The following is a 70427-nucleotide window of genomic DNA, read 5'->3' as shown; positions in this document are numbered from 1 at the left end:
AACACTTTGCACTTGTCCGAGTAAAATTCTGTCTGCCGTTCCTTGGCCGATTTTCCCAGTTGATCCAGATCGGTCAGCTGAATACAATACAATACCGGGATGTATTTGGCTTCTCCTTTTCCTATCTTGTCCTGAAGAAGGGTCCCGGCCCGAAATGTTGACCGCCTGCTTTTCTCCACGGATGCTGTCTGGCCTGCTGAGTTCCTCTAGCATCATAGTGTTTTTCATGGGGATATCCAGCATATGCAGTCCTTGGTTTCTCTAGTATTACTGTAAATTACCCCCAGCATGTCCAGTCCAGACAGAACTGATGCGAGTGTAGAGAAATGAAATGCATTGAGGCAGGATGAGTGTGTAGAGATGATCGATGGTCGCCAGGGTCTTGATGAGCCAGAGGGTCTGTATCTATGTTTTATCTGTCTGTCACTTTCTATTCGGATTCAATGAGGCAGAATAAATTGGTCACACAAGGGACTGCAGATGCTGGAATTCGGAGCAACAAACAATCCGCTGGAAGCAGTCGATTGAACCAATTGGACACACAATCACCTTGGAGGTCGGAGTCACAGGGTGATAGTTGAGAAGATCCGGCTTGTCCACGAAGATACTCTCGCACTTCGACAAATATGCTGTAGAAGTATCCTGACGGGTTTGGTCTCAGAATGGTACAGGGACTCCTCTGCTCTGGACCGACAGAACCTGTAGAGAGCGGTAAGTACTGCCCAGTCCGTCACACACCAGTCCCTTTCTTACATCCAGTCCGACTTCACCGTGCGTTGCTTCAGGAAGGCTGACAGTATCGTCATGGATACCTGCCACTCTGGCCATCCGTTTTCTCTCTACCTCCCAGAAGAAGGTACAGGAGCTTGAAGCCGCCAACGTCGACTGAACGTTCCCCACTGCTGCCAGACTCCTGAACCAATCACCTCTTTCACATCCCCTTCTCGGTGGGGCTGCCACGTTCTCGGACTCTGAACTTTATCTCTTCTGCTGCTATCACTTCAACATTCCTTTCTGCACTACTTCAGATTGCACTACAATCTTTTCCCCACTCTTTAGCTTTGTGACCGTCGCTGAAATCATTGCTGTATTAATTATTGCCATGTATACAGTTTATTCTGTGACCACGCTAGCATGGAGTATCAATGAAACAGGAGCAATATGATCTGATCTGACTGGATCTGTATAGTGGAGAGAGAAGCGAGTTATCTCAAATTACGACAGGATCTGGATCAACCGGGGGTGGGAAATTAATGGCAAATGGAATTTCACTCGGACAAATGTGATGTGTAACATTTTAGTAAGTTCAACCAGGGGAGGTCTCACGCGGAATAGCAGAGCCCTGGCACATCCCAAGGTATAGGGATACATGCTGTGGGACGCACTGAATATCAGTACAGCCACCGCAGATGCTCATTGGGGAAGGAGCACAGTCTCCGGCCCTGCTGACACTGTAAGAGTCTGTGTAACAGCTTTTCAAACAGGTCACGGGTTCATTGTTTAAGGAGGGAATAGGATTGGCGTTAATGCAGTGTAAGGGATGCATCCAACTGATGTCACAATGGACGCAGAGAAAGAGGTTTCAAACGTAAACATTATGAAAAACGTGAAGACAGAAACTTAATATCACCATCTGAGGTTGACGTCCTCTGGGAGGATTGCAGAGCAATTCTTTGGTATTCTCGAAGCCCAAGGCATCATACAAAAAACGGAATCCTGAAATAAATATGATTTTAATTTCACACAATGGCCCCGAACTCCAGATGCGCCTTGGGGTTTATGAAGCAATTCTTTCCATTGTGCAATCCCTGGCTAAATATAACCGAGGCTGTCACAACACCGGGTTGTGCAAAGGAATTAATAGAAAACACCTCTTCAGTCACTGCAATTAATCAAAGTCTTCTGACACACTAATGATGGCAGCAGAGATTTTTCCAGACTTACATAAGTACCTTCACTTCAGCCACAGTTGCAGATGCCCACGGTCTCCAGGAGTAGGCACCAGACAGGAGCTGAGAGGATGGACAGAGGACGTTCAGTAGAGGACGTGATAGTTCGGGTCATTCTGAATACGCAGGGCATTTATTACCCGGCTCTCGCAGTTGTTGGCGTTCCCGGTGAGACTCTGTATCTGGATATTAAATCTGGTGTTTTCTTGGTATGTTCCTAACTAACTATCACATTGTATTTTCGTGTCGTTTTCATCGTAGATCATCGGGTCCTGCATTCATTTCCATTTTGGGTATTGATATATGGCCTTCCCTCTGCAAGTGGCCACATGTAATAACCATTATGTTAAGTATATTCCGCTGTCTGTGTTCGTGAAAATATGCTGCTGTGGCCGATTCCTGGGCCATTTCACACCGGGGTTGGTGAATGTGCAGACCGAGCTGTCAGAGAACATGGCAGAGGCAGACACAATTACAATGTTTAAAGGACATTTGGTACGGTGCATGGATCGGAGGTTTCGAGGGCTATGGGCCAAACGCCGGCAAATGGATCGAACTCAGTTAAGAAACTTGGTCGGTAGGAACGAGTTGGGCCGAATGGCCTGATTCCGTGCTGTATTAATTGATGACGATTTCTTCTCACCCAAACGCTCACAGTGTGTTGTACTTACACTGTCAGCTGACGGTGCCGCGCCTGCAATTTGCAGCTCAGTTTTTCTCTTATGATCTGGAGATTAAATATTGACTGAGGGTGTCGGTGCAATAAAATGTTGGCGAGAAGGGTCGCACGTCCTTTGTAGACCCGGCCAGGATCTACTTCCACTGAGTTTACCGGCGGGATCCCTCGAGGAATGGCCAGTCTCACCGCAGGTTCAACTGGAGAGGTGGAGATTCCGAAGAACGCGAATGCAAAACGAAATAAAGACACGGCTTGAACGATGCTTTATCTTCTGGATAAAATGGCTGGTTGGAATTACAGAGTGATAAATTATTCCAAGCGACTTAATTTACAGTTGAAGGGGGAGTGGATGAAGAGGTCGCGCGGATTCAATTCTTCCCGTTCCCGGGATCACCCACTCACAGACGGGGCCGGTCAGACAAACGCCGACCACACAAGGCACTGCAGATGCCTGGGATCTGGAGCAAAAATAATCTGCTGCCGGAACGCAGAGAGTCGAGATTAACACTGCCCCGATGACACTCAACACAAGTGGGATGGTGGGTGATCGCGTTGCCAGTTACGACATCCGCACCATTTCAGGGACCGTCCGCCGTTCTGCTTTGTGTGTGGTGGGGGATTTCTCCCGTTCACGACTTAGACACACTAGTATACCTGTGATCTGCGTTCACCTTAAATCATTCGGGTACTTCTGCACGTTGAAAGTAACTGGATATTGGCTCCGACTCTTAGTTGTAATCCTCTGCAGTCCATTTCATAGGGGGGGTCGGTGCTGATACCACGTGGGAGGACTTTATAGTCAGCGGATTGATTTTTGATCGACTCTTGTGCCAACCGCTGCTGTGAGCTGGGAGCCAGCCGCTGCTCTGCCTTCAGCAAAGGTGTTTCCACACTGGTAACGAGGATGGGATGTTGCTGTGTGAGGAGGTAACGCGGCAGCGAACAATTGCGCGGCTGTAACCAACAGAAGGCCGCCCTCGAGATGACGGCAGCCCACATGTGGTGAGCTTCGGAAGGCTGAGAGATCCCATGCATGGAGACTTCCTTGAGAGCAAAGGATAGTGTCGCGGTCACGGGAGAAGACATAGAGAAAGGCATTCACTGTGATAAAGAACGAGACAACACAGTAACCGGTAGAAGGGTCGAAGATATCTGAATGTTGGTGTCCCATAGAGTCATAGAGCACACAACACATCTGCTGGCGCCATCAAGCAGAACAAGATTTCTTACGAGCAAGCCCTTAAAATCTTGGTGTGACTGTTTGCTCTGTAGCTTAAGAGAACTCGGAGAGACACAAATGTATTGTGAGCAATGAGGAAGCAGAAGAGACGGTTGGCGAATATATTGTCAGGTTGAAGACATTATTTTAAGCTTTGCCACCTGCCCTCTCCTATGGCGGAAATGTGAGGAAGAAGAGCATCAACGGCTCATTGTGGCCCTGGGCGTGTATCAGACGTACCTCCAATATATTTGTGGCTTTTCCTCTCAGCTCCAGCTGCACGAATTCAAGTCTTGCAGTTTCATTCCAAAGGCGTGCGGTTTGGAAAATTAATTGATTACTGTAAATTACCCCCCAGTGTGTGTAATCTAGAGACAGAGCTGATGGGAACGTGGGGAAATGAAATGGATTAAAGAATTAATGCAAGTGTGTGTTGATATTCGTCCCGGACTTCGGAGACGAAGAGCCTCTTTCTTTGTTGTAAATATCTATGTTTGTCTATCGAAATTTCGTTGAGGCAGAGTAAATTGGTCACACAAGGGACTGCAGATGCTGGAATCCGGAACAACAAACAATCTTCTGGAAGGACTCAGCGGGTCGAGCGGCATCTATGGAGGGAAAGGAATTGTCAACGTTTCGTGTCGCAAACCTGCATCAGCACTGAGAATGGAGAGGGCTGACGGCCAGTGTAAAGAGGAGAAGGGGAGCGGCCTGAAAGGATTCGCAGCTGATTGGTGGAATATTGTAAATTGCTGTAATTTGGTGTTGGGCACGCCTGCGGGATGGTCTCTCCAAGCTGCACGAATGAACCACCACCGTGAGAGTTCTGCTCCATTGCTCAGGTATAATGTTTGCTTTCTTCTCCCTCGCAGTGAACCTGGTGAGCATTGTCATCCTGTCTCGGGGCAAGTGCGGCCTCTCCAAGGGCGTCACGCGTTACCTGGTGGCCATGGCAACGGCGGATCTGCTGGTCATTGTCCTTGATCTGATCCTGAAGCAGATTCCCATTGTCTTCCCTCAAGCCTTTCGATACGTGCAGGACATTCGTGTGTGCAACATCCACGCCGTCCTCCTCTACGCCGCCACGGACTGTTCCGTCTGGTTCACCGTCGCTTTCACCTTCGACCGATTTGTAGCCATCTGTTGCCAGAAACTGAAGACTAAACACTGCAGCGAGAGGACGGCAGCCATGGTTATCGGGACACTTACCGTCTTGTGCAGTGCGAAGAACCTGTTCTGGTACTTCATGTATACAAACGAGTACGCTCTTCTGAGAATGCCCTGGTTCTGCTTTATCACCCTCAGTGTCCTGCTCTCCCCAGTCTGGGCAGCAGTTGAATTCCTCCATTATGTCATCACCCCGTGTATCCCCGTTCATTCCTCATTCTAGCGCTCAATGCACTCACCATCAGACACATTCTGGTCACCATCAGAATCCGCAAGAAACTCCGGGGCCCGGTCGGCGGGGAGAGCCAGAACGACCCCGAAGCGAAGAGCAGGAGGAAATCCATCACTCTACTCTTTCTGATCTCAGGCAACTTTATCCTCCTGTGGTCTCCCTTCCTGGTCTCCACTCTGCACATTCGAATTATTCTGTTGAATTTGGACTACAAGGGAGAATGTCACTCATCGTGACGGAAACTTGGTTTCATGCTGCAACTTCTCAGCTGTTGTACCAACACTTTCATTTATGCCGCGACCCAGACGAAGTTCAGGGAGGAGCTGATTAACGGGGTGAAATATCCCTTCAGAACGCTTTCTATCTTCATGAAATAAGTGGAAAATTGCAGATTTTCACTTGCAGAACTGCATCTTGTCTCACACTTCATTGTGCGAAACCTGCTCTGAAAACGAGCTGAGATGTTCAGATCGTGTTTGTGTTTAAGGCAATTTAACAAAATTGTGACTGTACTGTTTGGGAAATTATTGATTATATTGGAAGCACTGAAATAAAATTAAGCGAAGCAGATAATGAAAGTCCATCACACTGAGCTCCTGGGCGGTGCCCTGGGAGACTCATATTAGGGTGACCTCACTTTACGTTCAGTGTTAAAGGAACAGCACTCACTGCTGAAGCAATCCAGTTCCTTTCACGGGACAGCGGCATCGGTACGACCATAGCGCCATAAACTATAGAAGCAGAATTAAGCCATTCATCCCATTCGATCGTGGCTGATTTACGTTTTCTCTTAACCCCATTCTCCTGTATTGTCCCCTGAAACTTTGAAGCCTTTATTGATCAAGAACCTATCAACTTCCGATTGTAAAATAATTTGGCCTCCACAGGCGTATGTGGCAATGATTTCTGCAGACCCTGCACCTTCTGGCACTTCCAACTCACTCGTACTCGTGCCGCAAGGGTCGGTGTTTGGGGCCTCTCCTTTTACCTTGTACATCAATGATTTGGATGATGGAATAAATGGTTGTGTGGCTAAGTTTGCGGATGACACCAAGATAAGTGGAGGAGTAGGGAGCATAGAGGAAATAGAAAGAATGCAGAGGGACCTAGACAGTTTAGGAGAATGGGCAAGGAAATGGCAGATGAGATTCAATGTTGAGAAATGTGCAGTTGTACACTTTGGAAGTAGAAATAAGCGGGTAGATTATTATCTAGAAGGAGAGAAGATTGATAGTGCGGTATGTACAAAGGGACTTGGGGGTACTCGTACAAGATACATTAAAAGTTAACCACCAGGTTGGATCGGTGGTTAAGAAAGCGAATGCTATGTTGGCATTCATCTCGAGAGGTATAGTGTATAAAAGTAAGGACGTGTTGATGAGGCTCTACGCGGCGCTAGTGAGGCCTCATTGGAATACTGTGCGCAGTTTTGGGCCCCGCATCTTAGGAAGGATGTGCTGACGTTGGAGAGGGTTCAGAGGAGATTTACGAGAATGATTCCAGGAATGAAAGGGCTTAAGTATGATGAGCGTTTGTCGGCTCTTGGACTGTACTCGCTGGAGTACAGAAGGATGAGAGGGGACCTCGTAGCGACATTTAAAAATGTTGACAGGTAAGGATAGAGTAGATGTGGCTAGGCTGTTTCCCTTGGTGGGCGTGTCCAGGACCAGAGGGCACAATCTTAGAATTAGAGGGTACAGTTTCAAGACAGAGATGAGGAGAAGTTTCTTTACCCAGAGGGTGGTGAAATTGTGGAACTCCTGCCACGCACAGCAGTGGAGGCCAGATCAGTGGGGGTATTCAAGGAGGAGATAGACAGATATTTAAATAGTCAGGGTATCAAGGGATATGGGGATAAGGCTGGCAAATGGGATTAGAATAGTTTTTTTTCTCTCTCTTTTTTCCCACCCCATTTCTTTTTCCCTTTTCCTTGGAGCAGACTCGATGGGCCGAATGGCCTGCTTCTGCTCCCTTATCTTGTGATCTTGTGAAGCGACGCCCTTTTATTTTGACGTATGTGCCTTCTAGTCCAAGACTCTCCCACTCGAATCATCCTCTCCACGTCCGCTCTATGCAGGACGCTCAATATTCAGTTGGTTTCAGTGAGATCCCCCTTGCCCCATTCTTCTAAAATCCAGCAAATGCAGGCCCAGAGCCTTCAAACGTTCCTCTACTCGAATCCTTCCATCCCCGGATTCATTCTCGAAAATTTCTGGATTCTCTCCAAGCACGGCACGTTCTTCCTTAAGTATGGGGCCCAATACTGCTCACAACCAATGGTTTGCGAAATAGCCAGGGCAGCCGACAGCATGGCCGCTTAAACTATCATACCAACAAATCGTTGCACATAACCAAGATTGTAAAATTCAGGACACGTGAACTGAATTTAAATAGTTAAACACCAAGTGAAATAATTTGATCCACCCCAACGCTAAGATAGGAACACCGGAGGATTGGCCTTGGATCCATGAGAGCCTTCTCCGCCATTTAATGTGATTGTGGCTGATCTCACAACTCCGCGATATATTCCGCCCATCCCACGTCGTCATGTTACACCCGTTACCAACACCACTAAACACCTCGCACACACGCAGCAGATTGAATGTCTTCACGTGTGCGCTTGGAATTTCGATGAGCTGAGGGCTTGGATCGGTACATGGTGCATTACCACCACTCCTGTCCCCTCCTTAAACAATGAGCAGGTGAAGAGTTTGAGAGGCTGTTCAACAGGACTCGGCCCTTCAGTGTCCAGTGTCAGCAGGACCCGAGACTGTGCTCCTTCCCCACAGAGCCTTCGCGGTGGCTGCACCGAGATTCAGTACGTCCTTCAGCAGGTAATCCCGCACCCTGGAATGTGCCAGTCAGTAGCATTCCCTTAGAGACATTTCCTGACACTGGAAGACCTCCAGTTCTTGATTCCCCTACTCTGAGAAATCGTCTGTGACCATTCACCTTATCTATGTCCCTCATGCTTTTATAAACCTCGGTAAGGTCAACCGTCAGCCTCCTGCACTCAATTGCAACATCCCCAGCCTATCCAGTCTCTCCTGATAGGTCAAGCCCTCCATTCCCGGTAACATCCTTGCCAATCTGTTCGGCATCTTTCCAGCATAATGACATACTTCTTGGAGCTAGGTGACCAGAAATTCACACAGTGCTCCAAGTGCGCTCTGACTAACGTCATGTACAGAAGCAAAATTAAACAGAACCATAGAACACTACAGCACAGAAAACAGGCCATTCCGCCCTTCTAGTCTGTGCCGAAACGTTAATCCATTAGTCACAGTTACTTTCACCCAGTCCATAACCCTCCAGACCTCTCCTGTCCATGTATCTATCCAATTTATTCTTAAAACTCGAGAGTCAGCCTGTATTTACTACATCAGATGGCAGCCTGTTCCATACTCCTTCCACTCTTTGAGTGAAGAAGTGCCCCCGAATGTTCCCCCTAAACCTCTCCCCTTTCACCCTAAAGCCATGTCCTCTCGTACTTATCTCTCCTAATCAAGGTGGAAAGAGCCTATTCGCATTAATTCTGTCTATACCCCTCATCATCTTGTAAATCTCTACCAAATCTCCCCTCATTCTTCTCCGCTCCAAGGAATAAAGTCCTAACCGGTTCAATCTTTCACTGTAACTCAACTCCTGAAAACACGGCAACATTCTAGTAAATCTCCTCTGCGCTCTTTCAATCTTACAAATATCCCTACCTATAGTTAGGTGACCAGAACTGCACACAATACTCCAAATCTGGCCTCTCCAATGTCTTATACAACCTCATCATAACATCCTAACTTCTGTACTCAGTACTTTGGTTCATGAATGCCAGGATGCCAAAAGCCTTCTTTACAACCCTATCTACCTGCGACTCTACTTTCAGCGGATTATATATCTGAACTCCCAGATCCCTTTGTTCCTCCGCACTCCTCAGTGCCCGATCATTTACTGCGTATGTCCTACCTTGATTTGTCCTTACAAAATGCAACACCTCACATTTGTCTGCATTAAATTCTACCTGCTATTTTCAGGAACATTCTTTCAGTTGGTTCAGATCCCTCTGCAAGCTTTGAAAGCCTTCCTCGCTGTCCACAACGCCTCCAATCTTAGTTTCATCAGCAAACTTGCTGATCCAATTTACTACATTATCATCTAGATCATTGATATAGACAACAAACAACAATGGCCCCAGCACAGAGCCCTGAGGCACACCACTAGTCACAGGCCTCCAGTCTGAGAAACAATCATCCACTACCACTCTCTGTCTTCTCCCGCACAGCCAATTGCGAATCCTGTTTACAGCCTCTCCATGGATACCTAGTGTCTGAAACTTGTGAACTAACCTCCCAAGTGGGACCTTGTCAAATGCCTTACTAAATTCATTGTAGACAACAACCACAGCCTTTCCTTCATCTACCTTCTTGGTAACCTCCTCGAAAAACTCTACAAGATTCTTTAAACACGATCTACCACGCACAAAGCCATGCTGACTATCCTTAATCAGCCCTTGGTTGTCCAAATATTTGTATATTCGATCTCTCAGAACACCTTCGAATAATTTACCCACTACTGATGTCAGGCTCACCGGCCTGTAATTACCTGGCTTACTTTTAGATCCTTTTTAAAACAACGGAACAACATGAGCTGCCCTCCAGTCCTCCGGCACTGCACCCGTGGCTAAGGACATCTTAAATATATCTGCTAGGGCCCCTGCAATTTCTACACAAGTCCCCCTCATTGTCCGAGGAAATATCTTATCTGTCCCCGGGCATTTATCTAACTTTCTTCACTGTAAGGCAGCAAGCACCTCCTCCTCTTTAATCTCTGTGTTCCATGACTCTATTGCTTGTTTCCCTTCCTTCCCTGACCACTATGCCCGTTTCCTGAGTAAATACTGATGCAAAAGAATTGTTTAAGATCTCCCTCATCTCCTGAGGCTCCACACATAGACGACCACTCTGATCTTCTAGGGGAAAAACTTTGTCCCTTATTTTCCTTTTATTCTTCATATACTTGTAGAAACTCTTCGGGTTTACCTTCACGTTTTCTGCCAAAGCAACTTCATGTCTTCTTTTGCCTTCCTGATTTCCTTTTTCAATATTTTCTTACTTTTCCTATTCTCTTCAAGTACCTCATTTGTTCCTAGTTGCCTATACCTGCTTTACATCTCTCTCTTTTTCTTAACCAGATCGCAAATATCCCTTGAAAGCCAAGGTTCCTTATGCTTGGTAACTTTGCCTTTAATCCTGGCAAACATGCAAACTCTGCACTCTCAAAATTTCGCCTTTGAAGGCCTTCCACTTACTGAGGACATCCTTGCCAGAAAACAACTCATCCCAATCCACTCTTCCTAGATCTTTTCTCATTTCCACAACATTGGCCTTGCTCAAATTTAGAACCTTAACTCGAGGACCAGACTTGTCCATAATTAACTTGAAACTAATGACATTATGATCACTGGACCCAAAATGCTCCCCTACGCATACTTCTGTCACCTGACCTGTCTGGTTCCCTAACAGGAGTTCAAGTATTGCATTCTGTCTCGTTGGTACTTCTATATGTTGATTTAGAAAACTTTCCTGAACACATTTGACTAATTCCAAGCCATCCAGTACTTTCATAGTGTGGGAGTCCCAGCTCTTGTACTCAATGTATGGCAGATGGAATTTCACTCGGGAAATTGTGATGTGCTGCATTTTGGTAAGTTCAACCAGGGGAGGGCTCACACATGGAATGGCAGAGGCCTGGGAAGTGTTGTACAACATAGAGGAGTACTCGCGATTAGTTCACATAAAGTGGCGTCATTAGTAGACGGCGCTGAAGAAGCCATTTGGCACCCTGGCCTTCAACTTCCACTGGTTAATCTAGATTCTGTCGTAATCTTAGATAATCCGCTTCACTCTCCACTATACAGATCAAATCAGATCATAGCAGATTGGCGCAGCGTCATTTCCACCAGATTACAACGAAATTCTTGCTTGTGTGAAGGTCCCAGAGTAAATAGCATACAAGGTAATAATTAATACAAAATGAATTCAACGAGGATCACAAAATAAAAGAAAGCTGCAAAGATTGTAGTGGAATCTGGGGCGCAAAAAGAAATGCTGAACCGACAGTAACAGAAGAGGTAAAATTAAGAATCTGAGAACGTCGCAGCACCACCGGGTAGGGGATGTGAGAGAGGTGATTTGTTCAGAAGTCTGACAGCAGTGGGGAGGAATCTGTTCTTGAATCTGGACTTTGGCGGTTTCAAACTCCTGTATCTTCTCCTGGAAGGTAGAAGAAAGAGAGGGGATGGACAGTTGGCAGTCATCTTTGACGATAATGTCATCCTTACTGAAGCAACTCACGGTGAAGGCCGACGAGAAGGAAGGACGTGACGAGCCTGTGACGGACTGGGCAATGTTTGCCGCTCTCTGCAGGTTCCGTCAGGGGAGAGCAGAGCAGTTGTCATAACACATCAGTATACATCATAAAGCACATCTGTACACATTCGAGAAAATCTTCCTGGACACGCCAAATCTTCTTATCTTCTCAGATTTCCTGATCACCGCATCGGTTTGCAGGGACTAGCTGAGGATTCTGGTGATGTGGATGCCAAACAACCTGAAGCTTTTGCCCAGCTCTACAGCAGCAGTGTTGACAAGAACAGGGTTGTGTTCACCACCACCCCTCCCCACACACGTCCATAGAAACCATAGAAACCATAGAACCATAAAGCACAAAACAGGCCCTTCGGCTCACCATGCTGTGCCGTCCATCAAACCACCCTCACACTACCTAACCCCTTCCTCCCGCATATCCCTCTATCTCACGTTCCTCCATATGCCTATCCAACAAGCTCTTGAACCTGTCCAATGTATCTGCCTCCACCACCACCCCAGGCAGTGCATTCCATGCACCAACCACTCTCTGGCTGTCAAAGCTCCCCCTGACATCTCCCCTGAACCTCCCACCCATAACCTTAAAGCCATGCCCTCTCGTCGTGAGCATTGGTGACCTGGGAAGGAGGCGCTGACTGTCTACTCTATCTATTCCTCTCAATATTTTATATACCTCTATCATGTCTCCTCTCATCCTCCTCCTTTCCAGTGAATAAAGCCCTAGCACCTTAAGCCTCTCCTCATATTCAATACTCTCTAATCCAGGCAGCATCCTGGTAAATCTCCTCTGCACCCTCTCCAACGCTTCCACATCCTTCCTATAATGAGGCGACCAGAACTGAACACAGTACTCTAAGTGTGCCCTAACTAGAGTTTTGTAAAGCTGCATGTGGCCTCACTAGAGTTTTGTAAAGTTCCTTAGGTCAACAACCAACAATTTTATCATTTCTGACGTTAAGTGCTGGGATGTTGTTCTGAGTCCATGACACTGGAGGTTTTATTTCTTTCCCCTTACACATCTTACTATTTTGTTCAGTTGGCCTACAACAGTGATATCATCGGCTATACCATCAATTTTGGTTTCATCCGCAAATACTTCAAATATGCTGCCCACATTCTCACCCAAATCATTGATATGAGAAACAACACAGGAACGAATACCTCTCCCTGCGGCACCCCACTTGTCACAGCCTCCGTTCTAAAACACAACCCTCTACGACCACCCTCTGACTCCTGCCGGGCTCGTCTGTCATGCGTGAGCTTTCAAAGGCCTTGCTAATGCCCTGACCTCGTCAAACGTCATGGTCACCTCTTCAAAATATTCAATCAAATTTGTGAGACATAATTTCCCACATACAAAACCATGTTGACCATCCATAATCAGTGTTTGTGTTTCTAAATGCAGATGGATCTTGTCTCTCAGAATCCTGTCAGGTAACCTTCCTGCACGTAATTTTAGGCTCACCGGCCTGTAGTTCTGCGGCCTGCCATAAAGCCCTTGTTAAATGAAAGCACAGCATTAACAACCCTCCTGTTTTCCGGTACCTAACCCAAGGCTAACCATCAAACAATTAGTTCTGAAAGGGCACCAGCAATATCTTACCTGGCTTCCCACATGGTTCTTGGATACACTTGGTGAGGCCCCGGATATTCATCCACCTCTATGTACTTCACTTCTGCCAGAACTTCATCATTCGTACTGCAGATATTGTATTCTCTTCCCCAGCTTCCATAACCTTCTCCACGGTAACTGCAGATGAGGAATACTCATTCCACACCACTCCCAACATCCTGTTGCTCCGCAAATAGACGACCACGTTGATAATTTAGGGGACCGATTCACTTGCTTGTGAATCTTTTGCTCGTAATTTCCTTCTCATATCCCTTCAGATACTTCATTATCTGCCAGAGCTAACTCACATTCTATTCTTGCCCTCCTGATTTGCTTTTAACTGTTATCCTACATTTCTCATACTCCTCCAGGGATTTCCATAATCCCAACCGTCAGTACCTTCAGTGCCTCCTTCATATCCCACATTAGAATCCCAATATCCCTGGACATCCAGGGTTTCCTAACACTGCCAGCCCCGCCGTTCACCCTAACAGGAACATGATAGCACTGAACCCTCCAGATCTCACTTTTAGTAACGTCCCACTTGCCAGACATTCCTTAACCTGCAAACAGCCTCTCCCAATCTTCCTTCGCACTTTCTTGTCCAATGCCATCAAAAGTAGCCTTGCCCTGGTGTTGGAGATTAACATGTAGACCAGTCCTATCTGTTTACATGCGATTTTAAAACCAAAAGAATTATAGTCACTGGTCCAAACTTCTCCCCCACTGATTCATCAGTCACCTAACCAGACTCATTTCCCAATGGAAGATCAACTGCCTCCGGGAGCCTCCAACCTCAATCCCTACCACCTCCAACCAACAGCACCCACCAGCCCCTCCCCCGATGTAGGGCTATCTACATATTGCATGAGAAAACAAACTTCCCTGGGCATATTTAACAGTTTGCAGTCCATCCAAACACGATGACAGTCCCAGTCAATATTAGGGAAGTTAAAGTCACCGACTATTGCAACCCAATTATCCTTACAGCCATCTGCGACTTCCCGACATACTTGTTGTTTTAAGTCCCGCTGACTTCTCGGGAGCCAAGAGCACAATCCCAACAAAGTGATCGCTCCCTTCTCATTTCTAATTTTCATCCACAGAGCCTCACTTGACAAATGCCGGAAATATCAACTCTAAGTAAAGCAGTGATGTTCTCCCTCATTAAAAACGCAACTTCCCTTCCACTCTCACCTCAACCCCTATCACGCCTGTGGCAGCTGAATCCTAGAACATTGAGATGCCAGTCCTGCCCATCCCTCAACTATGTTGCTGTAACAGATGTAATAACCCAGTCCCCGTAGCGATCCAAACCCTTAGTTCGTTGAATTTCCAAGCTCAGAGATGAAGACATTCTACTGTGGCGTGCGTGCGAGGTGTTGAGTGATTTTTGTAAATGGGTGGAACCTGACGACGTTGGATAGGCGGAAAGTATCCCGGATTTATGGGATCAGCCACAATAGCATTGAATAATGAAGCTGCCTCGGAAGAGTCCGACGCCTCTCTGCGGCTGTTCTTTTTCTTATGTTGAGGTGGATCAAGTTATGTCACTTGGTGTTTAATGAATTAAATGCAGTTCACGTTCCCTGAGTTTCACAAACTTGGCTATGCGCAATAATTCTTTGATCTGATTCGTCAATCCTCCTTGCTGAGGTCTGCCTTTATTATTTCCGGACCATGACTGTGAGAAGTGTTGGGCCCCATACCTAAGGGATGATGTGCTGACAGTGGAGAGGATCCAGAGGAGATTTACAAGGATCTCGGGGATGAAAGGTTCAACGTATGAGGAGCGTTTGATGGATCTGAGCCTGTACTCGCTGGATTTTAGAATAATGAGGGGGATATCTCATTGAAAGCTACCAAATATTTAAAGTCCTGCCTGGAGGACAAGTGGGAGAGTCCAACATCAGAGGGCACAGCCTCAGAATAAACGGACGTCCCTTGCGTACTGAGTGAGGTGGACCTTCGTCAGCCAGAGGGTGGGTAATCTGTGGAATTTATTGCCACAGACAGCTGAGGAGGCCAAGTCATTGCGTATATTTCAACCAGAGATCGATAGGTTCTTTATCAGTAAGTGCTTCAAAGATTACGGGGAACATGCAGGAGAATGGGGTTGGTAGGGAACTCGTGAATGGAACTCGTCAGAGCTGAGCGATGAGGGCTTTTCCTTTACCACTATATTTGAAGCAAGATCAATCTAATCAGAGTCTATCATGGCAACTCCCAGGAGCTCAGGCGCTGGTAATCAGAGTCTGTGATACCCACTGCAGCCGTGAAAGCGAACCCCAATCGGTCCCAGCGGCTCAGTGAACTCTTGCTCAGCCTTCATATCAACAACAATGCAAAACTACGATGCACCCAGGAACCAATTGGGAGGGTTGGTGGTGGTGGAAGAGCTCTGTTGCTCGGCAGGTTTTTAAAGTGTTAGCTCCCATTCAACACCGGCCACTGTGCAGCGGGCTAGAAATACCTCGTTAATTTCTGGTAAAGAATCGACAGATGTTTCCTGCCGTTGCATTGTGAGCTGACATTGATAACTTGGACTCCGGCCAGAGAATGTGAAGGACGGATATCGGCTGAGTGTGGATGGGTATCAAAATAACAGTAGCAATTCAATTAACGATCGCTCTTTCAACAATCCAGATCTCGTGGAATCACATCAAAAAGTCGGAACATGAGGGAATGGAACGTAAGAAATATTCCAGGTGAGCGTTGGTAAAATATGTTCATAATGTAATGTATGTGCATTTTATGAACAGATTTGATGATCTGGCAATTAGTTTTCTTACAATTCCATCTCAGCCCACTCCTTCCCCACTCTTCTTGCCTCTGTCAAACAGTTCACAGTGCAGCACGGGCCGGAGCTCACAATGTCACTGAACGGAAACACCTGTGGATTCTGTGCAGAGAAATTGCTGAGCTGCTTTCAACCTGCTGCTCAGCACGAGAAAGTCAGCGATGGGGTTGCGACCCAACTGCTCCAAAATCTGCCCAGCAACACAATCCCACAGGATGGACACAATGCTATTATGGATAGGACAGACTTTGAACTTCATGGAACCAAATGATTTGCGGGAGAGTTTTGGACGAACAAAAGCGAAAGATAATTTTCTCCGATTTAATGTTAGATCCTCACACAGTCTTTCAGAACGCATTGGAACCTTGACCTGTCTCACATCTACATAGATTGTTACTGATATGGAAAACGGAACCAAACGACAGGAACATCACAGAAGGAGGTCAGTGCATCCTTCGGGCCCGCTCGGCTCTTCGATAAGTTCAAGGCCGAAGCTGCCGTGGCCTCAGCACCGCTTTTCATCGCATTCCATGTGCTCCTTTCCTCACGTGATGTCAAAGTCCGCAGTCTCCACATTGAATGTATTCAATGTTTCACCTCCATAGATCTAAAGAGTAGAGAAATGCAGGGTGTTACAACACTTTGAAAGAAATCCCTCCTCATCTGCGTCCTCATTAGGGGATGTGTTATATTGGAACTACACCCTCCACTTCTGGATACTCACTGGAGAAGACTTTCTCTCAGCATCTACCTCGTCAATCCCTCTCAGAATCTTCATTATTTGAAGTCTCGCAAACTCCAGTATGTTTTGTCCCAAAATGTTCAACCCCATCAAGCAGGAATCATCATGGTGAAACTCTTCACTTTTCGAGCAGATGAAAACCACGCCTCATATATGGGGATCAAAGCTGTCCAGAGGCGGTCTTATCAGGAGTTTGTTAAACTTCCCAAACCGTTTTTATCCGCAGCGCTTGCAATGTAACTGATATCCCATGAATCGAGCTAATTACGTGTTGCACCTCTCGCTAACTTCGTGTGTGTCATATTCTGAGATCCCATTGTAGAGGAAGTGGAAGGTGGTCTGATTCCCGACACTGAGCCATGGTCATTGGGTAATGATCAGGAACAGAGATTCCCAAACTAACTTTCCCACCAATGCATATTTACTGCGAGTGATGAGGCAACAGCCAGTTTGAAATCCTCCTGTACCGAGGATCACTGATAAGGGCCGAGAGTCTGTGGGAATCCTTCACCAGCCACTTCACCACAAGGAGCGTGGTGTCTCTGAGAAATGAACGAAAGCTGGATCCCTGAATGATTAGCATGCAAATAACCAGACTCACTGGGTAATGCTGAGAAGTGAGCCTCCGTGAATCACCAACATCATCCTGGGATACCAAATCACAATTTAATTGTGAAAATAACGCTTGGCTTTGACGTTCTGTATTGTTTTATACATGGTTACATTTCATTAAATTAATTATGAATCAGACCGAGCGACAGAGCCATGAGCCAGGTTTGCACTGTTGGCCCTTTTCGATGTGAAATATCGTATCCATGGCGGTGACGACGTGTTCATGGCTGTCCTCGACATGATCCCGACGGTTTATTCCTCCTTCGCATCCCGGTATTTCAGCCCCACGCCTTCCTGTTGAATGCAGCCACGGACAGATTTGTTGGTTTTTCGGTAATCTTCAGATGTCATCAACTTGTTGACACTTGTCACCAGAAACGGAAACCAAATCATTGATGCAAATGAGATCATGGGGACAATGACGGTGCTGAACTGTTGCCATTGTAACATCACCTGTTCCGTTCTTCGCTGGTTTCATGGAGCACAGGATGTGACCGACGATGTTTTGACTGAACAAGTGCTCTTGGATACAGGTCTGGGGAATTATGGAACGCTGCTATCATTTTACAGTTTCTTCTCTCTGCTGATTTCATCCTCTTGTCCCTGATGCATATCGGATGTAATTAATGCTGACAGATCTCTTGGAATCGGTTTTGGGAAGCAATAGAATCCACGTCCTGTGTACAATATGTGGGATTTATGCTCCAGATCCTGAACTTTGCAGGAACATTCTGGTGATGACTTCACGCAGACCAAGTGGGAGAGCTCCTGAAACACGGGCTGAGATATCCCATCAACCTTCCATTAAATGCGTTCAAAGGTGCTGTGACCCAAAGACGCCGCGGCATTGAAAGTTCAGCTTCGATTGGTATTCTCAGTACCCTTGCCTCAGAACCATTAAGGCTCCTGTAAAGTCTCGACCACAAAAACAGAAACTCGCCAGAGCATGAGGAATTTTTCCCGTTTATTTAATCCCTGGGGCCGACCTGTGCACAACCGCCGAACATTCAAACACACCCCAGTGAAGCGAAAGTAGACAAGGGGAGACACCAGCCCCTCGGGAATGGGCCGGCAGTCGACGGGCGGACTTCTGACCTCGAAATATTGCGGGAGACCTGGAATCAAAGGTGCGCACTTGTGCCGATGGAAAATGGAAACAGAGATAAATCAGCCCCTCCCCCCCACTCCGTCAATTCTCTTCGCCTGTTTACGACCCCCCCCCCACCCCCCACCCCCACGTTGACGGAACATGAGAAAAAATAACATGGGAACAGCAGTCGGCCACACGGCGGCTTAAGCCTGCTCCGCATTGAATATTATCGTTACTCTCAAAGGGAACCCGCCTCATGAAATTTCCTTGCACGGAGATAAATTACTGAACTATAACAATCAAATCAAGAACAGTAAACGCCATGTCGGGTGCGGTGACAAGCGCTCAGTATCGAACCTTATCCTGCGCTGTCTTCCTAACTTGAAGTGGTGAAGATCCCCTGCAGGTCGAGCGGTAAATGCCGAGGCCGTCTCCCTCTCTCAGCTCCGTTTCTCCTGAGATTGAGAAATTCCATTCCCATTCCGAGGGCTTTGTTTCTCTTCTGTTTCACGACACGTAACAGATACTCAAATGGAGCTCGACAGAAAGGAGTTAAGGGCATTTGTTTGTTCAGTGTGTGTGACTAATCAGTGACACACATTCCATCCGGAGAGATTTGTCCTGCTATTAATAGCGGCGTCAGACCAACGTGTCCTCACAGCGCGTCAACGAGTGCTTCCCCACTTGAACAAGGAGAATCATCTAGCCCCAAACACGGGGATTTGATATCGATGAAAGGATGTGGCTTGCTATCTATTTTTACCTTTGTTATTTTGAGAGAATATACTTCTCCGTGCTCGCTTCCATCGCTGTTCCAGGTATGCACCTCTAATTGGAATATTAAATCTGCAGTACATGACTTGTTCTATCACTGTTCATTGAATTCGCTCTCAGTGGATCTGGATATCAGAACCACAGTCCACACTCGGCTTGGCGTATTTTTAACTTATAGTTTTATTATTGCAGACGTTTCAATTAGTTGCAAGTTCCTTTTCATTTCCGTTGTGGTGAAGATAATCGGTCGCTTCTTTAAGGTAACTGGGTAACGAAAATTCCGCTCAAAACGGGTAATTTGTCCCAGTCTGGCGGCTGCATCATCGAACATTAGTGAGGCCGTCCCGCTGGATTAGGGTTAGGGTTAGGGTTAGGGTTACAAAAGCTCTGGTTGTTGCAACGGTACCGTTGGGATGTGTCCGATATCACGAGCTCGACTGTACTTTACATTACAAAATGATAACACAATTGAAAGATCTTCTGCACCTTAATGTCCCGCCGCTAGACGACCATTCCCCATCCGAGAACCATAGAAAATTCCCGGTACCATAAAAAATTGTTGGAAACACACATTAGGTCAAGAAGCGTCACTAGAAGATGAATCCGAGATCACGTTTCAGGGTGAAAGTGTGAACGTTGTTTCGTTTTCTATTGACGCGACCTCGACTGCTCAACCTTTGCGGCATTTGTGTTTTCACATCAAATCCCCGGTCGTGTGTTCTTTAGGTCCATCTTTTGAGGGAAATTGGAGAGAAATGAACCTTTTATGAGGGGTCACTGACAAGAATCAGAAACGTTGTCTGATTCCCCGGACTAACCCAAGGTCACCGGGTGATGATCAGAAGTAGCAGCACATTCCACGTGCTTATTGGAAACAGTTTTTATTCCTGCTTTACATCCCCGGGTGTCAGACCCACGCCTTCCTGCTGAATGTATCCACGGACTGTTCTGTCTGGTTCACTATCGCGTTCACCTTTGATCGGTTTGTGGCCATTTGTTGCCAGAAACTGAAAGCAAAATATTGCACCGAGAGAACGGCGGTTGTGGTTCTGGGGATGGTGACTGTGCTGAGCTGTTTCAAGGACATCACCTGGTACTTTCTGCTCAGGGATCAATATAGTTTAGTTGACGACCCATTGATATGTTATTCCTCGGACAATGCCTTGGATTCAGAGATCTGGGGAATGATTGAGTTTCTCCACTATATTCTCAGCCGTGTGGTCCCATATATCCTGGTTCTGCTGCTCAATGTTTTAACCATCAGACGCATTTCAGTGGCCAGCAGAGCCCGCAGGAAACTCCGGGGTCCCTGCAGTGGGGAGGGTGTCAGTGACCCGGAGATGCAGAACCGCAGGAAATCCATGATTTTACTGCTGCTTATCTCCGCTAATTTCATCCTCTCATGGCTGATGCACATCGTGTACAATCTGTGGTGGCAATTGTATTGGTTTTGGTTCTCTGTGTATCCGCCTTACTGGTTACAACAAATGGGATTCTGGTTCCAGCTCCTGAGTTGTTGCACGAACACTCTGATTTATGCCGTGACACAGAGGAAGTTCCGGCAGCAGCTGAAGCTTGTGCTGAGATTTCCCTGCACTCTCGTTCTAAAATGCACTGGAAGGTAACGGGACCTGAATAAACCGCAGCAACAGAACTCGTCCACGTCTCGTATTCTCACAGTCGTTGCCCCGCAGTCTGCGCTGCCCGATCCAGCACGGGCTCATAATGTAAATTCACACTGACACGGTGCCAACCATCTCAGGAATCAACCTTATCCCCTGACACGGTCCAAGCCTGTGGGGTGTGTTCACTGAAGAAATGCGTTCTTACGATTTCGATGAATCGCTGCCCCGTGTCTGTGCTTTTCCGGTAACCCGTCTGTGTTTGTCCCTTTCGTTTCTGCTCTCTCTCTCTCTCTCTCTCTCTCTCTCTCTCTCTCTCTCTCTCTCTCTCTCTTTCACACTCTCTCTCATTCCCTCTCTCTTGTGTTCTCACCTTACTGCCGTTTCCATGCTTTTCCGCTGGCCTCATTATCCTCACCACCTCCCTGTCCTTCCCCTCTCAAACTCTCATCCTTCCCCTCTCGTGTAATTATCATCTTGTAACCGTTTTATAAAATTCGCTTAATTTATGTTTTCTTGTGAATGCTGCTTGTATGATGTTATGTGGCTGTGATGAAGTTTTTCACTGCACCTGTGCATTAGTCTACTCCGAACATGACAATAACATCAACTTTGATTTTCGTCTTTCACTCTCTCACTTCCTGGCCATTTCCCAAGCGATCCCCACAGTGACACTGCCCCACCACACACAACCTGCAGACATACACTGGTGCAAACACGTAAAATTGTGCAAGTAAAAGAACTCAAAAAAACACACAGACACCAGAACATCCTGACACTCTCACCCACACAGCCGCGCACACAAACACCCCAGCACCACACGCGGGCGCAGACGGACATCGACAGAAACGAAGAGAAACATAGAAAACCACAGTCAAACATCTGCTCCAGTGTCCACTTGGAAACCTTGATGTTAGCGAGTTTCAGCCTCTCATCCCTCAACGATCCCTCTCTGGGACAATATTCTGCCCCCTGTCCCGCCCACCGTGTTGTTCATCCTTCTGTGACTCCCACTCAGCAGCAACACTGTCCGCAGCAGAGCCGAGCAACCGATGTAGGAAAGATCGGGGGTGGGGGGGAGAGAGAGAATTCTGATAGACGGAGAGAAGAGTGAGAGAGCCGGAGATGGAGATGGAGAGAAAAAGAGAGGAGAAAAATAGGGGGAGAGAGACAGAAACGGGGTGAGGTGGCCTCTGAACGGCCCACCTTTGGATCCTTCAATGAATACGGAGATCAGTCGCGCGATCTGCGGAGGAAAGCCTCAGTTCTATTGATGTGGGCGCATCACCGTTTGATGTCTCTGCACATATTCACACAAGTCCGTCCAACGAACGCAAACGTTCAGTCCCGGCGGAAATGTGAAGGGAACTTCAGCGAATGGAACATTTTACACACAGAGGAGTCCATTAGTCTCAGGAAGACACTGAGGGGAGAGATGGAGACATTCAGACCCTTCCCAATCTCTGGGTCGGAGGACTTGTATGATAAGAAGCGGGGACGTTGGCCTGCACCCTCACACTAATCTCGGGTCATTGGGCAGTGATCGGAAGAAGAAATATACGTTAATATACCCCTCACCAACACGGCAAAGGGTTACAACAACTGATCCTGATAAGGCACAGTTATCCCTGGTCACAGGTTCCCTCTCATTGACCCATCGTTACTGGGCGATAGTGAGGATCCGGAAACTCAGCTCCTGACACAAGATCTGGGTGTCGCCAACAAGAGCTGTGAGCTTGCGTGTTGTTTCACTTAATCCAGTGATTCCGAGGGAACATCCAATGGGTCCAAACAACGATTGGTTCTTGGGCTGTGTGGTATTTGTTGTATCCTGTGGCTCTGTGAATTGGATGATGAACCTCACAGTCCGACAGAGACATCTGCTGCTCACATGACAGTGTCCCTGGTTAAACTCTGTCGGAATAAATGCCTCCCACTACCTCTACAAACTCAGTGCCGTGGTCTCCGCTGTTCTCTGTGGGAGAGAATTGCACAAAGACAGACCTAAATGAGTGAGAACATCATTCGTGAACTCGGTTCTGAATGGCAGCCCCCGTGTGCTGAGGCGCTGAACGCTGGTTCGGGACACTCCCGACATCGGGAAAGCCTCCGTGCATTTGTCAGGGATTAAGTTTGGAACTGTTTAGTCGCGTTAACACGTTTCTGATGGCGACAGTGTCCCGACACTGCGTTACACGCCCTCAGGTGAAGCTTGTGCTGACTTCTCCCCTCGCTCTTCTATTAAAATATATTCAGTGACGTCGCGATCAGAATAAACCGTAGAAGCAGAAATCAGTATCTGTTCATATCAGCACAGCCTCTGCCTCGGAATCTTCCTTGCCCAGCCTGCCTTCATATTAACACCGTCACAGATACAGCGGCGACACAACTCAGCATGGACAGCGCGCACCCGTGAACAGTCCTGTCCATCCCAGAAATCATTCCAACATCTGGGAAAAGCAGGGCCTGTGAGGTCCGTTGATCGGGGAATGGGTGTATGCGGTGTCCTGAACATCACTGGGCACATCTGTTCATTATTGCCTTTCGCTCACTCTGTCTTTTTCTCTGTGTCCCTCCCTCTCTTTCGTTGTCTCTCCCTCGCTTCTGATCTTTCAATCTATTTCACTTTTGTTCTCATTTTCTAGTTCCAATTTAAACACATTTCTCGACTCTCTCATTCTCATACCCTCCCCCCCCCCCCCCCCCCCCACCACGCTATCTTCACGAATCGGTGTATTTTCTGCCTCCCCGCCCTGTCTCTGTTGTGCCGACCTCTGTGCACGAGTCCGCGTTTGTCTTAATTCTTCTTCATATATCGCAGGCTCTTCCCCGCTCTCGACATGAATTTCAATTTAATTTTCTTTTCTCTTCTCTCTCCCTTCTCCCTCAGTGCATCACTGGTCACATCCCACTCAGTTAACTTTCTCTCTCACCATCTGGCTGTTCACTTCAACAACAGACGCCTGTCAGTTCCGGTCGGAACTGCACGGAGAGAAATTGGAACCATCCCTCTGTCTCTCCTGCACCGCGCTCAGCGTCTCACCTGTGTAATTTCCTCTCCCCCACCTTTTACATTTTAATAATTTCATCCACATCGCCCACCCAGACACACACACACACACACACACACACACAGAGGGAGGGAGAAAGAGATTAACAGATAAACAGGACCACGAATTCACACAAACAGGTCCCGAGGTAAGGTGCTGGTTTACTGTCCCAGCGACTCCGATACAATCCAACCCTCCGGTGCTGTCTGTGAGAAGTTTGCACGTCCTCCCTGTGACCTCGACTGTTTACCCAGATGCTCCATTCCCTTGCACATCCCAATGACGCGCGGACAGTGTGTCATTTAGCCAGAATCTGTTGCCGCATGTGGTTGCACATAGAAACATAGAAAAACTACAGCAAAATTCAGGCCCTTCGGCCCACAGAGCTGTGCCGAAAATGTCCCTACCCTAGAAATTACTAGGCTTACCCATAGCGCTCTATTTTTCTCAACTCCATGTACCTATCCAACAGTCTCTTGAAAGACCCTATCATATCCGCCTCCACCACCGTTGCCGGCAGCCCATTCCACACACTCACCACTCTCTGAGTAAAAAACTTACCCCTGACATCTCTATACCTACTCCCCAGCACCTTAAACCTGTGTCCTCTTGTGGCCAGCATCTCATCCCTGGGAAAAAGCCTCTGACTATGTAACAGAACAATACCTCTCATCATCTTATATACCTCTATCACGTCCCCCTCATCCTCAGTCGCTTCAAGGAGAAAAGTCCGAGTTCCCTCAACCTGCTTTCATAAGCCATGCACCGCATTCCAGGCATCATCCTTGTAAATCTCCTCTGCACCCTCTCTATGGCTTCCACATCCTTCCTGTGTGAGGCGACCAGAACTGAGCACAGTACTCCACGTGGGGTCTGACCACGGTCCTATATAGCTGCAACATTACCTCTCGGCTCCTAGATTCAATTCCCCAATTGATGAAGGACAATACACCATATGCCTTCTTAACTACAGAGTCAACCTGAGCAGCCGCTTTGAGTGTCCTATGGACTCAGACCCAAAGATCCCTCTGATCCTCCACACTGCCAAGAGTCCTACCATGAGTACTATATTCTGCCATCATACTTGACCAACCAAAATGAACCACTTCACACTGATCTGAGTTGAACTGCATCTACCACTTCTCAGCCCAACTGTGCATCGCATCTACGTCCCTCTGTAACCTCTGACAGCCTCCAAACTATCCACAACACCCCCAACCTTTCTGTCATCCGCAAACTTCCTCATCCAGGTCATTTATAAAAATCACAAAGAGCAGGGTCGCAGTACAGATCCCTGAGGTACACCACTGGTCATCGACCTCCTCGCAGAATACGACCGGGAGTGAAGCCATCCGGGATACTTGCCTGACACGATTCCGCAAACCTTGTCCTGCGGCATTTTTTGGAAGCAAGACAGTCAGATCTCTGGCAAGGAAGTGGGATTAGCACCTGAGCCACTTCAATGTGTGAGGTGGGGGCTGAATATGAAGGTCACGGCGGCGAGAAGAGGGCAGAAAAATTCCTCAGATGTGGACAGCATTCGTTCCCATCCTTAATTCCAGTGAAAAGTCACACACGGCGGTGGGTTTGATGTCACGTACAGATGTTGAATGAGGGCAGGGGTCCTGTTCTGAAGCACCATTGCTCCGGGCTCTACCTATCCACATTCCGCTGATGTCACCGTCCCCTGCCAGGGCGCGTTTAACTGCAGTTCAGGATTTTCTTCCCAGTTCCTTTACTTTGAACCCCCACACCCAGCTGCTGTGATGGAAACTGAACTACCGTGTTGGAATCAAAGCGGCGGGACTCTGGCAGATGGCCCGGTAATTGAAGCGCCTGAGCGGGACAACGCTGTAGGTTAGCAGCAAGAAGGACGGGAGAAGCTCATTCGCCGCAATGAGTGCCCACCAGCTCCATCTCGAGTGAGTTCATCTGGTCCGTCCACCACCCTCCGTCCTCTTCCCATAACTCTGCACATTTTTTCCCTCTCAGACATTTATGCAACTCTCCGAGGAATGCTGCAGTGGAATCTGCCTCCACCATGATGGACGAAGCTCTGACAAATGGAGCGTGATATTTGAAAATATGAAATTGGTTATTTCGGTGGAAAATGAATGGAGAACCATTTGACCGAAGACCAGATGTGGACAATGTGCGGGTCCAGCAATTGACCGACAATCCGCCTTTCTGTTTTCTTTCCTTTTTACAATATTTTTTACCAATTCCGCAAAGAGAATACAGAGCACATGAATCAAAAAGGTAGAAGTACTACCAAATACATCGTATTAAATCATACTTGAAAACACAATACTCTGTATTAATAATCACACATGATAATTAACTAATAACGAATAAATTGGAATAATTTAACTATATAAAAAAATCTAAACCCACTACCAAGACCGAAGCTGCTTAATAAAGGAAAGGACAAGGAAAAACCCTTGACACATGGCGATATCATCCAATATCTGTATTTTAGCCACCAAATCAAAGGTTTTGAAAATAATTTAAAAAAGGTCCCCACAGCGTTTGAAAATCTAAAATAGAGTCAGAAATTGAACAGCGGAGCTTCTCGAAATTCAGGTATGACATAACATCCTGTAACCATTGAGCATGAGTAGGTGGAGTGACTTCCTTCCATTTAAGCAACACGGCCCTCCTGGCTGTGAGAGAAATAAAGGCCAGAATGTGTAGGTCAGAAGCCTCCAAAGTTATATCTTCTTCTCCAAATAATGCAGTCAAAGGATTACGTTTAAAATTTATTTTAAAGAGCACAGAAAAAGTTTGAAGCACCTCTGTCCAATATTTTATCTGACGTGTCGAAAACATGTGAATTGAAGAAGCCTCTCCATTATTGCCGTTATCAGAGTAAGGAGATACATTCAAATAAAAACGAGATAGCTTGTCTTTAGAGAAGTGAGCTCAAGGGACCACTTTAAATTGAAGGAGAGAGTGACGGGTTCATAATGCTGAAGTATTGTCCAATTAAAAATTTTATTCCAAGTATCCTCAGAAATTGAAATCTGCAAGTCTTGTTCCCAGGCATTTTTAATTTGATCTAAAGTAGCCTTACTCATTCCTAATAACCTGTCCTAAATATTAGATATTGAGCCATCATAAAAAGGCTTCATATTAAAAATTACATCCAGTAAATTCTTATCAGGACTCACAGGACAAGAGTGTAATTGAGATCGAAGAAAGTCTCTAATTTGTAAATATCAGAAGAAATGAGTTTCAGGGAAACTATATTTAGAAACATAGAAAACTTACAGCGCAGTTCAGGCCCTTCGGCCCATAAAGCTGTGCCGTACATGTCCCTACCCTAGAAATTACTAGGCTTATCCATAGCAGAGGGTTATTTTTCTCAGCTCCATGTACCTATACAACAGTCGCTTAAAAGACCCTATCGTATCCACCTCCACCATCGCTGCCGGCAGCCCATTCCATGCACTCACCTCTCTCTGAGTAAAAACCTTCCTCCTGACATCTCCTCTATACATACTCCCCAGCACCTTAAACCTATGTCCTCTTGTGGCAACCATTTCAGCCCTGGGAAAAAGCCTCTGACTACCTAACCGATAAATACCTCTCATCATCTTATACACCTCTATCAGGTCCTCCCTCATCCTCAGTCACTCCAAGGAGAAAAGGCCGAGTTCCCTCAACCTGCTTTCATAAGCCATGCTCCACATTCCAGGCATCATCCTTGTAAATCTCCTCTGCACCCTTTCTATGGCTTCCACAACCTTCCTGTAGTGAGGCGACCAGAACTGAGCACAGTATTCCAATTGGGGTCTGACCAGGGACCTATATAGCTGCACAATACCTCTCGGCTCCTAAATTCAATTCCACAATTCATGAAGGACAATACACCATATACCTTCTTAACCACAGAGTCAACCTATGCAGCTGCTTTGAGTGTCCTATGGACTCGGACCCCAAGATCCCTCTGATCCTCCACACTGCCAAGAGTCCTACCATTAATACTATATTCTGTCATCATATTTGACAAAACAAATTGAACCACTTCACCCATATCTGGGTTGAACTGCATATGCCACTTCTTAGTCCAAGTTTGCATCCTATCTCTGTCCCGCTGTAACCTCTGATAGCCCTCCAAACTATCCACAACACGTCCAACCTTTGTGTTATCTGCAAACTTACTAACCCACCCCTCCACTTCCTCATCCAGGTCATTTATAAAAATCAGAAAGGGTAAGGGTCCCAGAACAGATCCCTTGAGCTACACCACTGGTCACCGAACTCAAGGCAGTATAAGACCCTTCAACAACCACACTGTGCCTTCTGTGGGCCAGCCAGTTCTGGATCCACATTGCAATGTCCCCTTGGATCCCATGCCTCCTTACTTTCTCAGTAAGCCTTTCATGGGGTACCTTATCAAACACCTTGCTGAAATCCATGTACGCTACATCTACTGCTCTCCCTTCATCGACGTGTTTAGTCACATCCTCAAAAAATCAATCCCGCTCAAAAGGCAGGACCTGCCCTTGACAATATTCCTAATCATATTCTACCTCTCCATACAGTGAGGGGTTTAGATGGGGTGGAGTTTGTTAGGTGTGTTCAGGAAGGATTTCTGACACAACATGTAGATAAGCCTACAAGAGCAGAGGCTGTGCTTGATTTACTATTGAACCGTTTCCTAAGACAATGAGATGGACTATGACCTCACGATATACCTTGTTGTGAACTTGCACCTTATTGCACTGCACTTTCTCTGTAGCTGTGACACTTTACTCTGTACTGTTATTGTTTTTACCTGTACTACATCAATGCACTCTGTACTAACCTAATGTAACTGCACTGTGTAATGAATTGACTTGTACGATTGGTTTGTACGACAAGCTTTTCACTGTACCTCAGTACAAGTGACAATAATAAACCAATACCAATACCAAATGTTCATCAATCCTGCCTCTCAGGACCTTCTCCATCAGCTTACCAACCACTAAGGTAAGACTCATGTCTATAATATCCTGGGCAATCTCTACTCCCTTTCTTGAATAAGGGAACAACATCCGCAACTCTCCAACCTTTGGGAACCTCTCCTGACTCCATCGACGATGCAAAGATCATCAGAGACTCCGCAATCTCCTCCCTCACCTCCACAGCAGCCTGGGGAACATCTCATCTGGTCCCGGCGACTTATCCAACTTGGTGCTCTCCAAAGGTTTCAGCACCTCTTCTTTCCTAATATCTACATGCTCAAGCTTTTCAGCCTGCTGCAAGTCCTCACTACAATCCCCCACATCTTTTTCTGTAGTGAATACTGACGTAAAGTATTCATTAATTACCTCCGCGATTTCTTCCAGATCCATACACACTTTCCCATTGCTGCACTTGATAAGCCCTAACCTTTCACATCTTATCCTCTTGCTCTTCACATACTTGTAGAATGCCTTGGAGTTTTCCTTAAACCTGCCGACCAAGGCCTTCTCATGCCCCCTTCTGGCTCTCCTAATTTTCTTCTTAAGCTCCTTCCTGTTAGCCTTATATACACTTCCAGATCTCTAACATTACCTAGCTCTCTGTAATTTTTGCAAGCTTTTCTTTTCCTTTTGACTAGATTTAGTATAGCCTTTGTACACCACGGTTCCTGTATCCACTCGTGACTCCCTGTCTCATTGGAACATGCCTATGAAGAACTCCACACAAATATCCCCTGAATATTTGCAACATTTCTTCTGTACTTTTCCCTGAGAACATTTGTTCCCAGTTTAAGCTTCCAATTTCCTGCCTGAGAGCCTCATTATTCCCTTTACTCCAAGTAAACGCCTTTCTGGTCTGTCTGTTCCAATCTCTCTCCAATGCCATTGTAAAGGAGATAGAATTATGATCACTATCTCCAAAATGCTCTCCCACTGAGAGATCTGACACCTGACCAGGTTCATTTCCCAATACCAAATCAAGCACAGCCTCTCCTCTTGTAGGCTGATCTACATGTTGTGTCCAGGATCCTTTCTGAACACAGTTTACAAACTCCACCCCATCTAAACCCCTCACTGAATGCAGCTGCCAATCAATGTTTGGGAAATTAAAATCTCCCATCACAACAGCTCTGTTATTACCACACATTTCTAGGATCTGCTCCTCGATATCCCTGTTACGATTGGGCGGTATATAAAAAAGACCTAGTAAAGTTATTGACCCCTCCCTGTTCCTAACCTCCACCCACAGAGACTCCGTAGACAGTCCCTCCACGACGTCCACCTTTTCTGCAGCCGTGACACTATCTCTGATCAACAGTGCCACTCCCCCAGCTCTTTTGCCTCCCTCCCTGTCCTTTCTGAAACATCTAAGCCCAGCACTTGAAGCAACCATTCCAGTGGCTGAGCCATCAAAGTCTCTGTAATCGCCACCACATTTTAGCTCCAAGTATTTATCCAAGCTCTAAGCTCATCTGCCTTGTTCACAATGCTCCTTGCGTTAAATTAAACACATCTCAAACCGGCCTGAGCACGTCCCATCTCTGTCACCTGCCTATGGTACCTACTACTAGCTTTCTCTACTTGAGAGCCAAACACCTCTTCCCCAGTCTCTCCAGTTCGGATCCCACCCCCCAACAATTCTAGTTTAAACTCTCCCCAGTAGCCTTAGCGAACCTCTCCGCTAGGATATTGGTCCCCCTGGGATTCAAGTGCAACCGGTCCTCCTTTTTTCAGGACCTCATCCCTTTTCCTACCTGTCGTTGGTACCAATATGGACCACGACCTCTGGCTGTTCTCCCTCCCTCTGCAGAATATCTTGGAGGCGATCTGAAACATCCCTGGCCCTTGCACCTGGGAGGCAAACTACCTTCCGAGTTCCTTGCTTAAGTCCACAGAATTGCTTGTCTGCCCACCTAACTATGGAGTCCCCTATCACTACTGCCCTCCTCTCTCCTTCCCTACCCACCTGAGCCACAGGGCCAGACTCTGTGCCAGAGACACTGCCTCTGTTGCTTCCCCCGGATAGGCTGTCTCCCCCAACAGTACTCAAGCAGGAGTACTTCTGCCAAGGGTTACAGCCACAGCCGTACTCTCTCTGACTCTGACCCCCTCCTGACTGTGACCCTGACTGTGATTTTGTGGACAATTGTTCAAATGAAGAAAGATTTCCTCCAACAAACACATCCTGAAAACACAAAATACCCGATATGTCCCACTCTTTAAAAACTACATCAGTCATAGAAGGTTTAAAAAACAATTCGAAAAAATGGGACTGGACAAAGAAAATCTCTATAAACCAAAATATTTTCTAAATTGTAACCAAATCCTCAAAAGATGTTGAACTACTAGACTGTCAGTTAGTTTGTTTAATGATCAAGGAAGTGAAGAACCAAGCAAAAAAAAAATAGAATTTTTTTTAACAGAGTTAGCTTCTGAAGAGACCCATACTGGACAATGCTCATGATTCATGTAATGTAGCCAAAACATAAGATTTCGTATATTGACTGCCCAGTAATGAAACCTGATGTTAGGTAAGGCTAAACCTCCATTCTTTTTAACCTTCTGAAGGTGAACTTTATTTAATCTAGGATGTTTGTTTTTTCCATATGTGAGAAGATATAATTAAATCAAGAGAATCAAAAAAGGACCGGAATAAAAACAGGTAAAGCCTAAAATAGGTATAGAAATTTGGGAAGAATATTCATTTTATTAGAATTAACTCGGCCAATCAATGAGATACAGAGAGGTGACCAACTTGATAAAACCCTTTTCACATAATACAGTAAGGTAAGGAAATTTTCTTTAAATAAATGTTTATGGCTTTTACTAATCGTTACACCTAAATAGGTAAAATGATTTCTTACAATTTTAAAAGGAAGATTAATATCAAGTGATATCAGATTATTCAAAGGAAAAAGTTCACTCTTATGTAAATTCAATTTGTATCCTGAAATCTGACTGAAACAGGAAAGTAGAGAAAGCACAGGAGGTAAAGAGGTCTCAACATTAGAAATTAAAAGTAATAAGTCATCAGCCTATAACAAAACTTTATGGGTAATACGTCTTCTAGAGATACCAGCGATATCTCTAGATTCTCAAAAAGAAATGGCCAAGGGTTCTAAAGCCAAATCAAAGAGCAAAGGGCTCAGGTTTCTGGTTCCACGTTGAAATTTAAAAGGCTTGGAATTTTGAAAGTCAGTAAGAACTCGAGCAGAGGGGTAAAGATAAAGTAATTTAAACCATTGAATGAAATATGGCCTTTTCAGCATCCAGAGATATCACACATTCTGATATTTGCTTAGAGGAAGAATGGATAATATTCAATAAACGAAGAATATTAAAATGAGAATATCGATTTTTAATAAAACCAGTCTGATCATCGGATATAATTGATGGTAAAATGTTTTCCAATCTGCGAGCCAGAACTTTAGATAAAATTTTGATATCCACATTAAGTAATGAAATTGGTCTGTACAAAGAACAGTCCATTGGGTTCTTATTTATCTTAAGAAAGAGAGAAGTAGTGGCTTCATAAAAACATTGTAGTAACCAGCCCAATTTGAAAAAAATCCGTAAAAATGAGAACATAAATGAGGTATAAGCAAAGAGGAAAAGGCCTTATAGAAGCTGTTCTGAAATACCCGCGATTATGCAGAGCAGTTCGACAAAAATCACGAGTAGAAACCAGAGCAGATCCTCCAACACTGACCCCGGCCCACTGGTCACTGAACAAGGGCAGGCATTTATGCTGGGAGTCAATACTAACCCATGATTAGTAAATTGGTGAGTTGGTTTATTATTGTCATATGTACCAAGATACAGTGAAAAACATTGCTTTGCATGCCATCCACACAGATCATTTCATTACATCAGTGCATTGAGGTACTACAAGGGAAAACAAGAACGGAATGCAGAATAACGTGTTACAGTTACAGAGAAAGTGCAGTGCAGGTAGACAATAAGGTGGATGGTCATAGCGACTGTGAGATCAAGAGTCCATCTTATCATACTAGGGAACCATTCAATTGCCTTCTAACAGTGGGATAGAAGCTGTCCTTGAGCCTGGTGGTATATGCTTTCAAGCTTCTGTATCTTCTGCCTGACTGGGGGGGGGAGGCAGAAGAGAGAATATCTGGGGTGGGTGGGGTCCTGAATTATGTTGGCTGCTTTACGAGGCAGTGAGAAGTGTCGCCAGAGTGGGCAGTGATCCGGAACGATGAGCATTTCCGAATTCCTCACTTTATCCGGATATGGAGAGGTACCTTCCACTTGACCCAGTTCCCATTTGGCTTCTGAGCTCCATTATTTCCTGTAACTGTGTTTCTATTACCTGAATCATGAACCTCACAGGGCGGCACTGACAGCTGGCGGATGCACTATGAACTGCTGTTCCCCATGCGTCTGTTCATCCCCAACAATAATTCACACTCGCTGGTTTTGCATGTCTGAATTGGAGTCCCACTGTTGACCGTACAACCCGTCAGAGGTCCACCATGTCCACAGATCACAGGTACACACAACAATAACTCATCTGCTGCTCATTCAAAATGGTATCTAGCCTTTTATGTGTTATGTGAATCCAGTGCCCTACCTCTTCCAGTCAGTCAATACTGAGACAGTTGTGGTTCAGTCCCCGGAAAGGTGAGATCTCTGCAAATAAGGTAAGATTTCTTTATTAGTCACATGTACATCGAAATACACAGTGAAATGCATCTTTGCGTAGAGTTTTCTGGGGGCAGCCTGGAAGTGTCGTCAGGCTTCCGGCACCAACATAGCACGCCCACAACTTCCTAACCCGTACGTCTTTGGAATGTTGGAGGAAACCGGAGCACCCGGAGGAAACCCACACAGACATGGGGAGAAGGTACAAACTCCTTACAGACAGGACGAAGGCGGCAACACACAGGTTACTATCGCCGGAATCTGATCAGTAAGGAAGGTGATAATGGGAACCATTGGGGGAGAGGTGCAGGGCGGATGGAACCAGATGTGGTGAGGGGCGGTGAGGATCTAGTGGGTGAAATGTGTGGGTAGCAGGTGGATGGAACCGGGAGGGGGAACAGAAATAGGTCAATGGGACCTTGACTGGAGGGGGTATATGAGAGCGTGAACAAAGATGGAAGGTGCATAATCGCATCTTTCAGAGCCAGTCCCATTTGCCAGCGTGTGGCCCATATCCCTCTAACCCTTTCCTTTCCAAGTACCTGTCCAATTGTCTTTTAAATGCTGTGATTGTACCTGCCTCTCCCACCTCCTCTGGCAGCTCGTTCCACACACCCACCACCCTCTGTGTGAAAACATTGCCCTTCCCTTTTCAATCTTTCCCCTCTCACCTTCGTCTTTGACTCCCCTACCCTGGGAAAATGTCTGCGACCATCCATCTTATTTCTGCCCCTCGTGATTTTATATACCCCTATGAGGTAATCCCTCAGCCTCCTTCACTGCAGGTAAAACAATCCCAGCCTATCGTAATCTTGGTAATTAATCATTCCTCTTCAACGGGAGTCATGAATTAGAAGCTCTTTAATTTGGAAGTCATGCAGACAGATAATGACTGACCTGGGTCTGTCTTCCATGGGAGGTTTGTACAGCGGTCAACCTCAGGCGGATATTTTAAAGTAGTAAGAAATAGTTGAGCCAAAAGGTTTGCAAAGAATTCCGTGGGCTGGTTACCTTCAACCGATTCTTCAAGACCCAGAATACGTAGATTGTTTCTTTGACTTCTGTTATCTAAGTCGATAAGCATCTGATTTAATTTTTCATTAGACTTTGATCGCTTTTTACAAAGCTTTTCAAAATTATCCATTTTCCCATCCAAAATCGAAAGAGTCGCTTCATTCACTGCAATTCGTTCGTCATGATCGTGTAAGGTTTTTTGAATAGAGTCCAACTGAGAATTAAGCTGTTGAAATTGCTGCTGAAATTGTTGAAATTGCTCAGAAGAATCATCGATATGTTTTCGAAGCAATTGTAAAATAGATTCCAAAGATGCAGGAGGGTCATCTTCCTTGGTAGTTTTAGTACTTTTGGCACTCCTTGAAGTCGTAATAGAGTAATATCACGTTTGGAGAAAGGTTTTCAAACCGGGTTGAAAAAGTTAGAGTAGGAGCAATGGCTGATAGCTGTTACTCCATTAACGACCAGCAGGCTTCTCCCCCATTCTCTCCTTGTAACTCCATCGCTCCAGTCCCAGCACCCTGCACCCCCTCCAGGTTCACCTCATCCTTTCCTATAGCTGGGCAACCACAACTGCACACTGCACACCAAGTGGGGTCTCACTCACACCAAATGGGTCCTGTACCCGATACCAAGTCCAATGAATACAAGCATGTCACAAGCCTTCTTCACCACCCTATCTACTTGTGTCACCACTTTCATGGAACTGTGTCCGTCCATCTCTGGGTACCTCTTTTATACAACACACTGTAATTTACAGTGTAACTCCTGCCCTGGTTTGACTTCCCAAAGTGTATCACGTCGCACTTGTCCAAGTTAAATTCCATTGGAATTCCTTGGCCCACTTTCCCAGTAGATCTTGGTCCTGCTGTAACCTTAGACAACCTTCTTCACGGTCCACCACACCACCGGTCTCAGTGTCATCCACAAACGGAATAACCATTCTAACACCTACATTCATCCAAATCATTAATGTACAAGAAAAACAACAGGGACCCAGAGCCAATCCCTGCAGGACATCACTGGGAACAGACCTCCAATCTGGAAAACAACCCTCCACCACCCTCTGACTCCTACCATCAAGCATATTTTGCATCGAATTGGTGAGCTCACTATGTATCTCACCTTTCAGACCAACCTACCATGTAGACAATGTCTACGGCCCTGCCCTGGACCATTCTCTTGGACACCTACTGAAAAACCTCAATAAATTGTTAGACATCATTCCCCACAGACAGGTCGTGCTGACAATCCCAAATCAGTCCTTGCCTTTCCAAATACTGGTAGATTGTGTCTCTCAGAATCCCCCCCCCCCCACCACTGATATCAGGCTCTTCCCACAATGCGGCACTCAATCACAGCCCCTCCCACAGGTGGTGCTCCCTCACCGCCCTCCTGCAGCGAGGCACTCCCTCATCACCCTTCCCACAATGAGGCGCTCCCTCACCACCCCTCCCACTGTGCAGCGCTCCCTCACTGCCCCTCCCACAACGTGGCACTCACTCACCACCCCTCACACAGTGCTGCGCTCCCTTACCGCCCCTCCCACAGTGCGGTACCCACTCGTCATACCTCCCGCAGCGAGGCGCTCCCTCAGTGCAGGTCCGTTGAATGTTTTTTTCGGATCTGAATCCATTGTCGAGAGATGAAGTTCAGAAGAAATTAAAGTTCTGTCAGGAGTGGACAGGACTGGAATTCGTCACACAGTTGGGGCAGCAGTTCGACGGGCTGCCTCGCAGATCCAGAGACCGCGGTTCGGTGCTGGGCTCGGTGCTGTCTGCGTGGAGTTGGAACGTTCTCGCAGTGACCGTGGGTTCCCCACATCCCCAAGGTGAGTGTTTTGGGACTTTATGGTACTTTGGCCATTGTAAGTCGGCCCTGGAGTGTGGGCGAGGGGTCGAATGTGGTCGAGGATACATTTGGGATGAATGGGTGGCTGGTGGATAGCCCGGCTTAAATGGGCCGAAGGGTCTGTGTCCCATCCATCACTGCCATTGTCAGAGGGAAGCCCCCATCCACAATGCGCATGCTCTTGCTCTGGGGAAAAACAAACATGGCGCCACGCGGCTGCTGACGACGGTGAAGTCGTCCCGTGACGTCAGCTGCCAGTACGTGACGTCTCGGGCGCCGGGAAGATCTATCATGGCGGCCTGTCGCTTCACTCTGACGTCAGGCGCCTGCTGGCGTCATTCGGGAAGCGACGGCGGTAGAAGCAAGATGGCGCTGCTCTGGAGGTCAGTCGGAGGTTCCCGTCCCTCCGCGGGGGAGGGAGCGCCGAGCGAGGGAGCGCCTCCCGGAGGGACGGAGGGAGCGCCGAGCGAGGGAGCGCCTCCCGGAGGGACGGAGGGAGCGTCGAGCGAGGGAGCGCCTCCCGGAAGAACGGAGGGAGGGAGCGTCGAGCGAGGGAGCGCCTCCTGGAGGGAGGGAGGGAGGGAGCGCCGAGCGAGGGAGGGAGCGCCTCCCGGAGGGAGGGATCGGAGGGGGAGAGGGACAGCCCCAGGCGGGGTAGGGGCAGCGGCCTCGGGCAGGGGAGGTGCCTGGTGGTGGCTGTGGGAGGCACAATTGTTGGGGTGTCAGGGCGCGTCTGTGCAGCGAGAGTGGGATAGCACACTGTGGATGGGGGAATGGCCTGACTGCTGGACCCCAAGCCTCTGACCATGTTGGGAGGTGAGGAAACCCTTCGGGTGTGCAGGTCACTCCCTGTTCAGCCAGGTGTGTTGAAGGATGATCTGTCCATCCTCAACCAATTGCATTCACTCCTGATATTCTCCAGAAACAGCTGGGAGCTCTGCACCCAGCAAAGACCATGGGGCTGGGCAATTTTCACCGAGGATCTGTGCTTCAGAAGTAGCTGTGTCTCCAGCCAAGCTGTTCCAGTACAGTTACTACACTGGTATTATCTAACAATGTGGAGAATTGCCCAGGTAGTTTCTGTTCACAAAAAGCAGAACAAATCCAATCCAGCAAATTACTGCCCAGTTAGTCTCTTGTCAATCATTGGCAAAGTGATCGAAGTTGTCATCAACGGTGCTGCCAATAACATACACCCCAGTGCCCAGTTTGGGTTTCACCAGGACCACTCAGCTCCTGACCCCATCACGGCTGTGGTCCAGACATGGAGCAAAGAGCTGAACTCCAAAGGTGAGGCGAGAGTGACTGCCCTTGACATAGAGTCACAGAATCACACAGCACAGAAACGGGTGCTTCGGCCCAACTGGTCCATGACGACCAAATGCCCCATCCAAGCGAGTCCCATTTGCCAGCGTTGGCCCACAACCTTCTAAACCTTTTCAATCCATGTACCTGTCCAACTGTCTTGTAAAAGTTATTATTGTACCTGCATCAACCGCTTCCTCTGGCAGCTCATTCCATATACATACCACCCTTTGTGTTAAAAAAGTTGCCCTTCAAGTTCCTATTAAATCCCTCTCACCTTAATGCCCTCTCACCTTAAACCTATGCCCTCTAGTTCTTAATTCCCCAACCTTGGGGAAAAGGCTGACTGCATTCACCATATCTATGCCCCTCGTGATTTTATACACCTCTGTAAGATCACCTCGCAGTCTCTTCTGCTCCAAGGAATAAGGCCTGTCCAACCTCTCCCTATAACTCAGTCCCCCAGTTCCTGGCAACATCCTTGGAAATCTTTCATGCACTCTTTCCAGTTTCATAACATCTTTCCTGAAACAGGGCAACCAAAACTGAACACGATACCCCAAGCGTGGCCTCACCAGCGTCCTGTACACTGGACCGTGACCTCCCAACTTTTATACAATGCCCTGGCTTATGAGGGCCAGCATGCTAAAAGCCACCTTCACCACCCTGACTACCTGTGACTCCACTTTCAGGGAGACATGTACTTGTACTGCAAAGTCCCTCTGTTCTACAACACCCCCAAGGCCCCGCCATTCACTGTGATATCCCCACCTGGAATTGACTTTCCAAAATGCAACACCTCACACTTATCTGAATTAAATTCCATTTGCCATTCCTCGACCCATTTACCCAGCTGATCAAGATCCCGCTGCAGTTCTTGATAACCTGCTATACTGTCCACTATACCACCTATTTTAGTATCAACTGCAAACTTACTAACCATGCCCCGTACATTCTCATCCAAATCGTTGACACAGATGGCAAACAACAATGGGCCCAGCACTGCTCACAGACGTCCAGTCTGAGAAACAACCTCCCACCATCACCCTCTGCTTTCTACCATCAAACCAATTGTCTGTCCAATGAGCCAGCTCTCTGTGGATCCCACGCGATCTAATCTTCCTGAACAGCCGAACATGTGGAAACTTATCAAAGGCCTTACTGAATTCCATATAGACCTCATCGACCTTCTTGGTCACATCATCAAAGAACTCAATGAACTTCATAAGACATGATCTCCCGCACATAAAGCCATGCTGACTACCCCTAATCAACCCCTGTCTTTTCCTTGAAAATCCTCTCCAATGACTTGCCAACCACAAGTTAGATTTACTGGTCTATAGTTCCCAGGTTTTCCTTTGCCGCCTTTTTGAATAAAGGCACAACATTAGCCACCCTCCAGTCCTTTGGCACATCACCCATCTCAGCCAGGGCTCCCGCTATTTCTTCTCTAGCTTCCCACATTGTTCTTGGATAAATCTGGTCAGGCCTTGGAGGTTTGTCTACTTTCATACATTTAAGTCATCCAGTATCTCCTCTGCTGTAATGTGGACTATCCCCAATACATCCCTGTTTAATTTTCCTCGTTCCAAAGTCTTCATGCCTTTCTCCACAGTAAAATCAGAGGAGAAATGCTCATTGAGGGCCTCGCCATCTCCTGTGCCTCCTCACAAAGATGTCCACTCTGGTCTTTAAGGGACCCTATTCACTCCTGAGTTGCTCTTTTATCCCCCATCATATGAAATATCTTTGGATTCTCCTTAATCCTCTCTGCCAAAACTACCTCCTGCCCCATTTTTGCCCTCCTGATTCCCTCCTTGAGTCCACTGCTGCATCCCCTGGGATTCACTTGATCCCAGCTGCCTTTACCTGACCCATGCCTCCTTTTTCCTGGCTGGGGCCTCAATATCCTTCATCATCCAGGGTTTCCGACTCCTACCAGCCTTGCCCTGCACTCTAACAGGGACATTCAGCTCTCACTCTCTCGCCTTTAAAAACTTCCCTCTTGCCAGTGGTCCCTTTGCCCACAAGCAACCTCCTCCAATCAACCTTTGCAAGCTCCTGTCTCAGACCATCAAAATTCACCTTGCTCCAGTTTAGAACTTGAAAGTGGGGGCCAGTTCTGTCCCTTTCCATAACTAGTTTAAAACTGCTAGAGATGGCCGCAGGTCCCAAAGTGCTCCCCCACTGACACCTCAGTCACTTGCCCTGTCCTATTACCCAAGAGTAGGTTGAGATTTGCCCTCTCCCTGGTCATGCCCTCTATATATTGCCTGAGGAAACTTTCCTGAAAGCACTGAACAAATTCCACCCCATCTAAGCCCATGGCACTATGGCGGTCCCAGTCTGTTCGGAAAGTTAAAATCCCCCACTATGACAACCCTATTATTCTTGCAACTCTATACAATCTCCTTGCATGTTTGTTCTCATTCCTGGTCCCAACAAGGTGATCATCCCCTTGTAATTTCTCAGCTCCACCCACAAAGCTTCACTGGACAACCCCTCAGTAATTTCATCTCGGACCACTGCCGTGATGTTCTCCTTACTCAAGAATGCAACTCCCCCTCCTCTCTTTCCTCTGCCTCCACCCCATCTAAGGCACCTGTACCCTGGAACATTAAGCTGCAGTCCTGTCCCTCCCTTTGCCATGTTTCCGTAACGGTTATAATATCCCAGTCCCATGAACCAATCCAAGCCCGAAGTTCGTCCGCCTTACCTGTCAGACCTCTTGCATTGAAATAAATGCAATTTAATCCAATCAGTTTTCCATGTTTCCTGCCATTGTCCTGCTTCTCACGTCAGTTCAACTTGCTGTCACTGACTTCTGCATCACTTTCTGGCCTCTCATTTGCCTCGCTGATGCTTGGGATCCCATCCCCCTGCCAATCTAGTTTAAACCCACAAACACTAGCAAATCTGCCTGCCAGGATATTGGTCCCCCTCTAGTTCAGGTGTATCCCATCCCTCTTGTACAGGTCACCTCTGCCTCAGAGGAGATCCCAATGGTCCACAAATCTGAATCCCTTCCCCCCTGCACCAATTTTTCAGCCATGCATTCTCTTGCGCTATCCTCACTAAGGTATTGAAGATATTTATTAGTCACATGTACATCGAAACACACCATGAAATGAGTCTTTTTGCATTACTGATAACATGCTGGGGGCAGCCCACAAGTGTCGCCACACTTCCGGCGCCAACATAGCATACCCACAGCTCTTAAACTGTATGTCTTTAGAATGTGGGAGGAAACCGGAGCACCCGGAGGAAACCCACGCAGACACGGGGAGACAGCGGCCGGAATTGAACCCGGGTCGCTGGCACTGTAAAGCGTTACGCTAACCGCTACACTACCATGCCTGCTCATCCAAGCAGGTGGCACCAGAAATAATCCAGAGATTAGTACCCTTGGGGTCCTGCTTTGTTACTTCTTCCCCAGCTCCCTACATTCACTCCACGGGACCTCTGGGGGTGAGGGTCCCACAGCAGCAGCTGACCGAGTGCAGCATCCAGGAGCCCCGGGAAAATGTCGGTGAGGAAAATGGGTGGGGTCACGCATCACACAGAGGAAGCTGTTGTGGTTGTCGGAGGTCACTTATCCCATCCCTGCAGCATGTCCTGGGCCCAGCCGTCTTTACCTCCTTTATCAATCACCTTCCATGGGAATGTTTGCTGGTGATTCCATTCACAGTGGGAGAAGCAGCCCATTGCCTGTGTGCAGCAAGACCCAGACACCATTCAGGCATGGGCTGGTAAGTGGCAAATAACTTCTGTGCCATCAAAGTGCCAGGCAATGAGCATCTTTCGCAGGGCACGTCAGGAGTGTAATGGAACACTCTCCACCTACCTGGGTGAATGCAGCTCGACAACATGCAAACAAAGCAGCCATTTGCTCGGGAAGACAGCCATAGATGACGTTGTTGGGTTTATAAAATCGGCAGCGCAATGGCAGGTGGAGTTTAATCCTGATAAGTTTGAGCTGAGAGGACTCATAAGTGCGGGGCACCCACCATGAGTGGTAGGGTTCCAGCGAGTACCGAGAAAAAGAGGGACCTTTGTGCACATCCAGGGATCTCTGAAGGTGGCAGTGCGGGTAGATAGGGTAACGAAGGATGCACATGGATGCTTGTCTTCATTAGCCAGGACACAGAGCAGGGAGGTCATGTTACAGTTTTATAACCTCATAGAACATGGGTCAGGCCGTAGCCGGAGGACGTTCTGGTCACACACTGAGGTACCTGGACCACACTGAATCACCGGGGCACAGACCGTACGGACCGAGGGCTGGGAAATGGGGTCGGTGTGGATGGGTCCAGGGGTCAGCACGGACATGGTGGGCCGAAGGGCCTGTGTCTGTGCTGGATAATCCTACAACCCATGTGTGAGGTGATGGGTTTGGGGGGTGAAACGGGGCAGGGAATCACAATAACGGGGGGTGTGGAGGGACAGAGGGGGTGTCCATCCACAGATCCCTGAAGGAGCAGGACAGCTGGATACGGGGTTAGAAAGGCAGACGGTTCACTTTCCTTCGGCCGAGAGTGTTAGGTTAGGGAGGGGAGGCTGGAACCGTGTCCAACACCAGTGAGACCCCAGCCCGACACTGGGGACAGCTGCAGTCACCACATCCCAGGAGAGACGGGGTCCCCACCGGAGAGGGTGAGGGGCAGTGGGGGTTTACGAGGATGTTGTCGGGACTGTTAGGAGAGGTGGCAGATGAGGGGAGACGGTGGAGGGGTTTAAAATGGTGAGGGGTCTGGGCAGAGTCAGCTGGAAGGAGCGATTTCCCTCAGTAGTTACCTTGGATGTTCTCTCCCTCTCCCTCACAGGCTGGCTGGGAGGAGCCGTCTGAGCTCTCCCCTCTCTCCCGGCGCCCTGCTCACCAGGTGAGTCACTCCAGAGGGAAAGGCCGGGGGTGCCAGCTGGTTTGGGGGGTGGGGGTGTGTTCTCACGGTTTGGGGGTGGAGGGCCGCATAGGTTGGGGTTCCTGTGGACTTGGGGTTCCCATGGTTTGGGAGATCCCACGGTTTTGATGCCCTGCAGTTTAGGGAGTTCCCACAGTTTAGGGGGGGCTCCACAGTTTGAAGGTGGTTCCCCCAGTTTAGGGCGCTCCCACAGTTTGGGGGGTGTCCCACAGTTGGAGGGGGGTATCCCACAGTTTTAAGGGGGTTACTCCAGTTTAAGGTTGGCTCCCTAGTTTGAGGGGGGTTTCCCCTAGTTTAGGTGCTCCCACAGTTTGTGTGGGTTCCCCCAGTTCGTGGGGGGTTCCCCCAGTTTGAGGGGTTCCCAGTTTGGGTGGGGGGGGGGGGTTCCCACAGTTTGGGGGGGGCATCCCACAGTTTAGGGGGCTCCCTAGTTTGAGGGGGGATTCCCACAGTTTAGCAGGGTTCCCACAGTTTGGGGGGGTTCCCACAGTTTGGGGGGGTTCCCACAGTTTAGGGGGTTCCCACAGTTTAGGGGGGTCCCACAGTTTGAGGAGGGTTCCCACAGTTTGGGGGGCTCCCACAGTATGGGGGGACTCCCACAGTTTGAGGAGTTCCCACACTTTAGGGGGTTTCCCCATTTAGGGGTTTCCCCAGTTTGAGGGGGGTTCCCAGTTTGGGGGTATCCCCACTGTTTGGGGGTTCCCACAGTTTCAGGGGTGTTCCCCAGTTTAGGGGGTGTCCCATAGTTTAGGGGGGATTCCCAGTTTGAGGGGGGTTTCCACAGTTTGGGGGGGCTCCCACAGTTTAGGGGGTTCCCCCAGTTTGAGGGGGCTTCCCATAGTTTGGGGGTGTCCCCACTGTTTGGGGGTTCCCAGAGGGGCGTTCCCCAGTTTAGGGGGTGTCCCACAGTTTAGGGGGGATTGCCACAGTTTGAGGGGGGCTCCCACAGTTTGGGTATTCCCACAGTTTAGGGGGTGTCCCCACATTTGGGTGGCTCCCATGGTCTCGGGTGGTGGGGTGAGAGGTTTGTGAATGTCTGATGCTCCCTGCCCCTCCCTCAGCCTCTCTCGGACGAGCTCCACGGCGCAGCAGGAGATGGATCGATTCTGGCAGAAGAACCAGCGGCTGAACCGGCCCATGTCGCCCCATATCAGCATCTACAGGTGGGCACTGGGGAGGGGACGCTGGCCACCACACTGCCCGGGGACGGAGGAGTTTAGTTACGGGGAGGGATCGGACGAGCTGGACTTGTGTTCCCGGGAGAGGTGGAAGGAGAGGCACAGAGGGGGTAGATGGTCAGAACCTTTCCCCAGGGTCGGGGTGCAGGGGGCACAGGTCTGAGGTGAGAGGAAGGAGATGTAAAGGGGATGGGTTCTCACACAGAGAGGGGTTGATATGTGGAACTCACTGGGGGAGGAGGTGGGGGAATCAGACACAGTCACTGCGTGTCTGAGACGTTCAGACACTGAAATCGGCACGGTGTGGACGGAGGCGGCCCTACCGTGGGCAGATGGGATCAGTAGGGGTATTGGCTTATTATTGTCACTTGTACTGAGGTCCAGTGAAAAACTTGTCTTGCACACCGATCGTACAGGTCAATTCATTACACAGTGCAGTTACACTGAGTTAGTACAGGGTGCATTGGTGCAGTACAGGTGAAAGGGTCAGCATGGATGTGATGGACTGAAGGGCCTGTGTCTGTGATGGATGACTCGAGAGGGAGGGAGATGGGCAGATAAGGGGGGGGGGGGGCGAAGAAAAGGAAGGAGGTGAGTGGAGGGGGGGAGATGGGCAGATGAAGAAATGGATGGGGTGGTAGCACTGGTGTGGGGGGTTGGGGGGTAGGGGGGTGGGGGGACGCCCACCAGGCTGCCTGAGACCCCTGTCCCAGTGTTGCTCTCTCCCCCCAGGTGGTCAGTGCCCATGGCCATGTCAGTGATGCATCGTGGGACGGGGGCTGCCCTCAGTTCAGGTGAGGAACACGTCACCGCTCCTGCATCACACCCCCTCCCACTCCCAGCACCTCCCCCCCCAATGCCCTGCAGCCCTCCCTCCACCTCAACCTCCTGCACCTCCCCCTCACTGCACCCTGCACCCCTCCCTCCACCTCCCCCTCCCTCCACCTACCCCTCCCTGCACCCCTCCATCCACCTCGCCCTCCCCGTACCCTTCCCTCCCCCTGCCTCTCCCACTCCGACCCTCCCCCTTCAGTAACTCCCCTGTCCCTCCCTCTCCTAGCACTGACTCCCCTGTCCCTCCGTCGTCCCCCCCAACACTGACTCCCCTTTCCCTCCGTCCCCCCCCAACACTGACTCCCCTGTCCCTCCATCCCCCCCAACACTGACTCCCCTGTCCCTCCGTCCCCCCCAACACTGACTCCCCTGTTCCTCCGTCCCCCCAACACTGACTCCCCTGTCCCTCCATCCCCCCCCAACACTGACTCCCCTGTCCCTCTGTCACCCCCCCCACCCCCCAACACTGATTCACCTGTTCCTGCCTCCCCCAGGGGTGTCTCTCTTCGCCCTGGCGGCCCTGCTGCTGCCCGGCGACTACCCCAGTTACCTGGAACTGGTGCGGAGCCTGCAGCTGGGCCCCGGGCTGATCGGAGCCGCCAAGTTCGCCATCGCCTTCCCGCTGGCCTACCACACCTGGAACGGAGTGAGGCACCTGGTGAGTGAGGGCGGGGAGGGGAGCTGTACCCAGCGGGGGGTGGGGAGTAGAGGGGGTGAGGGGGACAGAGCGGTTGAGGGGAGGGGGGTTGAGGGGAGGAGGAGACGTGAGGACATGAGGGAGTGAGGGGGTGTGGGGGAGGGAGGGAGGCACAGGAGGAGTGACGGGGTTAGTGTGTGGGGAGGGTTGAGGGGTGCGTGGGAGAGAGGTGATGGGGCGAGGGTGTGGGGGTTTGTAGGTTGATGGGGTGAGGGGACTGGGTGTGGGTGACGGGGACTGGGTGTGGGTGTGGGAGGGGCCGACAGGGGTCGGGGGACAGGGCAATAACCAGCGAGACTGTTGACTGCTCCCTCCGCTCTCTCCCCAGGCCTGGGACACTGGCCGTGCACTGACGATGCCGCAGGTGGAGAGTTCGGGGTACCTGGTCCTCACACTGACCCTGGCCACCTGCCTGACGCTGGCTGCGTTGTGAGGGGCAGCTGGAGGTGTGGGGGGTGGAGGGATAAAGGGGAGGGGGGAGGTCTCGGGGTAAGGGAGGGATTCCAACTCTGTATGATCTCCAATAAAGCTTTAACTTCAGCCTTGTTCCTGCCCTCTGTCTGGAGTCCCTCCCCTCTTCTGCCCTGCCCTCTGGGGTTCTCTCCTGCCCTCCCTTGCCTTCCCCTCCCCATACTTCTCTCCCTGCCCTCCTCTCCCCTCCCCTGCTGTCTGGGGTTCTCCCCTCCCCTCTTGTCTGGGGCACCCTCTTCTTGCCTCTGGGGGGTGAGGCATCTGCGGTGAAGACATCACATCCCACCTGCCAGCCCTGGCCCGGCGTCCATGTTAGTGAGGTCAGTTCTTCCATTGTCACTCTCCACCAGCCATGTTAATGAGGGGGTGGGTCAGGTTGGCAGAGAGGGGAGTGGTGGTTGTTGGGGGGGGGAGGTGGTGGGAGCCCAGTGTGACGGTGGTGCCTCCCGCGCCCGGCGGTGTGTGTGCAGGCTCATTTGCTGATGCCTGCTGCAGTTGAATGGCTAGCCCACAGGGTGGATGGGAAGGTCACCCTTTGAGCCAAGGATGTACGGGGTGAAAGCTCAGAGAGTGGAGCCAAGGTTTGATTCAGCATTTTTATTTGGTTAACGAGTCAACACAAATCGACAGAGTCCCCCAACCGCTGCCCGACCCCACCCCGACCCCTGCTGGGTCATCCAATCAGAGGGCTCCGACACCTGGGGGTGGGGTCAGGCTGTGCCGCGGGGTCCTCCCGCTGGAACTCCGGGCACCCCGACACCTGACCCCTCATACCGGGGGTCATGACCCTCCCGCTCTCCTGCGTCCTGGGAGGAGAAGGGCAGATCTGGGTGGGCGGGGCTCCTGTGAGCCGGGAGCCGCCGGCCGCTGCCTCCCGGTCACTGAGCCTTGTGGGGAGTCGGGGAGGGGGCACGGGGGAGTCCCGGGTCCGGCCACAGCTTTCCTCAAACGTCTCCTCCGGGACCTGCTCCACACAGTGCTGGGGGGGGAGAGAATTACAGCTGTTGTAACAGTGCGTGGAGGAAGGGGAAATGATGGCGCGGGACTCCGTCACCACCCCTCCCTCACCGCCCCTCCCACGGCGCAGGACTCCGTCACCACCCCTCCCTCACCGCCCCTCGCACGGCGCGGGACTCCCTCACCACCCCTCCCTCACCGCCCCTCCCACGGCGCGGGACTCCCTCACCACCCCTCCCTCACCGCCCCTCCCACGGCGCGGGACTCTCTCACCACCCCTCCCTCACCGCCCCTCCCACGGCGCGGGACTCCCTCACCGCCCCTCCCACGGCGCGGGACTCCCTCACCGCCCCTTCCTCACCGGCCCTCCCTCGCCGCCCCTCCCACGGCACGGGACTCCCTCGCCGCCCCTCCCACAGCGCAGGACTCCCTCGCCGCCCCTCCCACGGCGCAGCGCTTCCTCGCCGCCCCTGCCTCACTGCTTCTCCCCATATTTCTGATCCATCCATCTCTCCTACCGGGAACATTGCCTGTAGTCCGAATCCGTTGCTGGCTCGGTACAAGGGTGATGCCTTAACCTGGTTGAGCAGCCTGGCTGCGTTGGCGGGGTTCCGAGCTGTGAGGTTAGGTCGAGGTTGCGGGATGTGGTGGGGCATCTGCCATGTCCCGAGGAATGTTCCCCAGGGGTTCGCCTGAAAAAGGCACCGGGAAATGGGGTTTAGACACTGAGCAAAGCTCCCAGGAAGATGTGTGTGCAGGGAGTACAGAGCCCCTGTGACCATCCACCTCTCACACAGATACCCCGTGGGACACTGTAGGGGGGATGGCCTCTCGGGAACACAGCAACAACCAGGCTGTGGCCTCACGTTGGCCCTCCTGCTGCACAGGACGTGGGGGGAGATGAGGAGAGCTGTAGTGATTGGGGACTTGATCGTACGGGGAGTGGACGGGTGCGTCTGTGGCGGCGAGCGGGACTCCCGGATGGTGTCACCTCCCTGGTGCCAGGGTCAGGGACGTCTCGGGGCGGCTGCAGGGCATTCTGAAGGGGGGGAGGAGAACAGCCAGAGGTCATGGTTCATGTCAGTACCAAGGACATGGGGAGAAAGAGGGACGAGGTCCTGCAGCATGAATTTAGGGAGTTTGGTAGCAGATTAAGGAGCGGGACCTCCAGGGTTGGAATCTCAGGATTACAGCCCACACCACACTCTCCTGAGCATAGGAACAGGAAGGTCGGGTAGGCTGAAGAGCTGGGGCAGGAGGGAGGACTTCAGATACCTGGATCATTGGGACCTTCTCCGGGACAGGTGGGACCTGTACGGGTGGGAGTGTTGTACCTGGCCTGGAACCGGTCCAATATCCCTGCTGGGACGTTTGCTGTTGGGGAAGGGTTAAAGATATTTGGCGGGGACGGGAGTGGGTGGGACGCACTTGATGGAGTCAGGTCGAGAGTATAACCCAAGTTCGTCCAGCGGGCAGAGTAGACGGGGCTCAATAAGGCAGAGAGGTTTCACTACAAGGAGCCGGGCTGGTGAGACTGATGAACCGAGAGCATTGACCAGCCTGCAGGAAGACGATGTTGTTGCAATCACAGAAACATGCTCGGAAGGAGGGCAGGACGTTCAATGCTGCAGGGTAGAGAAGTCCCAGGGGTGAAGGGGAATCACTGCCAGGCTCGGGGAGGATGTCGGGAAGCTCTCCCAGTGAGACCATGTGGGGAGAGACAGAGAAAGGAAAGGTGCGATCACTCTGCTGGGGTTACACTACAGGACCCCCAGTGGTCAGTGGGAGACAGAGGAGCAGATACGGGGGCAAATCACAGGCAGGTGTAGGAGCAAAGAGTCGGGGGGTTTAACTCTCCCCGGGATTGACGCAGGTTGCTGCAGTGTGAGAAGTTGAGATGGGGAGGAATTTGTAAAGTGCACCCGGGAGAGTTTTTGAGCCACGACGTAAACGGTCCTTCGAGAGAAGGGGCGGGACGGGACCTGATCTTGGGAAGTGAGACAAGGCGAGTGGTGGGGGATGTCGGTGGGGGAGCATTTTGTGAAGAGTGGTCACAATTCGGTTAGTTTCAGGACAGTTACGGAGAGCGACAAGGATGGTCTGCAGGTCAGGGTCCCAAACTGGGGGAAGGCTGACGGCAAAAATGCGAGGCAGGAGCTGGTGGAATGGGAGCAGCTGCTTGTGGGTAAAACCACGCAGTGAGTGGGGACCTTTTATAAAGGAGAGAGTGGGAGTTGAGGGCCAGCAGGTTCCCGTGAGGGTGCAGGGGTAGGGTGGCACAATTGGGGAACGCTGGATGACAAGAGAAGCATGTGATGGGTAAAAGTGACTGGAAACGGGTGAGACCCTGGAGGAGTAGCAGAGTGTAGCAAAGTACTAAGAAAGGAAATTAGGATGGGCAAAGAGGGGCCATGAAATATCATCAGCAAAATCCCGAGGAACTCTACGTACGTTAAGGGGAAGGGAGTAACCAGAGTTGTCATCCTGTTGGGCACCACACAGACCATTTGTGTGTGGAGCTGGGAGATGTCCCACACAAATACTTCTCATGGGTATTCCCCAAGAAGGACATGGTAGAGGGAGAGTTCAGGGAGACTCTGGAGCTCGATCGCATTAGGAAGGAGCTGTTAGGTGTCTTGGAGCAAATAAAGGTGGATAATCCCCGGGGCAAGATGAGGTAATGAGCTGCGGTGGGAGGCAAGGGAGGAGGTTTTTGCATCTCTGCAGCCACAGGTGCTGGAGGACTGGACGGTGGCTGATGTTGCTCCTCGAGGGCAGCAGGGATAAGGCAAGGAACCACAGGCCGGTGAGCCTTGAAACAGAACGGGCAGGTGCAGTGAACAGAGACAGGAGGGAAGGACGAGAGGGTCGGTGGCTCAACTGCATTTACTTGAATGCAAGGAGCCTCGGGATGAGGCGGGAGTGCGGACCAGCCGGGATTACAGAAGCGTGGCTGAGGGAAGGGCAGGACTGGCAGCTCAGCGCTCCGGGGTAGAGAGGTTTCAGGCGTTAGGGGGTACACAAGAGGAGGGGGTGTTGCTTCCCAGTCAGGGAGAGCAGTATGGCCACACACAGGAGGGATGACATGGAGTTTAACCACGCGGAAACAGGCCCTTCAACCCATCTCACCCATGCTGTCAAGGTCCTTTCCTGAGCTATTTCATTTGCCTGCGTTTGGCCCAGATCCCTCTAAACCTTTCCTGTCCACGTACCTGTCCAAGTGTCTTGTAACTGTAGCCGCCTCTACCACTCCCTTGGGCAGCTCGTTCCACACACCCACCACCCTGTGTGTGGAGAAAGTTGCCCCTCAGGTCCCCTTTAAATCTTTCCCCTCTCACCCTAAACCTGTGCCTTCCAGTTTTCGACTCCCCTACCTTGGGAAAAAGACTGTGGCCATTCACTGATCTGTGTCCCTCACGATTTTCTAAACCTCTCTCAATGTTGCCCCTCAGCCCCCTGCACTCCAGGGAAAACAGAAAATAGTTGTAGAGTAACACAGCACGGAGACAGGCCCTTCGGCCCAACTGGTCCATGCTGACCACAGCATCCTCCGTGCTAGTCCCAGTTGCCCATGTTTGGCCCATAACCCTCCAAGCCCCTCCCCTCCACATACCTATCCAAATGCCTCTTAAATGTTGCAATTGTACCCACCTCGACCACTTCCTCTGGCAGCTCGTTCCAGGTCCTCACCACCTCTCGGGTCTCTCTTCAGTCTCCCCCCTCTTATCTTGTATCTGTGCCCTCCAGTTATGGACTCCCCAACCCTGGGGAAAAGACTATGACCGTCCACCTCATCCATACCCCTCATGATTTTATAAACTTCTATGAGGTCATCCCTCACTCCCCTACACTCCAAGGACTAGAGATCCAGCGTGGCCAACCTCTCCCTATAACTCAGGCCCTCGAGTCCAGGCAGCATCCTCGTAAATCTCTCCTGCACCCTCTCCAGCTTGACAAAACTTGATGCCCTGACTGATGAAGGCCAGCGTGCTAAACACCTTCTTCCCCACCCTGTCTACTTGCGCGGCTGCTTTCAGCCAACTGTGCACTTGTACTCCCAGGTCCCTCTGTCCCACATCACTCATCAGTGCCCTGCCATTCACTGTACAAGTCCTACCTTGGTTTGATTGTCCAAAACACTTATCCAAGTTGAAAACCATTTGCCGTTCCTCAGCCCATCTCCCTAACTGATCAAGATCTCTTTGCAATTCACTGTAACCTGCTTCACCCTCGGCGGAGGGTGGAGGGGTGTTCATCTGACTGGAAGTCAGTGACCAGTGGTGTCCCGCAGGGGTCGGTGCCGGGATTTTTGTTGTTTGTGATATAAATGACTTGGATGAGAACAAGGGTTGGTGGAGGTGTAGATAGGAAAGGAAGTTGTTCAAAGGTATAGTAGGAGAGAGATTAGCTGGAATGTTGGGTGTAGTGGTGGCAGATCGAATTGAATCCAGACAGGTGTGAGCTGATGCACTTTGGGAGGTCAAATTCTGATCGGACATTTGAGGTAAATGGCAAGGCCCTCAGGAGTGTTGATAGACAGAGAGACCTTGAGGCCGCAAGTCCATCGCTCGCTGGAAGTGGCAACACTGGTGGTTCGGGTAGTGCAGAAGGCATGTGGTGTGCATGCCGTCATACGCAGAGGTACAGAGTGTGAGAATTGGGACACCATGTTGCAGTTGTACCAAACACTGGTTAGGCTGCACTTAAAAATATTGTGTACGGTTCTGGTTGTCACACCGCAGGACGGGTGTCGTAGCAACAGAGAGAGTGCAGAAGGGAATCACCGGGACGATGCTTGAAATGGAGGGCTGTAGTTATCAGGAGAGATTGGACAGGCTGGGTTTGTTCTCACTGAAACACAAGAGGCGAAGGGGTGACCTCGTAGAGGTTTGTAAAATTATGAAGAGCATAGTTTTTTTCCCAGGACAGGGGAGTCTCAAACTAGAGGGCACAGGTTTAAGGTGAGGGGGGAGAGATTTGAAGGGATTTGAGGGGGAGGTTTCTCGCACACAGAGGGTGGTGGATGTATGGGACGAGCTGCCAGAGGAGGGGGTAGAGGCAGGTTCAGTTATAATGTTTAAGGGGCGTTTGGACAGGTACTTGGATGGGAAAGGAGTGGAGGGGGGAGACACAGGCCTAATGTAGGCAAATGGGGTTGGTGTAGATCGGCATCACAGTAGGCGTGGGCGAGGCGGGCAGACACGGCCCGTGCCTATGCTGGACGGTTTTATGTTTGCAACACACATTAACGGTTTGGATGTGAATGTATGAGGTATGGTAAGTAAGGCAGCAGATGATGTGAAAACTGGTGTGGATAGCAATGGAGTTAGTCTCGAGTTACAGCCAGACATGGCGGCACACAGCACGGAAACAGGCCCTTCGGCTCAACTGGTCCGTGCCGACTGTGTTGCCCAGCGAGCTGGTCCCATCTGCCCGTGTTTGGCCCACAGCCCTCTAAACCTCTCCTATTCGTGGACATCTGGATGGGTTTTAAGCATTGCTAATGTGCCCACCTCAACCATTATTTCTGGCAGCTCGTTCCAAATACACACCACCCTTTGCATGAAGAAGCTGCCCCTGATGTCCCTTTTAAATCTCTTGCCTCTGATCTTAAACCTGTGACCTCTTGTTCTCAGCACCCCCTCCCTGGGAGAAAGACTCTGAGCTTTCACCCTGTCTGTGCCCCCCATGATCTTATACACCTCGATCAGGTCACCCCTCAATCTCCCACATTACACATTCCAGCTGGAAAAGTGAGGCAGAGTGCTGGCAAATGGAATTTAATCCTGAGAAGTGTGAGGTGGTGGATTTTGGGAAGGCAAACAAGGGCGTACTGTGTTAATGCTCGGGCCCTGGGGAGTATTGGTGAACAGAGAGACGAGCAGATACAAGTCCACAGATCCCTGAAAGAGGCAGCACAGTTGGATAATGTAGAAGAAGGCGTATGGCGGACTTTCCTTCATAGGTCAAGAATAAGAGAGTTGGGAGGTCATGTGAGAAAACCCGGGTCAGGCCACAGCTGGAGCACTGGGTGCAGTTCTGGTCACCACAGGACTAGAAGGAGGTGATGCTGCCTGAGAGGGTGCAGAGGAGGTTCCCCAGAGCGTTGCCTGCGATTGGAGTATTCTGGTGGCAAGGAGAGACTGGATAATCTGGGTTTGGTTACCCTGATGTGGAGGAGGCTGAGCGATGATGTGATTGGGATATGTAACGTGGAGGGGTGAGGGGGTGGGTGGTGGGGGTGGATAGCATCATTAATATTTTTCCCATGGTGGGTGTGCCTAAGACAAGAGGGTATGGGTTTAAAGTGAGGTAGGAGGTTTCGAGGGGGTCTAAGGGAGAATGCATTCCCCCAGAGGGGGTTTGGAATCTCGACCACACTGGCTAGGGAGGTAGGGAGAGGGTGGGGACAGAGATTCCCACCACACTGAGGTACCTGGACCACACTTGAATCACCGGGGCAGAGACGGTACGGACCAAGGGCTGGGAAATGGGTCCAGGGGTCAGCACAGACATGGTGGGCTGAAGGGCCTGTGTCTGTGCTGTATGATTCAATGACCCCCTCTACACTGTCCCATCACACACTCCCAGGGCACAGATCAGACACAGAGTGAAGCTCCCTCTACACTATCCCATCACACACTCCCAGGGCACGGGTCAGACACAGGGTGAAGCTCCCTCTACACTATCCCATCACACACTCCCAGGGCATGGGTCAGACACAGGGTGAAGCTCCCTCTACACTGTCCCATCACACACTCCCAAGGCATAGATTAGATCTCCCCCGCACTCCTCACCTTCGATCGGGGCACACCTGGCTTCAGGTATCCTTTGTCATTTGCAATGAAGAAGCTGGATCCTTCTCGAAACGTAGGCCTCTGGACAGGAAAGGAATGGGAGCGCTGGTCACTGGCAGATACTGCAGCCGAGTGTCACACATTGGCCTCCCCTGCCCTGGGGGCTCCAGGCCTCCTCCTCCTCCCATGGGGCCTCCCTCAGCCCCCCTCTCCCTCAGCCCCTGGCCCTTGCCCCCAACCCCTGGGCAGCTTTTGGCCTTGGCTGCCTGGGGTTTAGCCTCAGTCCGGCTGCTTGTGTGAAGACCAGGCCTCCTCCACTGGGGTTCAGACCAGGCTGCCCCTCCCATCTCCAGACCTGGGATTCCCTCGCTTCTGGCAGTCCAGTCAGGCCTTGGGTTTGCGTTCGCCTCCCCCCCGCCACCCACCCGCCCCTCCACCCCCTGTGGTCCCCCTCCTGGCCACCCCTCCCCTACCTTCGAGGTTTGATCCCGGGGTTTGGGGACGGTCCAGCTGTTCATCCGGGTGTTGTTGTAGGCTCCCTCGTACTGTGGGGTTGGGGCAGATGGTTAATGAAGTTAGCCAGATCCCCGCACCGTCCCACTCCCTCCACCCAGCATCGGCCCTTCGGCCCCCCTCCATTCTGCTGCACTGGGACACTCACTTGATTGGCATGGTAGCTGTACGCCATTGGAGGGCGGCTTGAATCCACTCCTCTCTCCCCCCCTCTCCCCCCCTCTCTCTTCCTCTCTCCCCCTCTCTCTCCCTCCCTCACTCTGCCTCCCTCCCTCTAGCTCCCCTCTCTCTCCTCTCCTCTCCCTCTCCCCTTCTCTCCCCCACTCTAATCCCTCACAGCATAACATTATTTGGAATTGTTTACTTCTCGTCACCCCAGCAACACCTGGTCTCCCGGCAGCAGCAAAGCCGTCAACTGAGCCTCACCATTCTTAAAATATAAAGTTCACACAGAAAGTATCAGCGTGGGAGGGGCGGTGAGGGAGCTCCGTGCTGTGGGAGGGGCAGTGAGGGAGCTCCATGCTGTGGGAGGGGTGGTGAGGGAGGGGCGTTGAGGGAGCTCCATGCCATGGGAGGGACGGTGAGGGAGCTCCACACTGTGGGAGGGGCGGTGAGGGAGCTCCATGCCATGGGAGGGGCGGTGAGGGAGCTCCACGCCGTGGGAGGGACAGTGAGGGAGCTCCACGCCGTGGGAGGGGCGGTGAGGGAGCTCCACGCCGTGGGAGGGGCGGTGAGGGAGCTCCACACCGTGGGAGGGACGGTGAGGGAGCTCCACGCCGTGGGAGGGGCGGTGAGGGAGCTCCACGCCGTGGGAGGGGCGGTGAGGGAGCTCCACGCTGTGGGAGGGGCAGTGAGGGAGCACAGTGCTGTGGGAGGGGCAGTAAGAGAGCTCCGTGCTGTGGGAGGGGTGCTGTGGGAGAGGCGGTGAGGGAGCGCCGTGCTGTGGGAGGGGCAGTGAGGGAGGGGCGGTGAGGGAGCGCCGTGCTGCAGGACAGAACTGTGTGTTGAGAGACTGGTGGGAAGATCCACAGGCCCCTGTGTCTCTGTTCCACAACCCAGAGTCCACCCACACGTGCCCAGTTGGGAGGCGTTCTCTGTGAGCCCCTCCCTCATGGACCCTCCATTGCCCCCCTACCATCTCCCTCCCACAGTCCCCCCCACTGCCCCCCGCCGTCTCCCCCACAAATGTCTCCCCCCACTGCCCCCCACCATCAATCTCTCCCCCCAACCATTGCCCCCACCCCTCCCACTGTTGTTTCAACTAATCTTCTGCTCTCTGACAACGGTCTCCACCTGTCACCTCCCTGCCCCTCCCTCTGCCCCTCCAGCTCCCTCACCCCGCCACCTCCCTCTCCCTCACCCCTCCCAGCCTCCGCCATCACCCCCCTCTCCTCGACTGCCAATGCACCCTCCACGCCCCCGGTCCTGATGCAGGGTCTTGACCCGGAACATCAGCCCTCATTGTTCCCCCACAGACGCTGCCCGACGGCTGAGTTCCTCGAGCAGTTGGTGTGTTGCCCCAGACTCCAGTGTCTGTAGTCCCCGGGGTGCTGACTCAGTCTGTCGCCCTCCATCGGCTCGGTGGGAACGGGGGAGTCCGGCTCCACCAATCAACGCAGTCCAGGGCTCCCGATCGGCTCCCCGTCCCCGTCCTAAACACCCCCCTCTCCCCCAAACACCCCCCTCTCCCCCACCACCCCCCTCTCCCCTAAACACCTCCCTCCCCCCTAAACACCTCCCTCCCCCAAATACCCCCCTCCCCCAAACACCCCCTCCCCCAACACCCCCTCCCCCAAACACCCTCCTCCCCCAAACACCCCCTCTCCCCCACCACCCCCTCTCCCCTAAACACCTCCCTCCCCCAAACACCCCAACACCCCCTCTCCCCAAACACCCTCTCCCCAACACCCCCTCTCCCCTAAACGCACCCTCTCTCCCCCAAACACACCCCTCTCCAAACACCCCCTCCCCCAAACACCCCCTCTCCCCTAAACCTACCTCCCCGAAACACCCCCGTCCCCAAACACCCCCTCTCTCCCAACACCCCCTCTCCCCAACACTCCCTCTCCCCAAAACACCCCCTCCCCAAACACTCCCCTTCACAAACACCCCCCCCAAACACCCCCCCTAAACACCCCCCTCTCCCCTAAAGACCCCCTCCCCAAATGCTCCCTCCCTCCACCCTAAACCCCCACCCCAAACACCCTCCACTCCCCTAAATACCCCTCCCTCCCCTAAACACTCCCTCCCCGCTAAACCCCCTCCCCTAGAAACCCCCTCTGTCCCTTAAACACAGACTCCTTCCCCTAAACACTCACTCCCTGCCCCTAAACACCCCTCTTTGCCCCAAACACACCCTCTCTCCTCCCAAACACCCCCCTCCCCAAACATCCCTCCCACCCCTAAACACCCCTCCCCTACCCTAAACACCGACTCTCTCCCCTAAACACCCCTCCCTCCCCAAACACCTCCCTCCCCATAAACACCTTTCCTCCCCCTCAAACACCCATTCCCTTCCCTGCTAAACCCACCCTCCCTGCTCCCCAAACATTCCCTCCACCTCCCCTAAATACCCCCTCTCTCCCCCAAACACTCCCTCCCTCCCCCTCAAACACCCCTCCCCCTCAAAAACTCCTTCCTTCCCCGTCAAACACCCCCCACTCCCCTAAACACCCTCCCTCCCCATAACATTCCCATTGCCACTCAAAAACCTGCCCCTCAACCCTTTGATCACGCTCCACCCCTCCCTCAGTCCCTCACACTCCCCCCACTCCCCCTCCCTCCCCCTCACAGTCTCCCCTCCCTCCCTCTGATACACACACGCTCCCACCTCCCCTCCCTCCCCATTCCCCCCTCCCCTCTCCCTCCACTCCCACGCACTCCCCCCTCCCCACACACACTCCCCCCTCCCCACACACACTCCCCCCCTCCCCACACACTCCCCTCTCTCCCTACACACACCCCCCTCTCCCCACACACACCCCCCTCTGCCCACACACACACTCCCCTCTCCCCACACACACCCCCCTCTCCCCACACACACACCCCCCTCTCCCCACACACACACCCCCCTCTCCCCACACACACTCCCCTCTCCCCACACACACACCCCCCTCTCCCCACACACACACTCCCCTCTCCCCACACACACCCCCCTCTCCCCACACACACACCCCCCTCTCCCCACACACACCCCTCTCCCCACACACACAGCCCTCTCCCCACACACACACCCCTCTCTCCCCACACACACACCCCTCTCCCCACACACACAGCCCTCTCCCCACACACAGCCCCCTCTCCCCACACACACCCCCCCTCTCCCCACACACACCCCCCTCTCCCCACACACACAGCCCTCTCCCCACACACACACCCCTCTCTCCCCACACACACCCCCCTCTCCCCACACACACAGCCCTCTCCCCACACACACAGCCCTCTCCCCACACACAGCCCCCTCTCCCCACACACACCCCCCCTCTCCCCACACACACTCCACCTCTCTCCCTACACACACCCCCCTCTCTCCCCACACACACCCCCAGCTCCCCACACACCCCCCCTCTCCCCACACACACTCCCCTCTCTCCCTACACACACACCCCTCTCCCCACACACACACTCTCCCCCTCACCCTACACACACACACACAATCCCCCCTCTCCCCACACATACATACACACTCCCCTCTCTCCCCCTCACACACCCCTCTGCCCCCACACATTCCCCTTCTCCCCCTCACACACAGCCCCTCCCTCTCACACACACCCCCCCTCTCTCTCACACACATACTCCCCTCTATCACATGCTCTCTCTCTCTCTCTCTCCCTCTCTCTCTCTCTGCCCCCTCTCCCCCTCCGTCCCTCTCCCTCCTTCCCTCCCTCCCTCCCTCCATGCAGGGCGACCCGACATTAATTCAATGCTTTATTTGTGTTTGAGAAATCAGTGTACAAAGCAAGCTTGCTCTTCCATCCATCGCACTGCCCAGCCTCTCCTCTCCCCCCGTCCCTCCCACTCCTCCCCTCACCACCTCCCCTCTCGGCCCCAGTTCCTGGGGTACGGTGGACCCCACAAGTATTGTCATCCAGTCCCGGGTCACTGTGTGAACGGGCACCCCTTGCTGCAGCAGTCCGGACGTTGGGACGGTGCTGTGTTCGGAGGGGAGCTGGTTTGCACTGCCTGTCCCTTGTGTGAGTCAGTGCAGGGTGGGTGGTTGGGCGGGGTGGGGGGGGTGCGAAGGAAGAGGTGCTGATGCTGAGCAGCCCCACCCTGTGCCACAAGGCTGCAGTGCCAGTGCAGAGGGTGGGCGAGCAGGCGGCAAATGCAGTTTAGTCATTTGGTGGGGGGCAGTCAGTGAAGCAGCAACTGGGGAGTCTAGAGGGTGCTGTGGGCTCTTCTGCATCAACCTCTGCTGCCGACAGAGGAGTTGTTAGCAAAGTGAATACAGTCTCGCGCTTTGTAAGTAGAGGATTACATTGGTCACGTGACAGAGGCCCTTCAGCCCACTGGTCGGTGCTGGCCTCTCTACTCCTTCCACCTCCTCCCGTCCTTCCCTGTGTAAGTCTCTCCACCTGCCCCTCCCTCCCCTTCTCCCTCCAACCCCCCGCCCCCCCCCCCCCCCCCCGTAAACACATCTGGGGAGGTTGCAGCCCTCAGCCCCTCCGTGTGGGGGTGGGTCCCACACTCTCACAGCTCTCAGGGAGGGGGGAGATTCCCCCTCCTGCTGCCCCCCCCACCAACAGAAACCTCCCCCTGCATCCCCTCCTCCTTCCTCAGAAAGTCGCCCTTGGACCCCCCCCCCCCCCCGCCGCCACCTTCTGTCAGTGCTGGGGGAGAGACCCCTTCCCTTCACCATGTCATTGCCCCCACCTTCCATTTCAGAGAGCACAGGGTGGGTATATATGGAGGGGGGCCGTGCGGCCCCCGGTGGGGGGGGATAACGGCGGACAGTGGGGACGCGGGGCCAAGAAGGGGCGACTGCGGTTTAATGCGCAGCGTTTGGAGAGGTGCAGAATGGGAGGACGGTGACGTCTGCGGGTTCACAAAGGGTGTTTCTGGTTCCCCATCGGGCGACGGTTGAGTGTGGGACCGGGGGTGGGGGGAGCTGTGCTGAGGCCTTTGGGTGGTAGGTCGTGTCCTGGGAGGGAAGGAGGCCAGGCTGGGATCTGAGCCCCGCTGAGGGGTCCAGAGAGGGCAGACGGAGAGGCTGGTCTTGGCAGGAGGGGACAGGTGTGGGGGGGCACCCATTGAAGGTCCTGGGCCGGTTTTGGTTGGTTGGGGGGGAGCTCCACACAGTGAGGGGCAGTGGCCTGGTGCCGGCTGCAGAGGAGTTGGAAGTGGAGGCCGTCGAGGGAGGGGGTGGGGGGAGTCAATGAACCCGGTGAAGGGTGGGGAATGGGATGCCCCACAGAGAGAGCCACTGGGGGCTGAGTGGACGGAGCTGCCCCCTCCTGTCCCGTCCCAAGCCGAGATCATCTCCAGCCCCCTCACTGAGAGTGGGAATCACCCCCTCCGCCTCCATGATCTCCCATGGATCATCGGAATGGGGGAGGTGGGCGTCAGGGAGGGGGCAGCAGGCTGGTGGGGGGAAGGTGTTCCCGGCCCCTGACAGGCAGAGACTCAGGCTGTGGGTCTGGAGTTGCAGATGGCAGCGAGGAGGGGTCCCCGTGATATGTGACCCTGGGGCGGGGAACCAATCACCCCACAGTCTGGGGGTGGGGGCATCAGAACAAAGTGAGACAGCCAAAGGGGTCTTCTCATCCTCCCTGAACGATGGTATCACTACACACCCATCAGCTCATTGGAGGAGAGGGGAGAGTCCGTGACCGGGGGCAGTGTCCGTGGGCAGTGGGTGATGGGGAGGCGGTTCTGAGGGTGGGGTGGCAGTCCTTGGGCTGTGTGGAGGGAGTCAGCGAGCTGTGGGTGGGTGTTCTTTGGGTGGGGGGAGTTGGTGACCTGTGGGAGGGTTTTCCATGGGTAGGTGGGGGGGAGTCGCTGATGGGGGATCGTATTCTGTGGGTGGGGGTAGTCGGTTCTATGGGTGGGGAGAGTCAGTGATGGAGGACGGTGTTCTGTGGGTGGGGCGGGAGTCCGTGGGCTAGGTGGGAGGGGAGCCAGTGAGCTGTGGGTGGGGTGTTCTGTGGGTGGTGGGGTGTTCTGTGGGTGGTGGGAGTCCTTGGGCCATCTGTGGGTGGGGGGAGTCCTTGGGCCATCTGGAGGGAGTCAGTGAGCTGTGGGTGGGTGTTCTCTGGGTGCGGGGAGTCGGTGACCTGTGGGAGGGTTTTCACCCGTGGTGAACTGTGGTAGGGTGTTCTGTGGGTGGGTGGGGGGATTTGTAGATGGAGGCCGGTGTTCTGTGGGTGGGTGGGGGGAGTCACTGTTGGAGGACGGTGTTCTGTAGGAAGGGGAGTCGCTGGGCTGTGGTGGGGGCTGTGAGTCACTGACACCCCCGTCGTCAGACGTTGCTGATCTTCACGTTACGGGACCCCCCCTCCTTCTCGCCTCCCCTCTTGAGCTCCTCCTCCAGCCGTACCTTCTCGGCCGCTCCCCCCCACTGCCACTCCACGCCGGGCACCCGCGCCACCCGGTCGAAGCTGGCAAAGTCGGCCACGTACTTGCCGCTGGGCGAGACGGAGACCACGGGGCAGAACTCGTAGCCCCACAGGATCTCCTCGGGCAGGTAGGAGGTGCGGGCCTGGCACAGGGCGCTGGTGGACTCCACCGTCCCGCTGAGGATCACCACCAGCTCGAAGCCCTCGTCCTGGGCCCGGCCGCTGCCCCCTGCCCGTCCCTGCCCAAGGGCCACCGGTGCCAGGGGGCTGGCCTCGTCGATGGCATGGTGGAAGGTGAGGGGCAGCACCAGGAAGGGGCTGTCAGTGCCCGCGTCCAGCCGGAAGGCTACGTCGGCCTGCTGCAGGTGCACGGACTCGCCGGCACGCGCCAGCCCCGCCCGCAGCAGCTTGCCCGACACCTGGCAGCCCAGCAGCAGGCTGCGCCGCACATTGGCCACGCGGATCTGCAGCGAGAGGCAGCCCTCGCGGGACGAGACCACCGCGTGCCGGCTGAAGCGCACCCCCTCCGCCCGCTTCTTGGGCCGCGCCACCTTGGCCAGGAAGGTGCCGGTGACAAACACCTCCAGCAGGGTGGTGAGGATCAGCTGCGCCACCAGCAGCAGGATGGCGGCGGGGCACTCCTCGGAGATGTAGCGGTAGCCGTAGCCGATGGTGGTCTGCGACTCCAGCGAGAAGAGGAAGGCGGCAGTCAGGCTCTGCATGTTGGCCACGCACAGGGTGTGGTTGGCGGGGACGCGGGTGCCCTCCAGGTCCCCGTGTAGCAGGGCCACCAGGTACCAGGCCAGGCCGAAGGCGAACCAGGTGCCGGCGAAGCTGGCGCAGAAGAGCGCCAGCTTGTAGCGCCACTTGAGGTCGACGAAGGTGGTCCACAGGTCCTTGAGGTAGAGGTAGCCCCAGCCGCTGACGTGCACCAGCCGCACGTTGCTGCGCCCATCTTTGTTCATCACCCGGCCCCGCAGGCGGCCCGGCTTCAGCAGCGGCTGGCTGTCCGTCTGCGTCGTCTGGCTCGAGAACACTTTGGCCGATGACATGGCGGATGCGAGCTCCCGGCCACTTTCCACCTGCCACCAACCCTGCAAAGTGATGAGATGGAAGGTCAGGGTGCAGGGTGAGGGTCTGGGATGGTGCAGAGGGAGCTTCGCCCTGTGTCTGACCCTGGGAGTGTGTGGTGGGACAGTGTAGAGGGAGCTTCGCCCTGTGTCTGACCCGTGCCCTGGGAGTGTGTGATGGGACAGTGTAGAGGGAGCTTCACCCTGTGTCTGACCCTGGTGAGTGTAGAATAGGAAGATCGGGGAGCTGAATGTGTGGCTCAGGATCTGCTGCAGTGGGGGGGAGGGGAGTTTCAGTTATTAGGACACACAACACACACAGAACGCTGGAGGAACTCAGCAGGTCAGGCAGCATCTCTGGAGGGAAGTGGACAGTCGCATTTTCAGTCAAGACCCTTCATCGGGACTGGATAGGAAGAGGGCAGAAGGGGAAGGGGTGCAGGAGCTGACGGGTGACAGGTGAGTCCAGGTGAGGGGGTGGTGGTAGCTCGGTGGGAGGGGGGGATGGAAGCGAAGGATGTGAGAAGCTGGGAGGTGGAAAAGGGCCAGAGGAGGAGGATTCCGGAAGGAGAGGGCAGTGGACCCTGGAATAAAGGCAAGGAGGTGGGCAAGTGGTGGGGGCGGGGAAGGAGAAGGCGTGAGGGGGCCACGGGAATGAGGGAAACAAAGGGGGGAATAAAACAGTAATGGGGTTAGCAGAAGTTGGAGAAATGCCGTCAGGTTGGAGACTCCCAAGGTGGAACGAGGTGTTACTGCTCGGACCTGCGCATGACCTCCGTGTGGCAGTGGAGGAGGCCGTGGACGGACACGTGGCTGTGGGAGTGGGAAGTGGAGTTAAAGTTATTTGGAGCATTGGTTTCTCTCCCGGGGCAGGGGTGACCTGGACATGGGTTGCATCTGAATTGAAGACTGTGAAGACCAAGATCCTTGCAGGGAAGTTTGCCGGAGCGGCTCGGGAGAGGGTGGGAGGAGGGTGGGACTGACAATGACAGGACAGGGGGTGCAGAGGTTGACTCGTATGTAGATAACAGCGTTTAGTAACGGAGGCTTTTAACTTTCCCAGTACGCCTGCTATAGCCTTAGGGAAGGGGCATTCAAGGGGGTTCTCTGAAGCAGTGTGTGGGGAGTCCTCCCAGGGACGGGGCTGTACTTGACCTCATCTTAGGGACTGAGGACGGGTGGGTGATTGAAGTCTCTGTGGAGGATCCCTTTGGGTTTGCTGAGCTTCAGGGTGGTCACGGACAAAGATGAGGTTGGACATCAAGTCCGTGCCCTAAAGCTGCGGGAAGGTGGGTTGTGATGGTGCAAGGCACGGGGTGGGAGAGGTCCACAGGGAGCAGCTACTGGTGGGGAAACAACCAGATGGGTGCCAGTTGTTTAAAAGCGAGATGATCCAAGTTCGGAGTCAGCACGTCACTGTAAGGGTTAGAGGCAAAGACGGTAGTTTAGGGAACCCTGGAATACAAAGGATATCCAAGGTTTGATCTGGGAATAGGACATGTATGGAAAAAATAATTGAGGTTTATAGGGGATGTGGGAGAAAATGCAAGAAAGATACAAGGAGGGGAAAAAGAGGACATGAAATTACCTTGGCAAGTAGAATTCAGGTGAATCCTGAAGTGTGTGACGGGACGGTGTAGAGGGAGCTTCACCCTGTGTCTGACCCGTGCCCTGGGAGTGTGTGACGGGACGGTGTAGAGGGAGCTTCACCCTGTGTCTGACCCGTGCCCTGGGAGTGTGTGACGGGACGGTGTAGAGGGAGCTTCACCCTGTGTCTGACCCGTGCCCTGGGAGTGTGTGACGGGACGGTGTAGAGGGAGCTTCACCCTGTGTCTGACCCGTGCCCTGGGAGTGTGTGACGGGACGGTGTAGAGGGAGCTTCACCCTGTGTCTGACCCGTGCCCTGGGAGTGTGTGACGGGACGGTGTAGAGGGAGCTTCACCCTGTGTCTGACCCGTGCCCTGGGAGTGTGTGACGGGACGGTGTAGAGGGAGCTTCACCCTGTGTCTGACCCGTGCCCTGGGAGTGTGTGACGGGACGGTGTAGAGGGAGCTTCACCCTGTGTCTGACCCGTGCCCTGGGAGTGTGTGACGGGACGGTGTAGAGGGAGCTTCACCCTGTGTCTGACCCGTGCCCTGGGAGTGTGTGACGGGACAGTGTAGAGGGAGCTTCACCCTGTGTCTGACCCGTGCCCTGGGAGTGTGTGACGGGACGGTGTAGAGGGAGCTTCACTCTGTGTCTGACCCGTGCCCTGGGAGTGTGTGACGGGACGGTGTAGAGGGAGCTTCACACTGTGTCTGACCCGTGCCCTGGGAGTGTGTGACGGGACGGTGTAGAGGGAGCTTCACCCTGTGTCTGACCCGTGCCCTGGGAGTATGTGACGGGACAGTGTAGAGGGAGCTTCACCCTGTGTCTGACCCGTGCCCTGGGAGTGTGTGACGGGACGGTGTAGAGGGAGCTTCACCCTGTGTCTGACCCGTGCCCTGGGAGTGTGTGACGGGACAGGTGTAGAGGGAGCTTCACCCTGTGTCTGACCCGTGCCCTGGGAGTGTGTGACGGGACAGTGTAGAGGGAGCTTCACCCTGTGTCTGACCCGTGCCCTGGGAGTGTGTGACGGGACAGTGTAGAGGGAGCTTCACCCTGTGTCTGACCCGTGCCCTGGGAGTGTGTGACGGGACAGTGTAGAGGGAGCTTCACCCTGTGTCTGACCCGTGCCCTGGGAGTGTGTGACGGGACAGTGTAGAGGGAGCTTCACCCTGTGTCTGACCCGTGCCCTGGGAGTGTGTGACGGGACAGTGTAGAGGGAGCTTCACCCTTTGTCTGACCCGTGCCCTGGGAGTGTGTGACGGGACAGTGTGGAGGGAGCTTCACCCTTTGTCTGACCCGTGCCCTGGGAGTGTGTGACGGGACAGTGTGGAGGGAGCTTCACCCTGTGTCTGACCCGTGCCCTGGGAGTGTGTGACGGGGCAGTGTGGAGGGAGCTTCACCCTGTGTCTGACCCGTGCCCTGGGAGTGTGTGACGGGGCAGTGTGGAGGGAGCTTCACCCTGTGTCTGACCCGTGCCCTGGGAGTGTGTGACGGGACAGTGTGGAGGGAGCTTCACCCTGTGTCTGACCCGTGCCCTGGGAGTGTGTGACGGGGCAGTGTGGAGGGAGCTTCACCCTGTGTCTGACCCGTGCCCTGGGAGTGTGTGACGGGGCAGTGTGGAGGGAGCTTCACCCTGTGTCTGACCCGTGCCCTGGGAGTGTGTGACGGGGCAGTGTGGAGGGAGTTTCACCCTGTGTCTGACCCGTGCCCTGGGAGTGTGTGACGGGGCAGTGTGGAGGGAGTTTCACCCTGTGTCTGACCCGTGCCCTGGGAGTGTGTGACGGGACAGTGTGGAGGGAGCTTCACCCTGTGTCTGACCCGTGCCCTGGGAGTGTGTGCTGGGACAGTGTGGAGGGAGCTTCACCCTGTGTCTGACCCGTGCCCTGGGAGTGTGTGATGGGACAGTGTGGAGGGAGCTTCACTGCTGAAAAGCCTTCCTCGTGGCCGAGCATGTCTACACCACCCACCAAGTCCCCATCTGCACTGATACTTCCGAACACTCGGTCGGTATGCTCTCTGCCCTGGTGTTGAAGTGCTTGTGTAGACACTTGTATAATGCTGTGAGAGTTTCTGCCCTCATCACCCCTCAGCCAGTGTGTTCCAGGTTCCAACCCATCCCCCCCAACACCCTGGGGGGAAATAATTCCCCTTCAGGTCCCTTCTAAACATCTTGCCCCCTACCCTAAACCACTTGAAGGTCTCTTGCTCTCTCCTCTATATCCCTCTGTCAGCTCTCCCCTCAGCCTCCTCACTATCAGACCTCCTGTTTTGTGTGGACGGGGACACCGCACCCCTCCACACCAGGCATTCTGTCCCCGCTCCCCACTTACACAGTGTCCTGTGTCTCCGCTCTCCCCACACCAGGGTGGTCTCACCTTTCCCCTCACTACCACCCACCTGCTGTAACTTTGCCCACTCAGTTTTGAAACGGGGTAAGGGGGAAAGGGGGAACTTGCACAGAGGAGATGAGCCCTCGCCAGTAACAGATGAGAGCTCGGTTGTGACAGGTGACTTGAGGTGACACGTGACCTCAACCCGTTGCTTGACCTCTGTCCTCACGACTTGCCGACCTTTGTATTGTCTGCAAAACTGGTCACATTCGGCCCTTTCATGCGAGTAATTAGGCCAGACCCTCCCCAAGGCCCCAGCACCAACTGATGAGATTCATTTTACCAGATTCCCAGTTCTCTGTGAGTTTGATGAAATTCCGCCCTTGTCGATATGACAGCTACGTCAGGACCTTTTCATGTGTAACGGGAAATGCAAATATACTACATCTGCTGGCGACCCCCAATCCACCCTGCTCATGCATAGGTACCAGCATTTCCCCAGGGACAGGTGCTGGAAGACAGGACAGTGGTCGTCTTCTCCATCCTACAAACTCGAAACACTTTCCCAGTCCAAAATCTGGGGACCCCTTCATCCACTCTCTCTGCGGATATGTCTGTTGACAGCCAAGCGTGCGGATTGGTCCCGGGGAGGGGAGGGAGTTGAGGATTGTGAGATTTCCTCAGACTTGAACCTGACCTCAGATTCCTTTCTCTGTGTTGTGCCCCGATAGTATTCGATCATCGGCAACGGGAGGGACTGGGAGGGTGGATGGGGGAGTCAGTTCACACCTCCGACAGAGAGAGTCTCTCCTCCCTGTGCCCCCTCCCGTTCCTCGCCTTTCCCTATCTCCCCTTCGTCTTCACTTTCTGCCCCCTCCACACCGATTTGTCCCATATCACCCCCCAAGCCCCTCTCTCTCGCTTACTCTTCCCCATGACACGCACCCTACTTCTGCCCATCTCCCCTCCCCCTTCCGATCCCCATCCCTCCCACCTCCCCTCCCATCTTCCATTCCCCCCCTTCTCCCTCTGCTGCGTGTCTCCTCCTATGGACACCCCTCCCCAACTCTCCCCTCCTCTCCCCCTCCCCCTCTCCTCCCCTCCCCATACCATCCTCTTCCCCTCCCCTCTCTCTTCCACTCCTGCATTCTCACCCCCACTCTCCCGACTCGCCCCACGCTACCCCCCACTCTCCACCCCACTCTCCCCCTCTCCTCTCCACACTCCCCAACCCTCTACCCCACTCTCACCCCCACTCCCCCTCCCCTTCCCCAATCTCCCCCTCTCTCCCCTCCCCGTTCGCTCTCCCCAACCCCCTACTCCTTCTCACCTCTTCCCCCCTCCTCCTGTCTCCTCTCTCACCCTCTCCCCACATCTCCCCCCTCCCCCACTCTCTCCCTGTCTCCCTTCATCCACTCCCCCTTCTCCCCCTCCCCAATCCTCCCCCTCTCTCCCTCTAACCTCTACCTCTTTTCCCCTCTCCCCCTCCTGTCTACCCCTCCCCCTCTCCCCCACTCCCCCCATCGCCACCCCTCCCCCCTCAATCTCCTCCCCCAGTCTCCCCCCTCTACCCTTCCCACTCCTCTACCCCACCCCTCCATTCCCTACTCTCCCCCTCTCTTCCCCGTCACCTTGTCTCCCCCCTGCCTCCTCTGCCGCAGTCCCCCCATCTCCCCGTCTCCATCTCTCCCTCTCTCTCCCCCTCCCTCTGCCCCCTCCCTACCCTCCCTCCTCACCTCCCCTTTCCCTCCTCTCCTACCCTTCCCTCTCCTCCTCTATCCCCCTCCCTCCACATCTCCCCACTGTCCCCCTGTCCCGCTCTCCCGACTCGCCCCCCTCCTCCCCTCTCATCCCCTCTCCTCCCCCTCACCCATCTCCCCATCCCCCTCTGCCCCCTCTCCCCTGACTCCCCATCTCCATCTCTCCCCTCCTCCTCTCTCCCCTCTCCCTCCAACTCCCTTCCTCCCTTCCCCTCCCCATCCCCTTCCCCTTCCCGTCTCGCCTTCCCCCCACCTCTCCTTTCCCCTTTTCTGCCCCCTCTTCCTTCCCCCCCACTCCCCCTCACTGCCCCTCACCCCCTCTCACCACTTCCCCCTCCCACCTCTCCCACTCGTTCCCCCTCCCCACTCTCCTCCTCTCCCCTTCTCGCACCCTCCCCTCTCTCCCCTTTCTCCCGGCCCCACTCTCACATCCTCTCGCCCCTCCCCACTCTCCCCTCTCCCCCTCGCCCCTCCCCACTCTCCCCTCCCCCTCTTTCCCCTCATCACTCTCCCCATTTCCTCCCCTCCCCTCCCCCTTCCCCCACACCTCTCCCCTCTCCCCTTGTCCTCTCCTCTATCCCGCCTCTCCCTTCCCCTGCCCTCCCATCTCCCTACTCCCCTCTCCCCCTCTCCCCCTCCCCTTCTCCCCTCTCCTCCCCTCTCTCCCCCTCCCCCTCCCCTCTCCCCCTCCCCTCCCCCTCGCCTCCCCTCCTCCCCTCTCTCCCCTCCTCTCCCCCTCCCTCCCCTCCCCTGCCTCCGCCTCCCCTTCCCCTCCCCTCTCCCTTCTTCCCCCCACCCTCTCCCTCCCCCCTCTTCTCTCTCCCTCCCTTTCTCCCCCACTCTCCTTTACCCGCACTCCCCCTCCCCTCTACCACCTCTCCCCTCTCCTCTCTTCCCCCTCATCCCCCCTTTCCTCCCCTCTCGTGCCTTCTCTCTCCCCTCCCCTGCCCCATCCTCCTCTCCCCATTTTCCTCCATTCTCCCCTCTCCCTCTGACCCCCTCCCCCTCTGCCTCCATCTCCCCTCTCCCCTTTCTCCCCCTTCTCCCCTCTCCCCACCCCACTCTCCCTCCTCCCATCCCCACTCTCCCGTCCCCCTCTTGCCCCTCCCCACTCTCCCCCCCACACCCCTCTCCCCCTCGCTCAAACCCCCTACCCATTTTCCCTCTCCCCCTCCCCATCTCCTCCTGTATCCCCTCCCCTCTGCCCCTTTATCCCCTTCTCCCATCCTTCCCTCTCCCCTCCGTCTCCTCTCTGCCTCCCTCTCCCCTCTCCCCATCTCCCCCTCCCTCACCCCCTCTCCCCCTTCTCCCCTCTCCCATCTCCTCCGTCTCCCCTCCCGCTTGCTCTCCCCTCTCCCCTCATCCCCTCATCCCCCCTCCCCTCTCCCCTCATCCCCCCTCCCCCCTCCCCTCATCCCCCCTCCCCTCTCCCCTCATCCCCCCTCCCCCCTCCCCTCCCCTCATCCCTCCTCCCCTCTCCCCTCATCCCCCCTCCCCTCATCCCCCTCCCCCCTCCCCTCATCCCCCCTCCCCTCATCCCCTCTCCCCTCATCCCCTCTCCCCTCTCCCCTCATCCCCCCTCCCCTCTCCCCTCATCCCCCCTCCCCCCTCCCCTCCCCTCATCCCTCCTCCCCTCTCCCCTCATCCCCCCTCCCCTCATCCCCCCTCCCCTCATCCCCTCTCCCCTCATCCCCTCTCCCCTCATCCCCCTCCCCCTCCCCTCATCCCCCCTCCCCTCTCCCCTCATTCCCCCTCCCCTCATCCCCCCTCCCCTCTCCCCTCATCCCCTCTCCCCTCATCCCCCTCCCCTCTCCCCTCATCCCCTCTCCCCTCATCCCCCCTCCCCTCATCCCCCCTCCCCCTCCCCTCATCCCCTCTCCCCTCATCCCCCCTCCCCTCATCCCCCTCCCCCCTCCCCTCATCCCCCCTCCCCTCATCCCCCTCCCCTCATCCCCCCTCCCCTCTCCCCTCATCCCCCCTCCCCTCATCCCCCCTCCCCCTCCCCTCATCCCCCTCCCCTCATCCCCCCTCCCCCATCCCCTCATCCCCCCTCCCCTCTCCCCTCATCCCCCCTCCCCCCTCCCCTCATCCCCCCTCCCCTCTCCCCTCATCCCCTCTCCCCTCATCCCCCCTCCCATCCCCCCTCCCCCCTCCCCTCATCCCCCCTCCCCCTCCCCTCATCCCCTCTCCCCTCATCCCCCCTCCCCTCATCCCCCCTCCCCTCTGCCCTCATCCCCCCTCCCCTCATCCCCCTCCCCCTCCCATCCCCCCTCCCCTCATCCCCCCACCCCCTCCCCTCTCCCCTCATCCCCCCTCCCCTCTCCCCTCATCCCCCTCCCCTCATCCCCCTCCCCCTCCCCTCTCCCGTCTTCCCCCCTCCCCCCTCCCCTCATCCCCCCTCCCCTCATCCCCCCTCCCCTCATCCCCCCTCCCCCCTCCCCTCATCCCCTCTCCCCTCATCCCCCCTCCCCCTCCCCTCATCCCCCCTCCCCTCTCCCCTCATTCCCCCTCCCCTCATCCCCCTCCCCTCTCCCCTCATCCCCCCTCCCCTCTCCCCTCATCCCCTCTCCCCTCATCCCCCTCCCCCTCCCCTCATCCCCCCTCCCCTCATCCCCCTCCCCTCATCACCCCTCCCCACTCCCCTCTCCCCTCATCCCCCTCCCCTCATCCCCCTCCCCTCATCACCCCTCCCCTCTCCCCTCTCCCCTCATCCCCCCGCCCCTCATCCCCCCTCCCCCCTCCCCTCATCCCCCCTCCCCTCTCCCCTCATCCCCCCTCCCCTCTCCCCTCATCCCCCCTTTCCTCCCATCTCCCCTCTCCCCTCATCCCCCCTCCCCTCATCCCCCCTCCCCCCTCCCCTCATCCCCCCTTTCCTCCCATCTCCCCATCTTAAAACCAAACTGTTACTGAACTAATACCACTTTTGTTGGTTCAGTGTTGCTCAATAACAGTAAAGACTCTAAATAAATGTACGCGATCACTACGGGCATTCATTACCGTGCTAGTAAAGTATTGGTTACAAATTTACAGAGGCCCTGTGAGTCCAGAGGC

The 70427-nt window shown here is 52.8% G+C and overlaps 4 protein-coding genes across 4 annotated transcripts in view; 2 read left to right on the top strand and 2 right to left on the bottom strand.

The window, feature by feature from the left end:
- The first annotated feature begins 36710 nt into the window (after positions 1 to 36710).
- Positions 36711 to 45830, top strand: sdhc (succinate dehydrogenase complex, subunit C, integral membrane protein). Its single transcript, XM_052035029.1, has 6 exons — positions 36711 to 36787; positions 42533 to 42589; positions 43690 to 43791; positions 44539 to 44600; positions 45135 to 45298; positions 45666 to 45830. The coding sequence occupies exons 1-6, from the start codon at positions 36771 to 36773 to the stop codon at positions 45768 to 45770; spliced, it is 507 nt and encodes a 168-aa protein (XP_051890989.1). The 5' UTR covers positions 36711 to 36770; the 3' UTR covers positions 45771 to 45830.
- Positions 45831 to 46390: 560 nt separating this feature from the next.
- cfap126 (cilia and flagella associated protein 126) lies at positions 46391 to 54287 on the bottom strand. The gene is made up of 5 exons (XM_052034897.1): positions 54224 to 54287; positions 54036 to 54107; positions 53563 to 53643; positions 47284 to 47457; positions 46391 to 46787 (listed from the first exon to the last, which is right to left on the bottom strand). Exons 1-5 carry the CDS (start codon positions 54248 to 54250, stop codon positions 46482 to 46484), a joined length of 660 nt encoding a protein of 219 aa, XP_051890857.1. The 5' UTR covers positions 54251 to 54287; the 3' UTR covers positions 46391 to 46481.
- Positions 54288 to 58281: 3994 nt separating this feature from the next.
- LOC127580909 (ATP-sensitive inward rectifier potassium channel 10-like) lies at positions 58282 to 61762 on the bottom strand. The gene has a single exon (XM_052034890.1). The coding sequence runs from the start codon at positions 61679 to 61681 to the stop codon at positions 60533 to 60535; it is 1149 nt and encodes a 382-aa protein (XP_051890850.1). The 5' UTR covers positions 61682 to 61762; the 3' UTR covers positions 58282 to 60532.
- Positions 61763 to 68868: 7106 nt separating this feature from the next.
- The window catches only part of LOC127580738 (uncharacterized), a gene marked incomplete at its 5' end in the record, with an annotated part of 9348 nt that continues 7789 nt past the window's right edge, over positions 68869 to 70427 (top strand). The window contains 5 exon segments of the mRNA XM_052034543.1: positions 68869 to 69047; positions 69175 to 69461; positions 69464 to 69738; positions 69740 to 69835; positions 69838 to 69978. Of these exon segments, the coding sequence (XP_051890503.1) occupies positions 68869 to 69047; positions 69175 to 69461; positions 69464 to 69738; positions 69740 to 69835; positions 69838 to 69978 (978 nt within the window).

This window comes from Pristis pectinata, chromosome 20 (genome assembly GCF_009764475.1).
Source record: "Pristis pectinata isolate sPriPec2 chromosome 20, sPriPec2.1.pri, whole genome shotgun sequence".
In the NCBI taxonomy this organism is placed as follows: domain Eukaryota; kingdom Metazoa; phylum Chordata; class Chondrichthyes; order Rhinopristiformes; family Pristidae; genus Pristis; species Pristis pectinata.
Note: the sequence above shows the minus strand (reverse complement) of the source record. Positions and strands in the feature narration are given on the sequence as shown.

What these genes read in the sequence shown, in the direction of transcription:
- sdhc (XM_052035029.1), top strand. An exon ending in GGGGGCTGCCCTCAGTTCAG is followed by an intron (nt 44,601 to 45,134) that starts GTGAGGAACACG and finishes TGCCTCCCCCAG; the next exon opens with GGGTGTCTCTCTTCGCCCTG. An exon ending in GGAACGGAGTGAGGCACCTG is followed by an intron (nt 45,299 to 45,665) that starts GTGAGTGAGGGC and finishes CTCTCTCCCCAG; the next exon opens with GCCTGGGACACTGGCCGTGC.
- LOC127580909 (XM_052034890.1), bottom strand. Translation starts at nt 61,681, where the DNA reads ATGTCATCGGCCAAAGTGTTCTCGAGCCAGACGACGCAGACGGACAGC.
- cfap126 (XM_052034897.1), bottom strand. Translation starts at nt 54,250, where the DNA reads ATGGCGTACAGCTACCATGCCAATCAA. An exon ending in ACAGCTACCATGCCAATCAA is followed by an intron (nt 54,108 to 54,223) that starts GTGAGTGTCCCA and finishes CCAACCCCACAG; the next exon opens with TACGAGGGAGCCTACAACAA. An exon ending in CCCGGGATCAAACCTCGAAG is followed by an intron (nt 53,644 to 54,035) that starts GTAGGGGAGGGG and finishes TTTCCTGTCCAG; the next exon opens with AGGCCTACGTTTCGAGAAGG.